Consider the following 71657-nt stretch of genomic DNA (forward strand, 5'->3'; position numbering starts at 1 on the left):
TACACAGGCCGGTTATCTATTGACAATAAGGAAGAATCGTTGTAAAGACGGTCATATTCTGAATGGAACTAAAAAAAAATAGAAATGTGCACAGGACGAATCACAGTCATGCATTTTTTTCTATTTAAAATCAGATTAACTCTGTGTTTATTGATATATCGAATTCCACCCAATTATTGTTAATTATATAAAGGCGCGGAAAAAAAAATCATTTAAATGTACATTGGTCATGATCGAGTGAACAATTTTACTACGTTTTCACAGTAAACAAAACCGACTGCACCTTACATTATTATAGTCATGATAAAAGACGTTAAATTTTGAGGGGAAAAACTGTTGAGACTAAACACATATCAAAGCAGAAAATGTATATATCAGATTATTTTTCCAACTCATCATTTTATTAAGCATGAATTTACTTATACTATGGTGGCATATATCTGCCCCTACATACAAGATAAATAAATTTTAACATGCAACATATATAACTCAACAAAACACTTTATTATGTTGACTCTTCTAACAACTCTTCTAAGAAAATTTGGTTCAAATATTGGTTCACTCCCGTACTGTTACCATGCAAGATATGTATGTTGATATGCAACTTATTATCTTGCATATTTACATAAATGTCTCACATAAATTCACAGAAATAATCGGCATATTCACATAAATAACTATAACTGTTAATAGAATTCTCATGCATATGAACATAGATATCTAGAATGCAGATATAATATTCTTGCATGTTAACATAGTTATTTTGCATGTTAACATAATTATTTTGCATGTTAACATAATTATTATGCATGTTAACATAATTTATCTTGAATGTAGGAGGCAGGAATATGCTTTCTAATAAATTGTGCAAGTTTGTAAATCGTATGCAATTTTGAACATCGAAATTTGTTACTAAGATATTAATCTACTATCCATTCCATGCAATTTCTATGCAAACAAGTCCGTTTAACTATTATACTCTACTTTCTATGTGTTTATCAACTTATCTTCTAAAAATGGGATAATACAATCATTCTACGCTGAAAGTTTATATGAATATGACAAACAGACGCTTGTTATCAGGTGATGATGATGAGAACAAGGATGAAAATAATTCAATTGCTTCTTAAAGATTTAAAATGAACTGAAAATGATAGCAAAAATTCTCTAAAAAGAGGATGAACTAGGCAGATTTAAAGTAAAATTCTGACACTCTCTGACCATTCATAACATGTAGATTATACACTAGCAGGAACGTACGAAGGTCATTCAAAAGCTTCGTAGACTTTTGTCCTAACTTTTCTATTTAACGTCATATTATATCCAAATTTGGTATAAATATTTTAACAACAGATTCAAATAATTAAAAAAAAAACAATTGTAATGTATCTTCATATTTATCAATATTACAGAGGATTTAGTACAGCAAAAACGGTATCACGGAGCACAGTCAAAATTGAGTTATTTACTAGTTTTTACTTTAAAATATTGTCTAAAGAGTTTGGAACGTCATTGAACGTAGTGTATGCTTCACTGTTGCAGAATTAATAGAGTTACAAGGTAAATTAACTAGGCAGATTTAAAGTATATTTCTGACATTCTCTGACCATTCATGACATGTAGATAATACACGTAGCAGGATTGTCTGCAAAGAAACAGGTTAAAGTTAGAAATATTGTCTAAAGAGTTTGGAACGTCATTGAACGTGGTGTATGCTTCACTGTTGCAGAATAAGTAGAGTTACAAGGTAAATTAAAGAATTTGAAATTAACAATGACATTCTTATGCAATCTATATTTGTGTAATTGTTCGCAAACTAGGTGCTAAGTGTTATGGACATGTAATTTGAATGGAGAAGACGCTACAAACCGTGTTTAAAATAAAAAAAATGGTATAATTTTGACAAACTTCCTCAACGTTGTCTATGATGTTACAATGTTGGTTAACCGTGCTTCTGTGGTAACAAAACATGTTGGTTTAAATTTTGGCTAACATGAGTTCTATTTAATCTCACCTGAGTATCTTTGACCCTGCTGTTCCCCTTGTTATACTAACTGTGGCCCTGCCCTGTCCCATTGGCTACAATACTCACCTGAGTATCTTTGACGCTGCTGTTCCCCTTGTTATACTAACTGTGGCCCTGCCCTGTCCCATTGGCTACAACACTCACCTGAGTATCTTTGACCCTGCTGATCTTGTTATACTAACTGTGGCCCTGCCCTGTCCCATTGGCTACAACACTCACCTGAGTATCTTTGACCCTGCTGTTCCCCTTGTTATACTAACTGTGGCCCTGCCCTGTCCCATTGGCTACAACACTCACCTGAGTATCTTTGACCCTGCTGATCTTGTTATACTAACTGTGGCCCTGCCCTGTCCCATTGACTACAACACTCACCCGAGTATCTTTGACCCTGCTGATCTTGTTATACTAATTGTGGCCCCGCCCTGTCCCATTGGCTACAACACTCACCTGAGTATCTTTGACGCTGCTGTTCCCCTTGTTATACTAACTGTGGCCCTGCCCTGTCCCATTGGCTACAACACTCACCTGAGTATCTTTGACTCTGATGTTCCTGTTGTTATACTAATTGTGGCCCCGCCCTGTACCAGGCAGTTAACTCCTGTCTGTAAGTCTGAGACTAGTGAGAATTATGTCTGACTGACAACACCTTCCCCCCCTCCGATATTCAACCCCGGGGCTTATTTGTTATTTTTTTCACAATTTATATTTAGTCCACTTATTCAACATGTTTGCAATAGGAATAAATCGTCAAAACCCCAAAAAAATCGCTCTACAAAAAAATACCCCACTATACATCATGTACATTATAAGAGAGAAAGGTAAGCAACTTTGGTTTGTTTACGTTGTATCCCTACTGGTCTTTCTGGGTTTAAAAACATGTATTTATTTCATTTTCACCTAAAGTGTCGGTCCACAATGTCTCTACATATATTTCTGTCTCAGTCCGTGCTATAGAATTGACTCTGGTAAGAATCCCACAAACAGCATTCCAGTTAGAATGTTGACATTTCCTTAGGTAAAGTCTAAGGCCCCAGTCTGACATGGTGTGTCACTGTACTAAGAACCGTAACTCTGTATTGTTTTCATGAAGAAACAATTGTTTTGTTTTATTAAAATTTGTTTTTAATTTTGACAGCTACCACAGAATGTGATGTCAACATTATAGAGAATTATGAAGATAATCACAATCATATACAGGTTTACATCAGGTTTACATTTTTCTTTTAAATTATATTTGAAGAAAATAAAGAAATACGCTAGAGTCTTAAAAATCAGTTAACAGAATATTATTTTAATGGCTAACAACAATTACATTACATATATATCTATATGTAACCATAAAGTACTGTTCTTGTTTTGTTTTGAAAATATTATATTATATAATTCATACAAAGGGATTGGTAACAAGTTCTTACAACTTAGATAAACCTTTCCCTACTGTTCTAAGGTTGTTCTACAAAGATAGATACTTAATGTACTGATCTTATTTTGACAGATTTCCCAGGATGTGCTGTATAACTGTCTAAATGATGAAGAAAATGAAGATTGATTGCTAATCTACAGGTTTCTGAATAACTTCGAATATACAAGGATAATATTTATTTTAAAGAATTTTCAAAATTAGAACTGCATATCTTTAGATATAAGAAATACATGTATTTAGGAAATTGAGAAAAATAAAATAGTTTGTTGTTAAAGTTGAAACTTAATAATGATTAATATTTGTTCAATCATGGCCTATGAGGACAGAAATAGGATGGAATCACAAAAAAGGGCACCGATGTTAAACACTCAAATTTATTTTATTAGCTCATTCACAGCTTCTCTATTTTGAAGAAGTAGAAAAGTTTGAAAGAAACACGTACACTAAAAATTGAAACCTTCAAATGTTCTGTATGCCATGTTGAAAAGTATAATGAATAATTTATATCATTTACTCATTTTTGACAGGATCCAGATCCAGATGATGTATTTTAAAGTGTAGCTTTGGAAAAGAATTGGTTATCCCCACTATACAGGTTTATATAAGTTTTAGCTTACCTAAGCCGAAGGCTCAAGTGAGTTTTTCGATCAAAATTTGTCCAATATTGTCGTCGTTGTGAGCGACCTTGTCAATTTTTCTCAATTTCATCTTCTTTTCCGAAACCACTGGACAAACTACAATCTGAATCAAACATGGCACAAAGTATCCTTGGGTGAAGGGGAGTTAAGTTAAATTGTAGGGTCACACCATCTCTCCAGGGGAGATAACTACAAAATTACAAATTAGTGAAAAATTAATGGCATCTCTTAATATTTTTCTTCTGAGGAACTACTAAGCCAGGAAAGATAAAACATGTGGAATCATCCTTAGGTAGTGTAGATTTGTTCAAATTATGAACCCTAAGGGAAGGATGGGGCCACAATGGACAAACAAAGGGAAAAAAAATCTTCTCAAGAATAGCAAATCCCTGATGAGTTATGTTTACGTAAATATCCTCTGGTAGGTTAGTTATAAATTTGTTCAAACCATAAAGAGGTTTAAAATTAAAAGTACATTCAAAATAATGCCTAAGATATTCACATGTAGATAAGCAATAGATAATGCGAACTTGTAGATCATACATACATGTAGAAAGTATATTCCATGAACACAGAATTTTTTTCCATTATTAGCTCAGCTGAGTCGAGGGCTCATGTGAGCTTTTCTGATCGCATTCTGTCTGTAGTCTGTAAACTTTTCACATTTTCAATTTCTTCTCAAGAACCAATAGGCCAATTTTAACCAAGCTTGGTACAAAGCATCCTTATGTGATGGGGATTTTAAATTGTTAAAATAAAGGGCCTAGTCCCAAAAATCTCCCAGAAAAGCTGAAAAGGGGCCTCCCATTCTGGTAAAGAACTGCATTACCAAAGTAATCAGGTGAGATATTCAAGAAAAGACAAAAATAGGTTGGGGTCATTAAAAAATCTTCTTCTCAAGAACCACTTGGCTAGAAAAGCTGAAACTTATGTGGAAGCATCCTTGGGTAGTGTAGATTCTAAATTATCAAAATCAAGATGGGGATGGTGGTGGTGGGAGGGGGGGAGGGGGGCACAATAGATATAAGAAGAGGGGAAATCTGGTAAAGAACTGCATCACCAAAGTAATCAATTGAGCGATGTGGCATTTGGGTCTCTTGTTTTTTTTTTTTCATTTGAACTCAAAGTTTTAATAATTTTATGGCTAATCATATCATAATTTTATAGAAATATTCAGGTACTAAAAAATAACTCCTGGTCTACTTTATCACCAATAAAATGGTTAAAAAAGAGCATATATGTATTAATAAATACAAGAAAACTAATGTTTTGAATTTCTTTTGACAGATTTTCATAAGGTGATATGCAGTTGTTAAGAAGAAAGTGAAGAAATCAACTCCTTACAGGTTAGAAAAAAAATCATCTATACCCTACATCCTATATCATAGAATATACTAAATGCACTTTTGATAATAGCTGAAATCAAACAATCATTCCAAAAAAAGCCATCATTTGATTTTTAGGTCTAGTGGATCATTAAGTTGACCTATTGCTATCATTTCTTGTCTTTGTTTGTTATGCCCCATGTGTAAATATTTTTGCAGGGGAGGGGGGAGGGGGTTCCACCCCCAGTCAAAAAAAAAAAATTCTTCACAAGGAAGAAAAAAAAAGAAAATAACAGCTCCTTTCCCAAATCTATGACTTTCCAAGGTCACTTTTAGTTGGTTTAGTACTCTGCAAATTCTAAGTGGATGGACCCCCACCCTGTGGATACACACATGCTCACTGTAGATCATACCTATCTTTAAAGTGTGTGTGGCACATCATCACAAAAATCTACATTTAATACTGCACAACATTGTCACATACAATGTATGGATTGATATTTGAAGGAAATCAAATTTTATTGTGATTAAGATATTTTATATATTTTTATATTTATAATACTGAAATGACATACATGTTTTCATATTACAATCTACATAATCTATGATAATTTTAAAAATCTTTAGTATTTTTATTATGAATGCATGGTATGTTTTAATCTATCAATATTTTCATTTTAGATAAACATCCATTGTGAATACTTGGACCCTGCAATTCACAGAGACAATGAAAGAATTCAGAAGCCAGTGTTAAGGTTTTTATATTTGTGTTAATTTGATTAATTGTGAACAGAGACAAGTTATTGTTCTAGATTTAATTATAAGAAGTATATTAAGGTAAAGATATTGATCTAAAACATCTAATGTTTACAGAGAGACCTGTAACTGATGTCTATAACTGTAGCACAATGTTGTAATTTACAGAGAGATCTCCCTGACTGAGGAAATCCACACGGGAGTCTGTTATACAACATCAGGATAAAGAAATAGATGTCTGCTGTCAATAATGTATAGAGGAGTGTACCAGAAATCTCTCACCCTGTCTGGTGTTAGGCATGGTTATCACATTTCACGTGTGTCTTCAGACCGGGTCTGGATCAGTGATAATAAAGGCAATCTTATACTGACAAACACTAAAGGGGAAGAACTAGATCGCGTGACAAATATAGGTAGTGTTGTATGGGGAGGACACACTGTGGATTCTAATGGTGATCTAATTTATATAGACAGGGAATTAAACATCAGTAAACTGTCTACAGAGGACAGAGTGAAGACTACGATAATAAAGTACAACACAACACCATGGAGACCACAGTGTGTCTACAGCTCCCCCTCCACTGGAGACCTGCTGGTCGGGATGTATAGAGGTGATACAAGGACAGGCCAGGTAGTGCGGTATAACTCCACAGGAGAAAACATCCAGACCGTACAGAACAACAACATCACAGGTCAGGAACTGTATAGAGATCCTATCTATATCACAGAGAACCGTAATGGAGATGTTATTGTGTCTGACATTAGCCGTGTAGTGGTGACAGATCGTGAAGGTAATTACCGATTCTCCTACAGAGGTCCTCCATCAGGATCACGACTAACACCACAAGGAATCTGTACTGACGCGCTGTCACACATCCTGGTGTGTGATCTATACACCCAGTCAGTACAGATGTTAGATAGTGAGGGTCACTATCTGACAGAGATAAAGACATCACAACACGGGATAGACAATCCAATCAGCCTGAGTTATGATGAGGACACACACCTACTGTGGGTAGGGACATGGAACAACAACACAGTCAACATATACAGAGTGGTAGATACAGACTCTCTGACTGGTAAGTAACACTGTAGTCTGTTTTATTGTATTGTATAATTATAATAACAATATTAAATAACTGCATTACAGTAGAGAGGTCATTTAAGACTAACTTTACATGTAGTGTTTATTTACAAATGGTATAGTTTGATCAGAAATGATTGTTCATTGTGTAAACAACAAATATAAGCTGAAGTTGATGACTATAAAGATGACAAACAGATTAAAAAGTAATAATAGATGTACATCTAGTTCGTAATTAATTGTAAGATGCTGTGTGTAACTCTTCAATCACTGATTCATACATGTACATTGAACTCTATATATACACTGAATCTTATGTCAAACTTTTCTGTAATTTTTTTTTCTCAGAAACATCTTGCTGTACATTCATACATCTAGTATATATTTGTTTGATAGACCGGTTTTGAATTATAGATACATGTACCATATACTGTCATTGGAGTAATTTTCAACTTTTGAAATTTTGTGCTGTTTTGTCCGATATTAAAGTAAATTTAGTGTAAACATGGTAACATGATCACTTTTGAGAAATAGCGGATTAAATTTTAACATCTTTTTTTTTTAACAATGTCCTTTATAATGTATTCAGTTTAAGTAAGTCTACATTTAGATCACATGTCAATTTGTACTGATGTTGATAGTTTGATATAGACACCATTGACATTAACACAGCTCTGTCTAGGAATGTTGTGTATTTCTATAGCAGGTGTTCAGTAAATCTACACTGTGTACTGGGTTGACATTTTGTATGAGAAACTTCTAGATGAAATATGGAAATAATTGAACAGTATTCAAACTTAAAGTCCTTAGTAAAGTTTAAGATTCATTTCAACTTTATGAACAAAATTTAAAAAAATGCAAAGAATAAGCCTGAATGTAACTGAGCTGTGTCTTGCTAGTGAAAGGGAGACAATTCAATTTTGTATTTGAAGTTGAAGAAGAAAATCAAGTTACCCCCCTTTTCATATAAATGTAAAAAGAATTCCTGATAAAAACATAACTTAGCCTCCTGCTTTGTTTCAAAAAAGTTGGCCCATAAAACTAAATTATTTTATTATTACTAAAAATATTTCATTATTACTAGAAATAATATTTTTTGATTACTGCCAGTATCAAATGTAAGTGCAAGATATTGTCAATGTGAAGGAGGAAATACTGTACACTGTTACAAGCACTGAAGGTCACTGAAGGTCACTGACAGAGATATGTAGGGTTGATTTTTGTGGTTTTTTGAACTAGGTGTTGATGGTTAGGGGAGGGGGGGGGTAATATATGGCTGTACTACATTTTATTTCAAGTTATATCAATAATTTTACATTATAGCAAAGTTAGATGTCTCGTATGACTTATTTTAATCTATGAGAAAATTGTTGGTTTGTTTTTATTTTTAATAACTTCCACCCACATATATGTATGTATGTCACTGTGTTGTGGTTTTTTTTGTTGGGGGCAGGGGTTGTAAGAGTATGTCTTACTCGGTGAATTTTCAGTGGAGTTATGTTACAAAATCATTCTTTAGGGCTGCATACCACACAGGGGCATATTTTAACTCTAAGCAGTTCTAGAGGTCCTGTGATTTTGGTTAAGATCATCAGTTCTTAGCTAAAGTACATTTTGATGAATAGTGTGTTGATTGTGAATGTTTATCTTTATTTTACCAAATTGCCTTTGCTTCATGAATATTAATAAAGATTCGGAGTATTTACAATATAATTTTTTTTTAATTTCGAACAGGAGTCCCTCTGGAGGACATCAAATGTAAGAAACATCCCAGAATTCCCCTGGACCAGTTCTGTACCCCGTGTGGTGTTCCCTTGTGTGTGGAGTGTACCAGCTCTGAGGATCACAGCAGACATGACCTTAGAAAGATAAAGACATTGTTTGACAACATTCACGAGATAGAAGGTATGAGTTTGAACCTTCTTTAGAAATTTCAATGGAAATTATCATTCTACTTTGATTATCACATAAATATTTATTAACTACAATTTCCTTTAATGATCTGAACTAAATACTAAAGAGATAATTTTCTGATCAAAATTTCTAGGCTGCCTTGTTGCCGGTAGGTTTGTCTTTAACCAAATATTGGGAGGTATATAAATTATAGAATCACCTTGTCTATTTATCCATCTAGCTGTCCATTTAGCAGATATGCCCAGACCAAAACTTCATGATAGGAAAACACTGAAAGTATGTAGGACACAATGATTATGTGTGTTGACCGTATACGTAAGGTCACGTAAGCGAGTTCAAGGCCAGGTGCAACTTTACCGCTAAATTTTTTTCGGGGGGGGCTTTTTCCTTTTACAACTTGATCCAAAAAAAACCAACTGTTAATTTTTTTGTAGCAAAAAAAAAAAAAAAAATAATAATAAATAAAACTTAGTTATGAAAACAGGTAATATATTATAATCACATTTTTTAAAATCATTGAATCTGATCTTAGTGTATCTAAAACATCAACTCTTTGTAACACAAATCACGTAATTATCACGTTTTCCATGTGAGGGGGGGGGGTTAGTCAAAAATCAACCTTTTCTGCTCACATAATAAAATCAAATTACAAGAGAGCAACTTATTTAATCAAATCTTGGGTTAAGGGGACACATTGTTAAAAGAAGTTTTAAAAAATCTTCTTCTCAAGAAATTGGGCCAGTAGTGATTTGGAAACTTGTGTAGTGCCTAAATTTTATCCCCCGGGTGAATTCGGGGCCAGGAAATCAAATATTAGAAATATATAGGAAAAATCTTTGAAAATCTTCTTCTCAAGAACCACTGGGCCAGAAAAGCTGAAACTTATGTGGAAGCATCCTGGTATAGTGTAGATTTAAATATTTAGAAATATATAGGAAAAATCTTTGAAAATCTTCTTCTCAAGAACCACTGGGCCAGAAAAGCTGAAACTTATAAAATTAACATTCTAAATTCAATTTTGAAGGGCGGGGCCACAATGGGAAATCAAAGTTTTATATAGAAATATATAGGAAAATTCAATTTTTCAGAAAAAGTGAAGCTTATGTGGAAGCAATATAACCACATTTATCAGTATTATCCATCTAGCTGTCCATTTACATAGAAATATGCCCAGAAAAACCAAAACTTCATGATAGGAAAACACTGAAAGTATGTACAGGACACAATGATTATGTGTGTTGACCGTTATGTAAGGTCACTTAAGCGAGTTCAAGGCCAGGTGTGGATCTTTAGTATATAAATTTTTTCCCCAGGGGGGTGGGGAGGGGGGTACAGTCAGGGGCACCCTTAAACAAGTTATTTTCAAAAAAAAAAACCCAACCTAGAAATTTCTTGACTTAATAAGCAAAGTTAAAAAAAAATAATAAAATAAAAAGTAAATAAACCCCATAAACTTGCCAAATGTTTAAAAATATCTTGCAGGAAAAGTGTTCAAGGAGGGAAAAGGGGGAATTTTTTTTATTTACATGATTAAAATTGGGCAAAACATCAACTCTTTTAACACAAATTCACATTTACTAGGGGGACTCCATCTAGTATTCTGTATCCCAAAATTTGCAAATGGCAGGAAACACGGGGGGGAAATCAATGTCCAAGGTAAAAAAACTTTTTGAAAAAAATTGTGTGTGTGAAATTGCTTTAGTATATAAATTTTTTTGATAACTTGTTTGCAGATTCCACTGCTGTATCTTACATTTCATGTTATGATTAAGGACCTTCATTAAAAAACTTACACAATTGTTCATGTAATTGAATTTTTGTACAGAGGCTAAAAGATTCGGGTTTTGTACAGAGGCTAAAAGGTTCGGGTTACCTAAACTAATACACATAAAGAAATTAATGTCATCTAGTGGTGAAAATTAATGTCTAAACGCTGTCATTTCTCAATCAACAAGTTGAAAAACAACCTCAATTGTGTTGCATGGGTGACCCTGACCACTCTTTTTTTCAAAAAACATTTGAATCAATGTAAGAAGATCTGTAATCTGTATAATGCAGATATAAATAGGAAACTTACTCAAATTTGTTTTAAATTTTTAGCAGCTGGTGATGTAAATACATTCAGTGTGTATTTCCGATTTTGTACATTATTTTTTATATATTTCTTGTTAATTTTGTAGATTGGAGATACACTATTGATGTGACCCGAATTCTTCGTAAAAATTTCCAGATTTACTTGTCCAATTCCTACAAAATAAACATGAAAGAAGGAAACTGGATGACCAAATATAATGCTGTTGCCAAAAATTTTCATTCCAAGGAAATCACAAAGCCACTTGCTCGTACAGATTTAGAAAACTACAGACCAATTCTGAAACTCAATGAATCAGAGATCAGTTTTTCCAATGAATGCTTCAAAGATATCAGTTTCTTAAAATTATTAAAATTTTCAGAGAAGAGTTTTAAAGTTTATACAATAAACACTGCTGATATTTTCTTGACTTGGGCAGAAAAAGAAAACATCGCCGAATACTGTAGATCCTGGAATTATCGGAGAGGAGAGGATGAAGTTTGCTGTTGGTTGTTGCCAGAAAAAAATGAGGAGCTTTTAGAAAAACTTGGAGAAGATATTTTCATGCACCAAATGATGGAGGACCAGTCATTTAATGAAGCTGTATTCAGAAAACGTAAGTCTATTTTCAGCTCACCTGAACTAGTTACTTTCATAAAATTTAACAAGAGAAGTTTTTGGCTAATGAATAATATGTATATTATTTGTCCGTGATTTCATCTATAACTTAACTTTCAGATCTTTTTATTTTCTTTTAATCCTTTACGTTGATGTCCCAAGTCAAACACGATAAACACTCAGCTCACCTGAGCCATTCATGTTTGAAAAATGGTTAGAGTCCTAGACCTTTTGTCATCTGTAGACTGTACACATTGGATCTCTTTTTTAGAATTTAATTAAACTTAGATGAAAATACTGTTGGGTAATTTGAGAAGTGATACATTTAAGAATTTGCAAAACTTATGCATTTTTTAAAGACAGTTTATATGCAACTATTGATTCATGGTTTAATTAGTCAGAATGCAATGCTTGTCACATTTAAAACTTTGTCAAATAAGTATGCAATTCAGTTTGTGTTACATCAAATTTTAACATGTTATTATGTTGCATGTATTGGCTTATGATCATTGCTAGACAAACAGACCTATGTTTTAAAAAGTATAATGCTGAGTATTGTTTTAACAGTAAAGGTATTCTAAGGCCATATAAAATTGAAATCTTGGTTCTCAAGCCCGTGCGCATCCGTTTTGAGGTAGCCGCATTGCCGATTTTATTGTATTTTGATAAAATAAAAAGTTGGCGTTGCGGAGACCAATCCGGGAAAAAAAATTCCAACCTCATTTGTTTTGTAGTTTAGTATTCAAATATCACTTCCGGTAGCCATTTACAATGAAATTTTGGCTACTTCGTTTGAAAATACATTTGAGGACATTACCTACAATGTTTACACGCTGATAAGCAATGGATAAAGCAGAAATTTTGACCAGAAATGGAAAGTATATCTGTGATTAAAAAAATTATCTTTATGTTAAAGAAAATTCGGAAATTAAAATTAAAAAAATACCTCCCTCATCTACTTTATTGCCTATAAAATGAAAAATAAAATGCCGCCCTCCCGCATCTGTTTTGGAGAAAATTGGCCTGAGAACCAGGGAATTAAATTTAGAAAGCCTAATTTAATCAAGATAAAAATGTTAATCTTTCTTTTCTACTTTTATTTTTAATTGCCATTCTGATAAGGGATAAAAAAATCTCCATGATAGAAGGTTATTTTTATGATTGTTTATAATCATTTGTTTGACTCCGTCACAGCTTTGTAATGCTAGAGTTTTGTCATTATAGTTGGAATACCAATGCAGATTATACTAAGGGGAGACAAATCAGTGACGAATTTCATTGAGAATTTAAAGAAAGGGAAGACAACCATGTATCATGCCTCTGGGATGATAATAGGGTGTGCTGGTAGTGGTAAAACCACATTGTTAGAGAGACTGAAGGGCATTGACCTGGAGAAAATAAAGAAAAAAATCAGGTCAACTAGAGGAGTCGATATCCACACAGATGTGTTTGATGTGAAAGAAAGCATCCAAGGTAGTTTTAGCTCACCTGAGCTGAAGGCTAAAGTGATCTTTTCTGATCACATTTTGTCAATCGTCCGTCTAGCTGTCCATCCATCTGTAAACTTTTAACATTTTCGACTCCTCCCAAGAGCAACTCGGCCAATTTTATCTAAACTTGGTACAAAGCATCCTTGGGTGAAGAGGAATTTCAATTATTAAAATGACAGGCCAAGTTCCCTCACAAAGGGATAATATAATCAAGAAAACACAAAAATAGGGTGGGGTCATTAAAAAATCTTCTCAAGAACCACAGGGCAAGAAAAGCTGAAACCTATGTCGAAGCACCACCTCCGCCCTCTGCCCTTACTTGTCTGCTTAGAAAGTAGGATGTGTAAGAGCGTTGAGGTGTCCTCCTATCCATCCTACCATCTGTCCGTTTATTATGTTTTGGGTTATTACTCATATTACTCTTATTACTCTTCATTACCATTAACCACTGAATAAAAATTGTTACTACTTAATAAAATGCATGAAATTTTCACAGAATCTTTGTTAATATATAGAGAAATTTTAAATTTTCTGTTTTTCTCTGTATGGACACGTTTCTGGTTTCCTAATGCAAAATATAGACACTACCGTTATATTGGTGGTACCCATCTCAAATTTGCAACTCAACCTGTACAACTTAATAAAGTTAAATGACACTTTCACATAATATTTACTACATACTGTCATTCCGTACTGCATTCTTGATGTTAAGATTGGACAGATATTTGGTTTTTCAATAGTAAAACAAAGACTTTAACATCATACTCATATGGAAGCTGCCTGGGTATATCATTTTGTGAGCTCGATACTCTCAGTACCTTGAGATTTTAATTCGTGACTTGCGGATTTATATAACGTAGAATAAAAGTATATTTTCATAAAGTACAGGGACAACAAAGGGAGACAGTGTTAAATTTGTATTCATTTTTATTTACAGCAAATTCTTCACGCCAACAGCAACACTTTAAACTTCGACTTGATAAAAAAGATATGAATCAGAGTGTTCCTGAATCTCATTCAGAAAATGCAGCCGATGATGAGGAAACGCAGGAAAAGATGAAACCAGTTGAAGAAGATGGCAGTACGACTGAAGCATCAAGCAGTGGACAGATATCACATGGTAATATCGACATTAACCCTACCTCATCCCATGAACCACAGGGGGCCACATCACCAGAAAAAGTAGCAGAAGTTATGAATGAAAGAAAAGATATTCGTCATAGTCCAGAAATTTCTGGAAATTTACAGATAGGTGCAGAAGATATTTCAGAAGATCCAGATAAAAAAATAACCATGACTGACTTTGCAGGGCAGTGTTCATATTATGCCTCACACCAGATTTTTCTGAGTCCTCGAGCGTTCTTCATTCTGGTGCTGAATATGGAGAAGAAGTTTGATGATAAGGTTGGAGAAGAAGTTTGTTGTCAGGAAGGCTCCGTTTATGGGGGATGGACACACAGAGGTGATATTCAATTATTACACATATGACCCCAAAAATAGTTTTTCGAGTACCATCACATTAGATCAAAATGTTATGCATTGATAAATGTTATTGACATATAAAAAAAGGAAATAATTTAAATTTCCATATTTTCAGAGCGTATCTGTCCCATTTAATTTTGAAATTTTTATCCTAAATGAGAATTATTTTTAGGGCCCCGCAAGGATTTGCGGGTGCCCTATAGTAATCACTCTGTCTGTCCGTCCGTCTGTCTGTCTGTCTGTCCGTCCGTGTTTACGAGAGTGCATTTATTGGGTATTTTTCATGCCAAGATTGTACTTATTGGGTACTTTTTGCTTATTGGGTATACCCAATAAGAAGTTTCGCTGAATATGCTTAAAACACCCTAACTGGGTATTTGCAGGTTAGTACCCAACAAAACTTGGACACGACGATTTGTCCAAAAAAGTGTCCAAAAAAGTTGCTTTCACGGACGCACCGTGTTTTGTTGTTTCAGTTTTACATTCGGAACTCTAAATTCTCGAGAGTTCCGAAAATCAACTTCCGTTGATCCTGATCATAACAACGTTTGTTTTCATGGAAAAAAAATATGGCGACTAAGAAACACTTAATGTCAACAAGATTTTCTGATTGACAAGAGAAAAGGTAAGTTTATTCGATTAATATTTATCCATTGCTGGGTTCTTGTTTAAGGAAAATAGATTTTAATGTAATTTTGAAAACAATTGTGCATAAAATTAAAATAGATATATCGGAACAATTAATCCTGAGTTGCACTTGTTTGTATTTTGAATTTTCTCTGTCTTTTTAACTCTCTTGAGGGCGAGAAGTATTTAGTAAATGATCGTATATTGTTAGATAATCTTAAATAAATCGAAAGTGTTTATTATTTAATTTTATATCATGACCAACTAAGTATGTTCTTACAATGTATATTGAAAAGGGAAATGAAAATTTTAACAATCGTGTGTTCATAAATCACTTAATCAGCTGTAAATTATCGGTTCATGTACACAGTATTAAAATCGCAAAGTGAGCTGAGATGATGATAAATGGGATAATTGACAACAACTAAATAATTGTATGTAAGTTTATCTCATCTGATATGTAACTTAAGAGATTCATTGTATTACTGAAAAACTTTCAGTCAAAAGAGTGCTTCTTTTTGTCTTTGATTTTGACTGAGTGTCTGCTTTAGTTTGATTTTTTTTTAGTTATCGTTTTTGTCATTTGTTTTAATTAATTTTAAACAATACTGAAATTGATATAGGGCTACTATATTTATTTCACATGATGAGTGTGTAATTAGCATCGCACTACACCCGGGGCTTCCATTTTTGAGGATGGGGCTAGTGGTTTTTTTGCACCGAGGAATCCCCTTGGGCTATTAGGAATTTTAAAATACACATGTAATACATGAAAAGCACCACCGGTATTTTCACACTTTTTTGCTATTAAATTCCCTAATATGGAAATATTCCAGACAGCATGCTAATATTATGCATAAATCTTTACAACTGCATCCATTTTGCAGTACTACAAGACTGATTTACTTTAAAACGATCTTTTATTTCCTAATTTGAATTCCCCCTTTCCTTTGTTTAATATAGCAATATTTGCTTGTACATATATGCCTCGCAGATATCTCATTATTAAATTGTATACATTCACTCAATCAGCTCAATGATAAGTGTCATGCAATTATGTAGCGTTTTTTTAAAGCCATATATGGTGTAACTGATCAAAAATATATTTTTGAAAAATACAAAATTAAGTAAAGAAATATGGTTAATACATTTAAATTAAAGCTTTACATACAATTCGGAGCACGGAGAACACATCGTTTTATCTAATAATACGATTTTATCTTCTCTGTAATGTGTTTTTTAAATCTTTTGTATTTTCTTCCAAGTCAGAGAAAATTCCGAGAATCCAAATTAAATTTTGATATGCAATTGACTTAGATTTTGTAATTTATGGAAAATTTCTATCTTAATCATGTTTATATAAAGTAATGATACACATAATAAGTTTTTATATTTTTAGTCTAGTAATTTTCATTGTACATACGCCATATATGGCTTTAAATGATTCAAGATAAAAACAAAATTATTTTTGCTTCGTTTTAATTAGACGAACTAGTGGATGACCAGAAAAGAAATATCTAAAATCTTTTTTTCATTTTTTTTAAATCATTAATTTATATATGATTATATTCTTTAGCGAAAATTAAATTAAACTTTAATTTTAAAAAGAATCATCTGTAGTTAATACCCTGACTTTTTTCACGATGAACTTTTTTTTCAATGTTACTTTTTAATTTTTGCCTCTATATTTGGGCTTGTCACTTTTTACTCGGGGATAGTAACTTTATTGCCACCAAGCTGTGGATTAGTACTTGATTTCCTTTATTGCACAGCGATGGCTATGATTTGATAGCACAAAAAGCTAATGGGTTTACGTATGTGAATTTATATGATTAATGCTTACTTGTGATTTTAGGATAACTGGAGATAATGATTCCTTTTTTCCATTGATATTACATAAATATTTTCCTAAGCATTATGTTACAATAAATTTGTCTAGATTTTTTTTTAAAGTAATCAATAATTACAATGGAAATTAAAACCATAATTATGTTCATTGAGGATTTTCAATATGTAACAGGTCAAACAGGAACTTCAATAGTGAACATTGCAGAGAACACACCCATCAGAAGATGACCCTCAGAAATAGGACAATTGTAAGTAATCAGTACAATGAACAGGAATACTTCATGCCAACCATAAGATTTTTAGAGACATTTTTGCTTCTTAATTTAGATGAGATAGAATGAAAAACTTGTACATACTACATAGCTACTAGGCAACCAACCTTTAACTGCAGGAAAGCTTTTGGTATGTGCAATACAGCTACATAAAACCTCTTTAGTATTCATGTTAAGTTTGAGAAAGTACCTTAGTATTTTTTCTAGTGTTTGCCAACATTTTCATGCACACTAGCTGTTTGCTTGTTTGTACTATCATTTTATGTTAAATTCTTTAGATGCCCTTTACCATTGCCAGTTTAGAATCATTTGTTTAAAGGGCAACTGAGGGTAGGTTCCAGAACCATATTAATTGTAAATTAAATACTGGGGTACTATACGGTCAAAGGTTATGTTAATACATGTATAACATTTTGTTCTGATAGAGGTGGCATACAGGAAAAAAAACAATACTAGGTATCACTTCAAAGGAATAAAACAGCTTCATCTTGTAGGTGTATTTTTTGTAAGGATCACTACTTCATGTCTGATGTGCTGAAAGTTATTCATAATCTGTTTGACTGTAATTTTTAATATTTTCAACTTCTATCCAGCTTAGTTAATTTTAATTAAATTTTGTGCAAAGCATACCCCAAGAAGTAGGGGAATGGAGTGTCAAGTGTGTCTCTGTCCCTGTCAATATAATTTCAAAGCAGTTAGTAAGGTTTTGGTCAATTTTAAATCCTCTTTAGCAGAACCATTGGGCTAAAAACAATACTAATGTGAAAGCTTTATCATTAAGTGTAGAGATGTTTTTGAAGATTATGTACCCCTAATGTACTGATAGTGTTACATTAGAAGTCTAAAATTTGCAAGGAATAGGTGTAAAATCTTTTTAAAATCTCCTTCTTAACAATCAGAAACTAAAATACTGTCTAATTAATATGCAACATCGTTTTGTGTGTTGAATGATGATTCCATTTTGATAAAATTATGGCGGATGGGGGTAGGATGAAGATGCATAGACATAGAAGAAAAAAAAGAGTTGATAGAATTTAGTTTTTCTTCCATTTTATTTATCAATACATATTTCTGGATAAGAAATATACTTCTACTTCTTCTTTGGGTTTGATCAACATAAAGGGTGATCTTGCTGTAGTCAAGAAAAACATGTTTTATACGGCAAAGAAATGCCTTTATCTAATTGCAGAATGAATAAAATGGACAGAGGCAGAACTGAAGGACATGCATGAAATGAGGAATATTACAAAGATTGCCTGAGACTAACCACTGCTACTGGATAAACATATGGCAATATAAAAGAGCAGGGTCAATGGAGGTATCATACAGTATAGGCCAAGAGAGACCCTGAAGAAGAAAGTATTTAACAGAAACAAAAATAAAACCATTTTGACATTTATTGAAATATAGGATCAAAGTCTTACATGTAAAATTTGGGCATGTAATGACTTTTCTCTAGCTCTAAGTCTAAGACTTGTAACAGTGATGATTTGATTTAATATCTTTATCCCGATTTGTCGAAAAGATTTGGACATAGTTCATAAATTATTTTAAAGTTTTGATACAAAGAATTCATTCATTGTACTTGTAACTGATTTTCTGCTGCGACACTGTTTTATCGGCTTCAAAACTAAGTTTGTGATTTCCATGAAATATCGGTGACTATTTAATCCATTCTTTTACATCTCAGAAGTATTTTTATTATTGCAGGGAAAATATGCATTGTACATGTATCTGTAATAAACAGGATTATGGAAATTTTCCATATAATTCAACACAATCTTAGCAACTGAATGCAAATATTTTATCAAGGGTGTGATCTATTTATCAATATGGTTTTCAGCATCTTGCTCTACCTGTAATGACTTGCTCCAAGTTCAAATATTTAAATTTAAATTTTGTAAACATGGTTATAAAATTCTTTAAAACCAAATAGTTTAGGCACAAAATGCTTATATATTTCCTATCATTTGTAAAGTGTACACTGAGTGAGATGTGGAATGTTAGAATTAAAGTATTAAATATGTTTTGGACTTATGTATGCTTATGCAGATAAATTTGAATTCAACTGGGGAAAGGTAAATGCCATACGTATTGGGTTTGCAATCTAATGCAAGAGTATAAATATCCAAGACAAATTTGACAATTTTAATGAAGGGCATAAGGTAACCCAAGAAGAATTGGACAGTTAAACATCACCTGTTGGGTTTTATTCTAATGTTGGGATGTAATATCCAAGAAGAGTTGAACCAATGTTCAATACCTATTGGGTTTTCTTTCTTATGAAAAAAAAATTTGAGTAACCCAAGAAGAATGTCCAATACCTTTTAGTTTATATACTATTGAAGGGATGAAGATATCCAAGAGGAATTGGACAGGTGTCCATTACATGTTGGGTAGTAATCTGATGAGGGGATTCTCAAGAAACCCAAGAATTAGACAAGTGTCCATTGCCTGTTGGGTGGGATGTAGATATCCAAGAGGAGTTGGACGGATGTCCATTACCTGTTGGATGGTATTCTGATGAAACAATTCAAGAAACCCAAGAAGAATTGGACAAGTGTCCATAACCTGTTGGGTGAGATGTAGATACCCAAGAGGAGTTGGACAGGTGTCCATTATATGTTGGGTGGTATTCTGATGAAACAATTCAAGAAACCCAAGAAGAATTGGACAATTGTCCATTACCTGTTGTGTGGGATGTAGATATCCAAGTGGAGTTGGACAGGTGTCTATTACCTGTTGGGTTGTATTTTGATGATGCAATTCAAGAAACCCAAGAATTAGACAAGTGTCCATTGCCTGTTGGGTGGGATGTAGATATCCAAGAGGAGTTGGACAGATGTCCATTACCTGTTGGGTGGTATTCTGATGAAACAATTCAAGAAACCCAAGAAGAATTGGACAAGTGTCCATTACCTTTTGGGTGGGATGTAGATATCCAAGAGGAGTTGGACAGGTGTCCATTACCTGTTGGGTTGTATTTTATGAGGAGATTCAAGAAACCCAAGAATTAGACAAGTGTCATTTGTCTGTTGGGTGGGGCGAGATATCCAAGAGGAGTTGGACGGATGTCCATCACCTGTTGGGTGGTATTCTGATGAAACAATTCAAGAAACCCAAGAAGAATTGGACAAGTGTCCAATACCTGTTGGGTGGGTTGTAGATATCCAAGAGGAGTTGGACAGGTGTCCATTACCTGTTGGGTTGTATTTTGATGATGCAATTTAAGAAACCCAAGAATTAGACAAGTGTCCATTGCCTGTTGGGTGGGATGTAGATATCCAAGAGGAGTTGGACAGATGTCCATTACCTGTTGCGTGGTATTCTGATGAAACATTTTAAAAAACCCAAGAAGAGAATTGGACAAGTGTCCTTTTCCTTTTGGGTGGGATGTAGATATCTAAGAAGAGTTGGACAGGTGTCCATTACCTGTTGGGTTGTATTTTGATGAGGAGATTCAAGAAACCCAAATAGAATTGGACAATGTACACATGTTCAATTGTTCTTGGGTAGTTTAATCCCTTCGTCAAAATACAACCCAACAGGTATTGGACACCTGTCCAATGCCTGTTGGATACCTTCATTCTGTCCAACATGTAATGGGCATTTGCTTATTGGTCATGACTCAAAAGGTTTCTCCTTAAATACTTAATTTTGTTATTCAAGAAAGGTTGAACAGAGTCTGAGATGTCTTGAGTTGTGTTTTCACAATTCAGTTTTTTTTTTTTTTTGCACTTAGGTATTCATATATTTTAATATTAGTTATTTTGAAATATACAGGTGTATATCCTTATTGCTAAGAACAAATTAGTTAGGTGTTATAATAAAAGAGCTATATCACAGAAATTGACAAAAATATGGGTTCAAAACCAAAGGTTTTCAGTCTTGTCTGAATTTACCAGCAAATATTAAATATATAATAAATTTGAAATGAATAAAAAACAATAAGAAAAACCCAATAAAATACGGACACAAGGATTAATATCCAATAAGATTTGAACAGTAACTACCCAAATAATGCTCTCTCGTGTGTACACTTTTTTTGTATCCAATAAGCAGTATCCAATAGGACTTGGACTTGATGTACCCAATATATAACCAAATGTGTGTTTGTCCGTCTGTCCGTCTGTCACTCTTCCGTCCACAAATTTTCTGTTTTTTCTAATAACTTTTTTTATGGTTGCCCAATCAAGTTTAAATTTGGTATGGTAGTTTAATAGGCAGAAATACATATTTTGATGCTAAGTTTGATTCTCTATGTCTTCTAGTTTGGAGCTGGGGTGGTGGGGTAGATTCCTTAACTTTATATAAGAATGCATTGGCAAAGAGAGATAACTGCTGAAGATGTTCCCATTCAGTAAACTGAATGCTACTAGGAGTCCCAAGGGATTAATTAGCTTTCCTCCTGAAGAAAATCCAGAGCATTATCTTTATCTGTCACATTGAGATTAATTACCACCTCTGTCTGCAAATGAAGTTTGTTTTGAAGTTAAATCAATTTGGAATGCTATGAACACTCCGAAATGTGGATTTAAATATAAATTTTTATTATTTATTTCTGTTTGATAGTTATGATTTCATTGAATCCTAAAAAAAGAAATAGATTAAAGAAGATTTTTTGATTTACAAGGGTACTTTTTTTCACTTTTTTCCCTTTTTTTTTAAATATATTAATTCAAGAATGTTTTTAATTTTTAATGTAGTTGTATAAAAAACCCATTCTATCATTAATATTGATATAGTTCTTATTGTAACTTTACAAGAAAATGATGAGAGAGGTACAATTAATCCCTTGGGATTAATTATCTAGCCTGCTGCAGAAAATTAAGTAGGCTTCTCTTTATCTGTCACTTTAAGATTAATGAAAACCTTTGTCTGCAACTGCTGTTTGTTTGAAGTTAAGGTCAAGCCTTCATGATATTTGCATTCATTGAAGGCTGGCATTTTATATAACACAAGATTCATAATTGTTTAAATATAAATTCAATGTTAAGTTGTTCTTGACTGCCTAATGTAAAGGATGAGGTGACATAACTGGTATCTGGGGCCCCTTTTTCCACGACGAATTATATTTAATCTACAACGATGTTGGTAGTTTTCAAACATGAGTGAATAAATACGACGCCTTTTGAATAGTTTCAATAGTTCAGACACATTTTAATTATAAGGAATACTGCATTATCTTTGATTTTTGAGACCCTATCACAGCTAAATTCGGCCAGGTTTGTGAGAATATGTTCTTTTATGGCAAGAAAATGGGCGGGTCTTAATTAGTACAAAAGAGGGATATGCGTGTCTTAGAAGACCTTATATGGCTATTGTTATTATTTCGCACTTAGTCATTGTCCAATCCGATGACAGAACAACAAAACATGCTGGTTTAGTACGTTTACATTTTATCGCAGGTCTACACGTGGTTTAGGTCAATTTACCTGTTATCCTTTTCTACATTTCAAACTTTTATAATGGTCAGCCAATTCTGTTTAAATACGCATAATATGCATGGATTTTCAGCATACATGGTTTTTAGGACGAGAAATGCACATAAAACATGTATTCACCGATACTCGGGAATACGTGTAGACCTACATGTAGCGCATTGCTCACCAAACATGCTACAAAACTTAACTAATGTATATCATGTATATTCTATCAATTGTTTGTAACTGTATATAAATTTTACTGTGGTCTCGGAAATGGTACATATGTAGATCCGTGTTTAATCTGTGACTCAAATGCATAAAAAATATCGGAAAGCAGTAAAATTCCAAGCATGTTTCCATAGTATTTTTGTGGTAATCACTCGTAACAAATTTCATTTAGCTGATTGGTCAGTTAGAAAGTATCGCCTGTGCCTCGATTAGCAAATGAATTCATTCTTACGTCAGAAAATCTAGTTCCGTCGATCTGTTTATAATGGGAAAGGGCAACTAGATTTTACAATTTTTTAAAAAATAGCATGTGAGCGCAGTTAGGTACAATTTTCTCCTTTCACATATAGGTAGATTTCAATGAAATACAGTGACCAGCCAAAGGAGAAAATTGTACCTATCTGCGCTCGTATATTTTAAGGGCTTCAAAGAGTGGGGCGGGGTTAAAATGCAATGGGAATTGAATGTAAACATGATACCCCTACCCCATTCTAAGATCTATATCTTTCAAATCACGTTTCTATTTTTGTTAAAAGTAGTATTCTATAAAGGTATTCATATCAGTGATAAGTTACATACAAAAATTTGAGTAAAATTAAGACATTTAATTTTTTGTCAATATACGAGGGGCCGCAAGTCACCTCATCCTTTACAAGAATATTATTTTCAGGTTTTTGAATATTCAGGAATTATGTTGAAATTTCAAGAATACAGTTGCTGTTGCTTTTTCTTTGTACATTTATTAATCATTCTGTAAGCTGCACCCTTTTAATTCTACCCCATGGCGGGGCCCTTGCTGACTGGTCAGTTTTCTAGTTTTATTTTGTTTGTCTTTCTGTGCAGCTTTACGAAGACAATAAGTTTGTTTCATCAATGACCCTCCTTGAATATGGCTCTGACATATAGAGTGTCTCATTTATGTCTGCCATCATGTCCTGCAATCTATCTTAAAGAAAACTCTTACAACTCAATGTTTCTTTGATTTTCAGATTATCTAGAATTCTGGATGAAGTCAATTCATCAATATGGCAGTGATAAGGCTCCTGTCATCCTGGTTGGTTCACACTGTGAGAACAAAACAGAAAAGGTGTCATTTTTGAATACTGTAAAGTTATTTATTATTTACACAAATATTTTACTTTCACTTGTTATGGTTTTTCTGATCTGTAAATATTTAATATAATATATACAAGTATGTGTTTCATAAACTCTGTGGGAACAAAACATTAACAACCATTATATGATTATGAACCTTATTTTACTATGACTAAGTTTTTTTAGCACAAAATAAAATAAGGAATTTGTTTTCGTTAGGAAAAAGAATTGTTTTTTCGAGAAGTATGGAAGACTCTTGACATGAAGAAGAAGTCTTTGCAAAAACATATTGATGTAAAACGACGATTTGCCGTCGGATTCCATGACAATGAAAGCATTGAAAAACTTAAGCTGTCCATTGCTGATGTTGTGTGTAAGCTTGATCACTGGGGTGAAGAGCTTCCACAGTCATGGGCTATGTTTGAAACATTCCTTCAGGAAAAGAAAATTGGCAAGATTTTGAGTTGGGTTGAACTTCAGTCATTCAATGAAACATTGCCAGAGGGAATAAAGCTCCGTACTGTTGAAGATATGGATGCCATGCTGCAGTTCTTCCATGACATCAGAGAACTTATACACTTCAATCAACAATTCCTCAATGAAGCTATTATTCTTGATATTCAGTGGTTTGCAGATGCATTTAAAAATGTCATTACAGATAAAAACCATGCAAAAGAAGATTTATTTGAATTTGCATCAGAATGGGACAAATTCAATGAAACTGGGGAGTTAGATGAAACACTGCTTTGTGCTATATGGCGAATGAACAACAATGGTTACATTGAACATAAAGAAGACATCTTGGTGTACATGGAGAAGTTAGGACTCATAGCTAAAATGAGTGACAAAATATGGTATGTCCCGTGTATGAACAAGATGCAATTTCCAGCAGACTGCTTTACATCATACCCTGCCTCCTCCATCATTTGCTACACGTTTAATGTTCTTCCTGTGGAAATTTTCCATCGCCTTGTAGCAACGTGCATGCAGATTCCTTGGGAGATTTTTACAGATGAAGAAAGAGGATGCATTTATCAAACTGCCGCTATTTTCATGTTTCATGACCAGCACCATAACATCATGCTTGGAATGACTCAAACAGAAATTCAGGTACAGGTGTTTGTTGTGGAGGGAGAAATTGATGTTTTAACCTGTCACCAGATTAGAGAAAACATTGAGCGTATATTACACAACCTTATGAACACATTCCAAAACGACTCGGATTTCCAGATTGCATTCAAATGCAAATCTACTGGGTTTTGTGACAGCAGGAAAAGTGCTGCCATAAGTGAATCTAAGTTTATCAAAGAAACTTTTCTGTGTCCATCCTGTCCGGCGAAAAAAAAGCACCGTATCATCACAGAAGATATCATAGAATATTGGACAAAGGTAACTCTTCTATCATTTTAATTGCTACATTTAACTTGAAATTTGTATTAAAAAAACTGTATCTAAAGGTTTGCAGCTGTGAATGAATACCAGATGATGTGTTATTAAATAGTAAAAGTACTGACAAAAAAAGAATCCATAGGTGTATGCAACCTAGTTTTAAATTTTTAATTAGATGTCTACCCTAAATTGAATCCAGTTGCTTCTAGTATAGACAATTATATCAGTCCCCGTGTGAAATGTTGTATTTTCAGCCACAGAAAAATTAGGGCCCCACTCGGCGGGCGCCCTATAGTGATCAGTCTGTCCGTCCGTCCGTCCAGCTGTCCGTCCGTCAGTCCGTCCGAGATATCTTGTCCGGAGCATATCTTCTCTCCCTTTGGCCCAATATGGCTCATACTTCACCCAAAGAGTGCCCTTAGGTAACCGGTGTGCAGTGACCTTTAACCATGTTTCTAGGTCAAAGGTCAAGGTCATAGCAGACTTGTATGAAAAATCATTGTCTGGAGCATATTTTCTCTCTCCTTGGCCCAATCTGGTTCATACTTCACCCACAGAGTGCCTTTGGGTAACAGGCGTGCAGTGACCTTGAACCATGTTTCTAGGTCAAAGGTCAAGGCCAAAGCAGACTTGCATGAAAAATCCTTGTCCAGAGCATATCTTCCTTCTCCTTGGCCCAATCTGGCTCATACTTCACCCACAGAGTGCTTTTGGGTAACAAGTGTGCAGTGACCTTGAACCATGTTTTTGGTTCAAAGGTCAAGGTCATAGCAGACTTGTGTGAAAAATCCTTGTCCGAAGCATATCTTCCCTCTCATGGCCCAATCTGCCTCATACTTCACCCACACAGTGCCTTTGGGTAACCGGTATGCAGCGACCTTGAACCATGTTTCTGGTTCAAAGGTTAAGGTCATAGCAGACTTGTGTGAAAAGTCCTGGTCCGGTGCATATTTTCTCTCTCCTTGGCCCAATTTGGTTCATACATCACCCACAGAGTGCCTTTGGGTAACACGCATGCAGTGACCTTGAACCATGTTTCTAGGTCAAAGGTCAAGGTCAAAGCAGACTTGCATGAAAAATCCTTGTCCAGAGCATATCTTCCCTCTCCTTAGCCCAATCTGGCTCATACTTCACCCACAGAGTGCTTTTGGGTAACAAGTGTGCAGTGACCTTGAACCATGTTTTTGGTTCAAAGGTCAAGGTCATAGCAGACTTGTGTGAAAAATCCTTGTCCGGAGCATTTCTTCCCTCTCCTGGCCCAATCTGCCACATACTTTACCCACACAGTGCCTTTGGGTAACCGGTATGCAGTGACCTTGAACCATGTTTCTGGTTCAAAGGTCAAGGTCATAGCAGACTTGTGTGAAAAGTCCTGGTCCGGAGCACATTAATCTTTTCTCTCCTTGGCCCAAGCTGGCTCATACTTCACCCACACAGTGCATTTGGGCAACCGGTGTGCAGTGACCTTGAACCATGTTTCTAGATCAAAGGTCAAGGTCAAAGAAGACTTGTATGAAAAATCTTTGTTTGGAGCATATTTTCTCTCTCCTTGGCCCAATCTGGCTCATTTTTCACTCACAGAGTACCACTGGTCAATGGATGTGCAGTGACTTTCATTGGTCAAATTTCTAGGTCATGGTCAGAATTAGCCTCTATGTTTAAAATCTTTATTTGGTGCATAATTTTTCCCCTTAATTCCAGTAAATTTATATAACTGAGGATACAAGATAACTTAGATATAAACATATATATATATCTGTAAAATCGCAGTATCTGTGAGGTCGTACTAAATTACTTTCACTGTAGTACACAAAAGTTCGTCTTCAAAATAAACCTTTCAAACTTAAAGCAATATGAGCTGTATCTTTGAGAATTTTATTTTTATGGTAAAATGTGCTATTATGATCAAGTTTTATGTAATTTAAACTTTTATGATCAATAAGCCCAAAAAAGTTTTAAAATGTTTCAGAAGAAATATTTCTCTTCAGTCGAATATACAGTTTTATATAAGAAATCATTATTATACAGGACAACAATAATTCAATTTTGCTTCAATCTCAGCTAATAAAAAAAAAAACAACAGAAGTTTATAAATAATTTATCTTTCTGTCATTAAATTTTCCGATGTCCAACATGCAGCTCATATTGTTTTAACCTTACATTTTCATGTTCATTGTTGAACGCAGGGCCCTTTGAGATGGTCACCATCTTAATGATATCTAGTTAAATTTTCTTTTATTTTGTTGCAGATTAATTTTATAGCAATTATGATTTCCACAAAACTACAAGGCCTAGGCCTATATTGACAAACTTGCAAGGATGAACCATTTTAGGAATAATACGGCCAGACCTAATTTTGATGCAAATTGTATTTTTTTTTTATTGATGAGTGGTCAATTTACAGTTTTTGAAGCAGGACCATTCTTAACTTAACTAGTTTATGCCCTATGTTGACAATTCGTGCATGGATGATGCATCTTAAGCTGCACACAACTGGACTTGCTTCAGATTGCTTCACATTCTTGATTTGAGTGTAAAATTAACAACAGATTGAAGTTTAAGAACCAAAGATTGACCAAACTTAAGGGATAATACATCTTAGTATGTACACTAGAGAATTTGCTTCAGATGCTGAATTTTACGGATTTATCCGATTCTAGTATCTGTTTTATTCTAAAGTACATGTAACATCATAAAGTGTGTAGTAACTCCAGGCATTTTCGGAACTAAATGTTTGCATTTGGCATGCAATTCAGTTTCCTTTGGATTCCAGATCTGACCTCTGTGTTCATTACAAGTGAACAGCTTTATGATTTTTCGAGCAGCTTCAATCTGCTGCAATTCCCAGTGTCTGTTAGCATCTAGGGATGTATGCTATCAAATTAAATTTGCTTCGGGTGCTTAATCCACATTTCAAAAATGATTTAAGTAAACAAAATTTGTCATTCCCTTCCTAGACAAAAAGAACATTAATGGTGCATCTAAAGATGCATATTAATAGATTCGTAGTTAGTTTGGGACTTATTGTGTTAAAAACGTATCACTTGTTAAGATAAGCTCTGTAATGTTTGACAATATATAAATATCCAGACATATTGAACTGAAAACACTCTGTGAAATGATGTACCTCCCTCGGTCTGTGCCGCGAGATTTCTTAATGGTTTTCCATGATTCAATTCAAAATATTTGAAATCTTCATTTAATCATTGATCATCTGAGGTACATAAAGCCAGGTCTTAAAATAGTCCCAATATGTTTCACATTAAAGGTTTCTAAGAAGGAATCCAAGCTATTCAATGTTGGAAGTGGATCTGAGGGTGTTTCAACGTCAGAGAATGGTGATAGTGCTGCATTGATCAGACCCTCTGTCAGCGGTACCTCAACTTTGACAAAATTTATTAAATATTAAATTTAATTTTGTTTAAATGCTCAATCATATTAGCGCTTTGGTTTAAGAACACAGTGAGATTTATACTTATAATATCTTTGGAAAGTATTCATGGATTTTTTTGGATGAAAAATTATACTAATAAATGAACTTTGTTTTAACTTGTTGTTTCTTACTAGATAACTCCAGTATAAATTTCGAGAGGATCATGAAGTTATTAAAAGTTGGAATTGATGCTGTGCGATTCTGTTTTGATAAATATTTTCCTCAAGATGAATTAGAGAAAATGCTGAAAGATAATGAAACGGAAATGAGAACAGGACAGTTTAGATTTCAGCCATCTCAACTACAGATTTTGTTTCCTATAAAAGGTACGTTATATAATTTTCTCTTGTTTGTTTTTCATGACATAAAGCTTTGAAACAAATAAAAAGAAAAGAAAAATCTTTGTTTTCAACAAATTGATATAGATATGCCTTTTCTATTGTGCACAGTTTATTTACAAAGCAGTAAGTAATGAGTGGACCTGCACCAAGTTAATGATTAAGTAAAGAGTTTTGTATTAGTTGTTAGCTGTTGGGCCATCTCTGATCAAACACGTCCTAATCTTTATCTCCTTAGAATCGGGTTAAAAGAAATAAAGATCTGCTTTCTTTGTCTTAGTTTCTCTGTCAAAGAAGATTTTTACTGGAACCAGCGTTCTATCTTTTAAAGGAAATAATATCAAGGTATTAAGATTAATATGATTTTGTATTAAGAAATATGTTTTTTCCCAACAATCAATTGTCAGGCCATGTTCTCCTTATAAGTATTGATAAGAATATATGTATTCGATTCAATATTTTAAAACCTAAAAAGTTGATCTAAATCGTTGCATGAATACAAATAATCTCACCGTACATTGTTCATAGTCTGCCATTTTGAACAAACAAATTTTGTTTTTCTACAATACAAGGTTAAAAACCGTCTTTATTTATAGGTAAAAGTGAATGAATGACAGTGCACATACAGGTACCTTATCTTTATAGTCCAAATATATCGCTTCAATTCAATACCTACCACAATGTTGTCGACGTCATAGTTTTGTTTTCATAAAAAGTTAAATTAAAGTAAGAAGACGTCGAAAAGTGCTTGTGCGGAAATCCTGTATACACATCGAGAGAAGCTAGCTCACTTATCATGGTTCGGCGTCGAAAGGCGCTAAAACGGCGGAATGAGTTAAATATCCCAGATCCTAAATGGTTAAGTAAAATCGAACTTTGTCAGTTAATGCATCTTTGCTTTCAAAGGATGTGCATTGCAAAGTAGGTTTCTGTGACATAATTTGAACACTTATTGCAATATTTAAATATTTCAGATACTTATTGGCAAGAAATCGCCAATCATCCTCAGTTAATGCATCTTGTGATCTCTGAATGTGTCAACTAAATTGTTTTTCAAGCGACCTAATTTTGGAATTGCTTGGCATTCTCGAAGTATCTCAAATAAAAAAAAAGTCTTACATGTATGAAAATTTACCAATCTTTCTGAATTGAGGTACATTGAGGTTTAGGAGTATGCTATCCAAAAAGGTTTTGGGTCTTATAATACATGTATCGTTGTTATATCTGAATATTTTAGAGACTAAGAATGCTTCGAACCATCACTTTTTTTCAGCTGATTCTATTTTGGTTCACAGAGTATTTTAATTAAATGTAGGTCATAAAAACCTACTTAGAAATTTCAAGGTGCTATCTTAATATAAAGGATACAGACAATACATAAAAGTGATACGTTGGAATTTTTTTCAGAAGAAATGTTCAAGGCCCTTTGGCCTCTTGTTTATGAATTTGAAGATAAAAAAGTATTTGAAAAAAGAAGAAAAAAATACTGGTAGTTTAATTAGTTTAGTGTTGTAGATATTGTTAAAGTTAAATAACTTTTAAGGTGGATCCAACACTGCTGTTTCATCTCTATCAATGGATATTACCATCATGTATAAACTGTTGAGGAATTACTCGGATATTGCTCCTCCTGGGAATGGATGGGGAAAGGAACCCAAAGTACAGCACATAACGGAGAGTGACGACATAGAGAGGATTCGGTTATACAGAAACACATATTCTCATGACGCAGGGGGTCCCTGTGACATGAAGGGTGATGTTTTCAACGTAATCTGGACTGACCTCTCCCAGGTGAAATATCTGCATATCTCTATTAAAAATAAGATTATTTTACAAACTGCAGGTAAGTAGTGAAATTTTAGAAATTTTGTTTGGAGTATTCCATTAAAAAACTTTGAGATTATTTTTTATATTTGTCATTTTCTTACAAAATACAAAAATGCAACAGTTTTGTTCTGACATTAATAAATATCTTATCTTAAATTTGAATAAGACTACTTAGAGATGAATTCCTCATTCCAACATATATTATAATCAAAAGGTGAAGGGTGTATGTCTAGTGCCCTTGACACTTTGTGTCATAGTAAACTTTTTCTTATGTATGAATGGTATTTTTGGCAAAGTTATCCTTATAATAGGACTACACTTTGTTAATAAACGAAAAAAAAATCCTTATTTTCCTTTTATCTATTGTGGATAAGATGGTAGAAATTAATACCCATTCTCTGTAACCACTTAAACTTTTTTGGCACGCATAGTCACAGATTTTTTTCAAATTTGGCTGGAAAGTACCACCTCATAAACTACTTCAAAAAATATAGTTAGATCATATGAATGTTGAGTAGTAACCATGGAAACGGTGCCAAAATTGATTTTTTGTGAAAAAATGCAATATTTGGGAAAGTTTTTTAAAGAAATGCGGCTACTTCAATTCATGTTACTCACAGAAATAAGAAATATAACATCTAACTTTAAAAGGCATGTTAAAACCTTGTTGGTATTCTCTCTATAAATATGAAAATTCTTTAATTAAAATAGCAGACATTAACTTTGAAATTGAATTATCTCCCTTTGATAATTGCGAGCTCTTCAGTGAAAAAGATAAAAAAAAATCATTATACAAAAATGACTGGAAGTTTACATATTGTCAGCATACAGCTCTGTATATCCAGGAATTCAAGTAAAATCAACTGTTTTTTCCTGTTTATTTAATTTTCATACAAATTTTAGCTTCTGTTTATATCCTACATGCAAAAAAAAATAATTTTGATATGTGAAAAATAGTGAAATGTACAAGCTAGACAACATAGTTCAGGAAATCAGCTCTGTACATAAGCATTAGGCTAGTCTCAATGTCTAAGGAGTTTCAAAACGGGATTCAAGATAGACTTGAAATATCAGAATTACTTGTATTATGAATTTGTTTTTTTTTTTAAGAATTACTGTGTCATACGATCAGTCAGAGTGATATACTGGAGGGATGCAATGAATACGGCGTTAGAAAGCAAATGAATTTTTAAACTGAATGTTATTATAGAGACTAATATATAATAGACCGAATATGTCCTTGGCTGAAAGGAAAAAAAAATTATACTGAATAATAGCTACAATTCCCATCCACAGGTCGTTATTTCAAATTCAGCAATATTTTTTGATACATATTATATATGGGTTAGAAAATTGTTACCTATACAAGCCCCCCCCCCCCCCTTCCTAAATGAAAAAGAGTTTGGGCATTTTATATAATGTTATTGGTTTTTTTTCTTTGCTCTTAAGACTTTTTTCTGTGAAGAAGAAAATTAATAATTTTCCCTAAAAAACATCTTGGAAATAAATATGTCCTGCCATGAAAATAAACCTAACTTTATTCCCCCCCCCCCCTTCTGGATCAAAGGTCGTCCCCTAACCCATAGTAAACGCAGTCATATTATGTAGTTTTTAAACAGGATAAACAAGTATAAAATGTTTTGTTAACCAGTCAAAAATATACTTTTGATGATTGGGGTAGTTGCATAGAAATACAAATTGTCTGTGAATCAAATTTAAAGTTAACGGTTTATCATTTCTCTGGACTAAGATACATTATGATTTAAACTTAAAGCAGTACAATATTAAATCTGTCTAGCAGTATTTTATTAATAATGAAAATAATTTTCTGACTACCCCCCCCCCAAAAAAAAAATAATTAAAGCACAATAGCAGATTATTCGAACAGGTCCAGCAGATTTTTACAACAGATTATTATTGATTAAACTTTGGGAATATCAGATCTTTTGCGTAGATCCAGGCATATTAGTGTTGAAATATTTACCATCAACATCGCTAAAATCTCATTTTTTTAAGAATGATATTTCAAAGTAAATTAGATTTTTCCGTCAACTTCTCTGAAAAAAAGTCACTGGAAAACACATTTAGACTGTCACGTGAAAGGATTGTTAAATATGGTTTAAAAAATGTACATTTAGGAGCAAGGAATTAGTTTACTAAAACAGCAGAAGAGTGTCTGTACATGCTTGTAGCGCAATTCTCTACATACAAGAAGTCTTGCACTCAATATGGAAAGTGTATAGTCGTCCAATACTCTTAAATGCCTACCTTTATATCAATAAAACCTGAAAACTGGACTTATATAAGCATTTTCACATTATGCATCAAGCTAAAGGGAGAATGTAAAAAAAGTTTTCAATAAAATACATTCAAAATACGAGATCGAGGTCAGGATACAACATTTACAATACCAGTATTCTGAATAACCGAGTATAAATGCATTATTAACAAGATAAGTCAAAGATTATGTGTCCCCTGCTTAAGGAGATAAGAATTTCTGTTGATTAAGAGGGTGGGGGGGGGTCGGAGGATTGTTGGGTAGGGGATTGGACACTTAAAGTGGGGCGGGCGGGACCATAGAGCGTTATGAACAAAAAATAAGCTAACCTAAACGCTTTTTGAGATATCACTCGGAAATGAGAGGTTTACATACAAACAAGGTCTTTTTCTACCTTTACCTTTTGACCTAGAAATAAATAGGGGTCATTTTAAGCCAAAGCAAGTTGTGGTATAAACTCAAATTGAAAAAGATCATAGGCTTCTTAAGATATCCCATGATAATAAAATGTTAAAACAGACAGAGGGGGGGTATTTTTATAGACAAAAAAACGAAAATAAATGCCTATTTCCTCCCAATTTCAGAGTGATTAACAGCTAAAACTGTGTATTTTATTAATATATATACTGGTACGTATTTGTGTAAAACATGAGAAAAAATCTGCGTAACATTTAATTACATCCAAGATTTTTTTTCAAAATATGGTGATGCTTGAAAGTCTGATTTCAATGGAAAGTATCATCGACTCCCCCCCCCCCCCACCCCCACCCCCACCCCCTTATTTCAAGAGTTGGAATAAGGGATAATGTACTATTTAGCACTGGTATTAAAATAATGAATCAAATACCATTTAACTGTTTTTTTTATATTTAATAAAGATTTTATGGCTAAATTGCCATTAATAGTGAATAAATTGGTAGCAAAATGTAGGCGGGAATTGAGAGTTAGTGTGCATAGTTCTTTATATACCACTGTGACCTTGAACTTTGACCTTCTGTCCATATGGGCACACATTCATATTATGCTAGTTATTGTTGACCAGAACTGTAACTTTGTTTCTTCATTTGTTGTTTAAAACACAAATATTTGTTATGACACAGAAAAAATGTTGTTTAGTTTTCTTAAATATCTATCAAAATCGGCCATTTTGACCTTGACATTTGACCCTTAGTCATTAAAATTGATTTTTTTCTCTTTGTTTTTGCTATTGTTTACCATATATCTAAATTTGATTTAATCCATTTTATAAAATACTCAGGCAATTACATGGATCCTGATTGTATCTACGTATTGTACTTTTCTAGGATTTTGAAAAAAAGCATAAGTTTGTAACCATGGTAACAAGAAAACTAAATATGAATACCAAGTAGTTCTTTGTAGTGTATATTAGAACTATGTGTGGACTTTCAAATCAATTTATTCATTTTTTCCAAACTATCCGCAAAAATTTATACAAGGCTTTTCAAAAGAGCCTAAAATCTACAATTTTCAACAAGAAAAATCTTACCTATAAATGAGGGATATTTTTTCTATGAGGAAAAAGTTACTGAAATACTAAAAATTTTCTAAAGCACTGTAAAATGATGTATCTTGGCAAAAAAGTAAAGTCATGTTGATAGCTTGTTCCATTAAAGACTTTTAATAAGTCAAAAAGGGTCATTTTTCATAAAAATTTTGCGATTTTTAGGCCATGAAAAATGTATGTTGGTTGCCATGGTAACCATGGACCATAGCAACCATTTTATTATGGATTTTAGGTACATACATCAATATAGGAATGTATGCCAAGTTTCATAAAAATCCAAGACCATGCGTGCCACACTCCCTATATAAGAGTTTAAATGCTTACAGAGAATGGCTATGAAGATGCATGTCTCAGGTTGAGAAAAAAATACAAGAAGTGAAAAACTACAGTCGAGCATTTAACAAAAAATATCATCTTGGCTAAAAGATTTATGACACTCAAGGTCCAGTAAACACAGGAACCTCTTATTCACCATCTTCCCATTTTAATTATAGGTTTTCGTTTACTTAGCGAATTCGTAGTCTTATTACAGAAAAATACATGAAAAATGCAGGGAATTTCCAGGCTTTGTTTAATATTAGAATCAAACTGAACACTTCTTTTTTAGACATACTATATTCTGTTACATTTCAGTGGAACTTCTTTGCCAACTCTCAGAAATGTTTTATTTTACATGTTTATCCTTTATTTCAGGCCATACTGAGACTGAGTGGTGGAGTTTTAAAAAGAAGGATCAGTGAAATACTAAAATGACTATGAAATTTGTCAACAATAATTCATCACATTTGAAAAAAAAAATTGCCATTAGTTTGGGCAAAGACGGGACAAGACCAGTTTGAATTTTCATATATATGCATTTTTTTAAAAAACACTGACGCCTAGTACTGAGAAAAAGAAGGTGTTCAAGTTGCTTCAATATTTAATTCTTATTAAAAGCACTTTTATAATCTTTCTTTTTATCTCTGTTGTGTCAAAGGTTGTTGCAATCTCTGAAGTGTGTTTAGATATGGATTATGTGTGTCAGCAAAAAAAGAAAATAAATTAAAAATAGAATAAACAAATAAAAAGAATGGATCACCGAAATTTTCTTCTTGAATTTTAAAAATAGGATAACAGGTTTAGAATTATCAAATCGTCAGTTGTTGAATCTTTGGTCTCTGGAGTGTCAACGTCAAGTAGATCACTGTGACCTAAAGCTACTTTTGGAAGGTCAAGGCTTTACTGAGTGTTTCAAATGAAAGCAGGTTTAGCATCATCAAATTGTGTCAGTTATTGCATACTGGATTCCTGGAGTATGTCAATCACACTTAAGGCCACATTGACCTACTTTTGGCATCACAAGGATATAACCGGAAATTTTCAACAACAAATTTAGAAAAATCCGACTTTTTCAGTTGTTGTATCTTGGGTTCCTGGAGTATGTCAATTAAGACATCGTGACCTAATTTTGAAACTTCAAGTCTTTATCTGGAAATTTCCAATAATATCAGGTTAAGAATCATCAAAGTTTGACAGTTAGTGCATTGTTACAACGCAAAATGTAATAACGCCAAATGTAACGAACAGTGATTATTGCATTTTGCGTTATTACATTTTGCGTCAAAATCAACGCAGAATGTAATAACGCAAAATGTAAAAGCACACTTTTTAGGATGTTCACATTTTGCTTTATTTCATTTCGTATCGAGATTAATGCAGAATTTAATACCGCAAAATGTAATAACACGATTTTGGATTATTACATTTTGCGTCGGGATCAATGCAAAATGTAACAATTCAAAATGTTACAAACTGCTATTGATTACATTTTGCGTTGTTACTACAGATTTTTGCATGAGGTTTAGTGATAAAAACAGTATTCAAGCTCTATAAATCATAAAACAAAACATATCAGGTATAAAACAAACACGCCCATCAAAAACATCAGGGATTGGATGAGGTGTCATTGAGGAGTAAGCATCCCCTGCCGATCAGAAACACCCGCTGTGTGCTCCTTGTCATGATCGAGAAAAACGGGAAAAAACGGTAAAATCTTTAGAAAATTCAGTTTGTAAACAATAGACTAGCCATAACGATTGAAAGCTCAGTCAACATTTGACTTTATGATAGATTTTATTTGACTATTGATATTCTTGTTGTATGATTGGCTCTTGGCGTATATAAGCCAAGAAACGTCAAGGTGACCTGATTTTTATGGCCATATCAAACATTATGGTTAATAATTAGTTTAAAAACTTCAGACCAACTTTTTTTTATTTGATACATTTCAGGTCCTAAGAATGTGCTATCAAAAAACATACATGTCACTATGACCTAATTTTAGAAACAGTCAGGAAACTTTTTCTGAAACTTATTTGACCTAGAAAAATCAAACTTTTCTCTGATAGTTTGTCTTGAGCCTTCTTAGTGTATTAGCTAAATAGTAGATCACTATGACTTTCTCATTCTCGGAATTTTAAGGCATTTTTTAAAATGTTTCAAGAAAATATATTTATCATTCAATGGGTCTTGCAATTAAGGGGTTAAAATCATCAAACTTCGTCGACTGATGCATTTTGGGTTCTTGGAATGTATTATTAAGAAAGAATGTCGTTCAATCATACTTTCTAAATTTCATTGCTACATTGAAATATTTTCAATAGTAAGAGAATAAGATAAATCAAATTGTGTCGGTAGATATATAACGGGTCTTTTGAAGTTGACTTTAAAGAAGGACACCATGACTTACTTGAGGAATTTGGAGAAAATATCTAAATATTTCAAATAATAAGAGGCTTAGGTTCTTCGTCATTTGATGAATCTTGGTTTTCTGGTGTACATGTATGTTAATTAAAAAAGTATGTAATGATGATTTTGTTTTTCAACACCACGGCCATGTATAAACATTTGGTAAATAGAAGCTTAGAAACATGAATGTTTGTTTGATGATGCATATGGGTTTTTCGGAGCATGTCAATTAAAGGTATATTAATGTGACCTAGCTATTTTTTTTTAAATTCCATGGCAATATCTAAATGGTTAGGAATATAAGAGTCTTAGTTTAATTAACCGTTATCAGATGTTGCATCTTAAGTATTTAGTGTGTAATTACCTTACAGGAGGCCGACCTGACCTACTGCTGGAATTCCAACACTTTAGAGCACAAGGTAGTAGAAGGGAAAGATCGCGGTAATACAATAGTTGTTACTATAAATCCGATGCTTCTTAAAAGAAATACCTGTGTATTTTTTTTTACAAAATTGAAGAATAAGAACACTGAATACTGTAACTTTTATTTGCGTGCGAGAAATATTCGCGAGTTTCTCGACCTACTTTAAGTTGCAGTAGAAATCGCCGCGACCCCTTGCTTTGCTTTGTTTTTGTAGAAAATGTTTCCTTATTCGTGAAAATTGATCACCGCAGATAAATTTCAAACCCATGAATAGCGAAAAAAAGACGACGCGAATAATATTTGGTTTTCAGAAAATTAATTAACATTAAGTTCCAGATCCAGTGAATGTGAGTTGCCTGATGTTTTTCAAATTCAATTTAGAGAACAATTCTATTAATAAAAAAATAAAATCTCGCAAGGCATTAGTGATAGTGGCCTGGTGATAATTCATTGATTATTTTGTTTGTAAAATCTATATATCATATCTAATTACTTAGTAAACATTTAAACAAAATATCTTTTTTTCTTTAGTGTATTTATACGCCAGTCATATACCATACATATACATGTAGGTATCAATATACATAAATTTACATGCCTTAAGATTCACGGAGAAATTAAAAAGAACACTTTTGTAGTGTTTATCATAAGGAAAGCAATTGGAAATGGAAATATATTGATTATAAACGCTAATCACTTCCGCACAGTAAATTATATTTACATGTACATATGAGAATGTCATGACTTTGTAGATTCTTTCGAAGAATCGGTGAATAGCAAAAAGTTTGTGTCGATCTTAAGCTCATTTTCAACATAATTCTTTACTTCATTATGCTAGACTTAAGATGTCAGGGATATCTATTTATAATTCCTTTTCTTCTTATGTTGAGATGTGGGTTATACACTTTAAGAACTTGAATAAATGAAGGAAACAAAACAAAATGAAATTTTAACAAAATTTAATAAACAAAACAAAAGTAAATTGTACAACAAAAGAAACAAATTAAAAAATATAGAAATGAATTGTCTATCAGCCGCACGTCAGTCCTGGAAGAATGTTCTTTAAAACGTAGTCAATTAATCACCACACCCTTGCTGGAGGTTTGAGTTCCGGTTTTTGAATTTCCTCTGATAAACGGGTTTTCTTTCACAAATTAAATTGAATATTATAACTTTCACAAGTATCACATATATCACATAATAAACTTTCACAATGCCGTCTAGATTAACTTTGGTTTGAATTTATATTATTTTAAACAGGAGATTTCATTATAACACATAACTTAAAATTGCAGGTCCGGATGTGTCCGTCAGGGCTGCCGTACTCTTTCGTACTCTCTCACACAGTTGCCGCTGTTACTGCAAAACCATTACCCATTGCAAGCCTCTCCCTGTCTCCCTGGACTGCCGACTGGCTATTGTCAATGTAATTAGCTGTAGTACCCCGCCCAAGACCTGATAATTACGAAACGGGACAAAAGCCCGAGGAAATAGGACCCTGGGGAAAAAAATAATAAAACAACCATACTAAACGTGCAGACTCACACAAGAAACCATATTTTACAAATTGTATTTTCAAATACCTGATGTAGTTTGAGTACCCGCCCAGGCTACTTCATCATAACAACAAGCCAAACAGGTCTTATCTCGGCTGTGACTTCCCGGGTACTACCCGAACACGAGCTCTCAGGTAGATAAAATTACACATCGAGGGGCTCCCCACAGGATAAATAACAATATTTACACTAACGCACTAGGGGTATCCTACGGGATTAAATTTAGTTTGTTACAAACCTCCCCCTTTTGAAGACTAAAGCACCATTTAGTCCAACCTATTTACAAACTAAATACATAGAAATCAACCACATATATACAAACTGGAAATATTCCCCATTGATCTTGGTTTACTCTAACTCTTCACTAGACCTTGACAACGCATCTGCAATAACGTTCTGATTACCTGGAATATACCGAACTGTAAAACAAAACTCCTGCAATAGAAGACTCCATCTCAAAAGCCTCTGATTTGACAGTTTTGATCTCTGTAACCACGTCAATGGAGCATGATCAGTTTCAATAACAAACTGCTTACCTTCTAAATACACTCGGAGTGTTTTGACAGCCCAAATAATTGCATAGCATTCTTTTTCAATCACCGCATAGTTTTTCTCTGCTGCTGTAAACTTTTTACTCAAAAAGAATATTGGGTGCTTACCAGTGTCGAACTCTTGTTCGAGGACTGCGCCTGCTCCAGTAGCACTTGCATCTGTACGCAAGACAAACATTCGACTAAAATCTGGACTGTGCAATATTGGTTCACATGCCAACTTACCTTTAAGTTCCTTGAAAGCAGTATCAAGATTATCTGTCCATTTTATTTTGTGTGGTGAATTCTTTTTGGTCAAGTCTGTGAGTGGTAGGGCAAGACTAGAAAAATTAGGAATAAACTTCCTGTAAAATCCAATGAGACCCAAAAATGACCTTACCTTCTTTTTGGTGTTTGGGACCGGAACGTTTTGAATTGCTTGCACCTTTGACAACAATGGCTTTATCTTACCGTCACCTACCATATATCCGAGGAAACTGACCTCACCAAACCCCAATTTGCACTTTGACGGTCGGGCTGCTAAATTTGCATTCTGCAACGCTGTAAAAATCTCTCTCAAATGCACCAAGTGATCTTCCCAGGAATCGCTGAAAACACCAATGTCATCTATAAAAGCTTCTGCATAGTTTTCATGACCTTCAAGGACTTTACTCACCAATCTCACAAAAGTTGCGGGAGCATTTACCATCCCGAATGGCATTACCGTGAAACTGAAATGACCAAAAGGTGTAACAAAAGCACTTTTCTGTTTTGCCTCGTCATCTAGTGGCACTTGCCAATAACCCTTAGTAAGATCCAACTTACTGATATACTTAGCTCTACTAATTTTGTTTAGAATATCATCCATTCTTGGCATCGGACGAGGATCAAACACAGTTACCTTATTTAGATCCCTATAATCAACGCAGAATCTAAGGGTGTCGTCATTCTTTTTGATGAGTACAATAGGCGCTGAGTAAGGGCTTTCCGTCTCCTCTATGATTCCCATCTCTTTCATCTGCTTGATTTCCGCCTTTACCTTTTCCTGTAGCGCATACGGAATGGAATAAGGTTTCTTCTGGATTGGTTCCTCGGTTGTCGTTTTAATGGTGTGCTGGATGTAGGACGTTTTCTTTGGAACATCTGTAAATACATTCTCAAATTCTTCTACTAACCTTTTGAGTTGTCGTTTCTGCTCTTCTGACAGTTCTGACGATATCTCAACATTATCTGATGATTCTGTCTGTTGAAGGATTGGTGCTCTATTGTTAGTGCAATCGTCCTCATCTGAAAAATTTGGTTTTGCATCCATACATGCCAAAACTTCATTGCTTTTCGGACACTTCTCTTCCGAATCTCTGCTAAGCCACTCTTTCAACATGTTGACGTGGTAAATCGGTTCTTTATTCTTGGATATTCTTACCTTGTAATCCACTGGACTTACCTTTTTCACTACTTCATACGGACCTTTCCATTGCGCCATCAGCTTAGATGTGCTAGTTGGAAGAAGTACAAGAACTTTCTGACCTACCTCAAATGTACGAGTTCTCGCCTTTTTGTCGTAGTACATCTTTTGTTTCTTTTTCGCGAGTCTCTCTGAATCTTTAACCAAATCTCTAATGTTCTGCATTCTCTCCCTCGTCTCCAGAATATAGGACAACACTGAAGCCTGTTCGACTGTAGGTTCCTCCCACTGCTCTTTCAAGATTGCTAAGGGCCCCCTAACATGTCTACCATAGAGCAATTCAAAGGGAGAATACCCAGTTGTCTCATTTGGCACCTCTCTGTATGCAAAAAGAACGTAAGGCAAATGAACATCCCATCTGTGAGGTTCAGAAGAAGCATATGCCTTCAGCATTTTCTTCAAAGTCCCATTAAATTTTTTCCACTAACCCATTTGCTTGTGGATGGTAAGGGGTAGTTGTTAATTTTCTTACCTGAAGTAACTTACACAATTCAGTCATCAGTGTGGACATAAAATTGGTACCCTGGTCCGACAGAATTTCATTAGGCACACCTACCCTAGAAAACAGCTCTATCAAAGTGTTGGCCACTGTCTCTGCTTCTTGGTTTTTCAAAGGAAATGCTTCCGGATACCGTGTTGAGTAGTCCATACAAACCAAGATGTAACGATTTTTCTTCTCCGTCAGTGGAAGAGGTCCAACAAAATCGATGGCTATTCTTGAGAATGGTTCCTCAATGGGTGGAATAGGAATGAGTGGAGCTTTTGGAGTTCGACCTTTTGGTGTTCCCTTTTGACAAATAGAACAAGATTTGCAGAATCGAGATATGTCAATATACATTCCAGGCCAAAAGAAATGTTGCATAATACGCTGCCTGGTTTTCTTGTTACCTAAATGTCCTGCTAGTGGAGTGTCATGAGCCAGGGACATTACCTTCGACCTCATTGTCTTTGGTATGACGATCTGGGAAAATTTCTCACCAGAATCTTTCTGAAATATTCTATACAGTAAACCATCCTGTTTCTGAAAGTAAGACTTACCTTCTTGAGTATCGTCTTGTGCCATACTCAGTGCAGATTTCAAACTGTCATCTGATTCCTGAAGTTCTACCAACTTATCTCTGCTGCACCACAATTGTTTCAAAGATTCATCCTCTGAATCCTCTTCTGTTGCTTTTCTCTGAGAATTACTATTACCTTGCTCCAATTTGGACTGCAAACGTGTCTGAACTGCAGCACAAGTGTTCTCGTCATCTCCATCCCTCTTGACTTCTTTTTCGTCCTCCATTGGTTTGAGTATGCTAACATTATTACCAATAATTACATCAGCAAAAGGAGAATCAAGGACAAGGGCATGTACCTTACCTGATACATAAGGAGTCTTCAAATCTACCATTGCCTCATCACAGTTTCTTTGAGATCCATCAGCCAGAGTTATCACTCTTGAACGTCCTGTTTTATCAGAGTCTGAAATAAACTTACTACGTACAAATACAGTAGAGCATCCGGTATCTCGTAAGACTGCAACTGGTTGATCACTCACCTGGCCCTTTACTAAATCCCAACCCAATGCTGCCGATGTTTCAATTACTGGCGACTCGTTATCAACTCCGGACAACTTAAGAATCACCCTACCCTTGGTTGTATCTTGTATATTGTCTGCAACTTTAGACTCAGACTTATCTAAACACAAACCAACATTTTCTGACCTTTTCTCAGGCTTTGTACCTCTCTGACCTTTACTGTCTTGACCCTTTGACTGAGTTCTCTTAAGAAAACAGTTGGCTGCAATATGTCCTACTCTATCACAATGAAACACTTTCTGCTATCCCCTGCATTAAAAATGAGACTTGAGATTTGACTTACCATCTTGAGAATTTGTCGAACCAAACTTGTTTGGCTTTCCCGTCGACCTATTCCCTGTACTGAGAAATTGGACACTATTGCCACTAAGATACTTACTCTTATGTGCCGCCTGAAATGCATTAGACAACGCAACAACCTCCTCAATAGACTTTGGGTCATGTTCCAGAATCCACAACTGTAAGTCTTTTGGACAACTTCTAACAACCTGTTCTCTCAAGACCATATCATACAACTTGCCAAAATCTGAATCTATTTTCTCACCTTCACACCAGTGATTGAGGCACCTTTCTACCCTAACAACAAAATCTTTAAATGACTCATCATTTGACTGCTTACCCTGACGAAATTTTTCCCTGTAATCTTCAGAAGTAAGCTCATATCTCTTGAGAATAGCTGTTTTGATAATCTCATAGTTATCACTATCTGCATCCGACAACCTTGAATACGCTTCCAAAGCCTTACCTGCTAACATAGGAACTAAGCGTATAGCCCACTGGGATTTATGCCATTTCTGCAACCCAGCTATCTTTTCAAACGACCGTAAAAAGACATCAGGGTCCTGTCCCTCCTCAAACTTAGGTAACTTAACAGGTGGGCATTTAATCTTATGGGGTTGAGACCCCCCAATTTTAGCATGTTCTAACTCTTTTTCTCTTATAGCTAACTCTCGTAATTTCACATCTCTTTCTACCTCTAACTTTACACTTTCTCTCTGCGCCTGACGCTCTTCTCTCTCTTGCGCCCATCTCTCCCTTTCTAACTCTCTCTTTGATTCCTGCTCCTGACGCCACATCTCGAGACATTCTTTTACGTTTGTACCCTTTTCAATTAAGTCAGACATCCATTCTGGCATACCAGACATTGTGAAAGTTTGTGAACCTGAAACACAAAAGCAAAATTAATAATAGAAACAAACTTGCAAAAAAAAAAAAATATTTCCTCTATTTACCCAAGCTCAGATGTATCCCACCGCTGCCACCAAATTGTTGAGATGTGGGTTATACACTTTAAGAACTTGAATAAATGAAGGAAACAAAACAAAATGAAATTTTAACAAAATTTAATAAACAAAACAAAAGTAAATTGTACAACAAAAGAAACAAATTAAAAAATATAGAAATGAATTGTCTATCAGCCGCACGTCAGTCCTGGAAGAATGTTCTTTAAAACGTAGTCAATTAATCACCACACCCTTGCTGGAGGTTTGAGTTCCGGTTTTTGAATTTCCTCTGATAAACGGGTTTTCTTTCACAAATTAAATTGAATATTATAACTTTCACAAGTATCACATATATCACATAATAAACTTTCACAATGCCGTCTAGATTAACTTTGGTTTGAATTTATATTATTTTAAACAGGAGATTTCATTATAACACATAACTTAAAATTGCAGGTCCGGATGTGTCCGTCAGGGCTGCCGTACTCTTTCGTACTCTCTCACACAGTTGCCGCTGTTACTGCAAAACCATTACCCATTGCAAGCCTCTCCCTGTCTCCCTGGACTGCCGACTGGCTATTGTCAATGTAATTAGCTGTAGTACCCCGCCCAAGACCTGATAATTACGAAACGGGACAAAAGCCCGAGGAAATAGGACCCTGGGGAAAAAAATAATAAAACAACCATACTAAACGTGCAGACTCACACAAGAAACCATATTTTACAAATTGTATTTTCAAATACCTGATGTAGTTTGAGTACCCGCCCAGGCTACTTCATCATAACAACAAGCCAAACAGGTCTTATCTCGGCTGTGACTTCCCGGGTACTACCCGAACACGAGCTCTCAGGTAGATAAAATTACACATCGAGGGGCTCCCCACAGGATAAATAACAATATTTACACTAACGCACTAGGGGTATCCTACGGGATTAAATTTAGTTTGTTACATCTTACTAAGAAAATTTATACATATTCTGTCGAAGAACACATCTGCGTTTAACCTTTTAACGCTTATGCCCGGGTATACATTATCTTTTTAAAAGATATTATAAGGTTTATTTGCCAAAATACTTTCCAATAATATGTTTCACCTCTGTTATATATATAGCTAATAGATAGTTTATAATAAAAAAGAGACTAAAATACAGGAGATTTTAGCATTCAATATCTTAGTGTTTTATTGAATGCTTATTTTGTATTATATATATCAGCATATATTTGTATCATATGAGCATATATGAATGTGCCCGAAGCATTCCGAATACGATCAAACTCCCTGAAGTGAACAAAAAATGTGTGGTCAACATTTTGGAGGCAAATTTATATTAGACAGTGACTTTTAAGAAAGAATTGTTTATTTTCACGCAAAATTAAAATTATTTAATTTATATATTCTTTGGCCACACGAGACACCTCGTGCCAATATTCACCAATATAAGTTCAATATCCCTATAATATTTGCTAATTAACAAGATCATTATATCAACTTGGTCGGAAAAGCTGAAACCTATGTGGAAGCTTTCTGATCAGTTGATTTTCTCAATTTTTCACATCATGGATCTGGGGAATAGGGTGCAACACATTAAGAAATCAAAGTTTTACAATAAATCGTATGGAAAAATCATTAAAAAAAAAACCCCTCTCAAGCACTGCCAAGCCAAAAAGTTTGAAACTTACGAGGAAGCATGCTGTGGTAGTTAAAATTGTTGAAAATACAATTATTCAAATAATGACCCTGGAATAGGGTGGGGTCGTTGTAAGGAATCAAAGATTTACAATGAATTATGCAAGAAAAAAATATTCTTATTCTCAAGTACTATTGGGATAGAAAGGACGAAATGTATGTTGGAGCAAACTATAGCAAATTGTTATGCTTCCTGACAGTTTGTTCCTATATAACCCATACCCTACTATTCTCGCATAGTGGTCTACGGATTTATAAAGCGTAAGCATACTATGCCGAAATAGTACATGGCCTTATTTACTGAATAAAATTCTTCAGTGCACAGGCCGGGAATAGAACTCACGACCATGAGATTTCCAGTCCGATGCCTTGTCGATTACGCAACTGCTGAGACTATCACTAATTGGGTGAATTCTATTAAATATATAAACTTAATTTATACAATTGACACAAGAAGGAGAAAATAGACAAATATTATTTGAAAAAAGTTATATTATTCGAAGGAATCTTAGATAAATATGTACAACAAAGTTTCAAACTAATTACACACAGATCGTTAAATGAACTGATACCATGGGGTCATTAAAACGCTTTTTTATATAACGCTTGATTGAAGGACGTAAAAGAAAATTATCAATGAAAATCGACGTCTGCAAACAAATCAGTCTTACTAACAAATGAGTAACTTTGGGACAGAAAATCCTGACTTATTTAGAGAAAATACTAGTAACCAAAATAACTAAGCAAGCAGCCTTTTTTAGCATGAAGATTTTGAATGAGTTCTTACAAGTACGCTGTATTAGCACCGATATTTTTAGGGAAACGTCAAATGGATTGCCGCATAAATAATTACAACAGTCAGCATAATAATAACAATAGTGTTGCATTATGCATGTACTATGCCTAAATAGTAGGCAGGGTTTGAAACATAGTGTACTCGCCTCCTGCTCGTGCACCATGTGTCAAACCCTGCTTACTTTTTAAGCATAGTACATGCATAATGCAACACTATTATATAAATATATTTTTGTCAAATCCCTTAGCTCTCATTTATTTTGGCTCTGTTTGATTTTCATAAATCACTCAAACACAAATTAGAATTGAAAATGGTCATTTATTAAATAAATGACGTAATATTGGAACAAAACACTAACTACAAAAATTTGAAAATAAAATAACCCGGATGTATATTAAAAAACATATACTATTACATCCGGGTCAACACCCTTGTAAAAATCATTCTGCCTTGTAAAAATCATTATGCCAACATGAACAAAGAGTATTACATAATATATTCATCGTCATGTTCTTGAAAATCAAAGGTGGGGGACCAAAAATTGCCCCAAAACACATTATGACAAACCAAAAATAATAACACAGAAAAATATAAAATGATTGACTAGAACAAATTTTCATAATAAACAAATATTACAACTGATGCCTAAACGACATTATGAATACGAGCTGTAATTAAAACAAAAATAAATGAAAAATACTAGTTTACACATTGCATTAGGGAGGGTGGTGGGCTGTAAAAAACTTTCCAGCTACCAACAGCGTGACACTTGATCTTTTGTTTTTGTTTGCAATGCCCCCTAGCGGTGAGCAAGATTAGATAACTCTTTCCAATTAATCTTAAGTAGGAGATAACTCTCTTTTAACAATGATTGCCAAAAACACATTTATGTTCATAAATGTTATTTTTTGTCAAATCCCTTAGCTCTCATTTATTTTGGCTCTGTTTGATTTTCATAAATCACTCAAACACAAATTAGAATTGAAAATGGTCATTTATTAATTAAATGACGTAATATTGGAACAAAACACTAACTACAAAAATTTGAAAATAAAATAACCCGGATGTATATTAAAAAACATATATTATTACATCCGGGTCAACAACATCTCTGCCTTGTAAAAATCATTATGCCAACATGAACAAAGAGTATTACATAATATATTCATCGTTATGTCCTTGAAAATCAAAGGTGGGGACCAAAAATTGCCACAGTATTACTTGAAAGGCGTATTGAAAAGTAATACCCCCCACCCCAAAATGAATGAGAAACACAACTGTATAGCATAATTAACTTACATATGTCAATGGCAAGAGATTGAAATGAACTTAACTACATGACTAGATTTCTACCATGCAATATAACTATATAACAAAACAACACGTAAGAAAAACTTTTTTCTTCAAAAATACATAATTTCATAAAGATACATTAACATTCCATTCCAACAGAGGTCCGAAGCCCCATGCCAGAAAAATACTGCAGTAATTATTTTCAAACTAACATTACCGTATATGATACAAAAAACTTAGTGTCCATACTCTACAAGTAACTTTAGAGGACAGAGGCCCCTGACCCCATGTCCTGTTTACAAATTCAATAAAGGAATTCGAATGTATTTCCTATACGCATTAGATTTCCCACGTCCTAAAAGTTGAATTTGGTCATCGGAAACTCCTTTTGATTTCGCCCATGTTGTTGCACCAATTCTGAAAGAATGTCCTTTGTAACTTTTTGTGTCATAGTTCAAAAAGGTTAAAGAGATTTTCAATTGTTGATTGAAATATTGCCTAGATATTGGGGATTTGTCTTGGAACATAAACAGTGGACCTGCATTCTGTCCTCTCAATTTTATATAGTCCCATATAGCTAAAACTGGGCATAACTGCTTGTTTTCCTTGTTTGCTGATAATTGTAAAGTAACAGGTGGTTTTCCAATATGATGCTTGAAGTTGACCATGGTTACACACAAACTTTCGGGGGACCCATCATGTTGTTTCCCAAATGATACTGCTGATAGTGGTAGTGGATCTCCCAGAGAAGAGGATGTTATTTCACCTATCCTTAGGAAAGCATGAAAAGCTAAAAGGAACATAGCCTTGAATAAGTGCATTTGATAATAAGATTGGGTGCAATTCGGCAAAGAGTTCACAATTTGTTGAAGCATCAATGGAGTAATTGGAAGTCTGCTATCTGGCTTTGCTTTAAGCTTTTGAAAGCCTTGGATGGCTCGTTTCACCTTAAAATGTTGTGTTGGGTCTTCATTACCTTCCATTTTGCTGAAATGTGTGAGTGCTGACAGGTAGCCTAAAACTGTTTGTGGAGCCAAACTCTTTTGAAAACAATGAGATATGAACAAGAATAATTGGTTTGCGGAAATTGGGAATAACTGGGAATCAGGAAAGTACTTTTGTTGAAAAGTTGTGTACACTTCTCTGGCTCTTCTATAGGATGCTCTTGTTCCCACTGTTAATGCGTTTTCAATCAAATATGTTGACACCGAATTTAGAGCTTGAACATCTCTTCTGGCACAGATACTGGGTTCTGATTCATTGTTGGAGCAAGTTTCCGGAATTCTTGTATCTGTAAACGAGACAATTTATCACTAAGTATATTGTTCACACCTTTTACATGTTGAGATTGAAAATAAATGTTAAATTTCAGACACTGAACTATAAGACGACGTAATAGTTTCATAAGTCATACATCTTTAGCTGTTTGTTTATTGATCACTTGCACTACTGCCATATTGTCCGAAAAGAAACAGACTTTCTTGTTTGCAAACTCTTGAGCCCATACTTGAACTGCGACCACAATTGGAAAGAGTTCTTTGATAGAAATGTGATACTTGGACCATGATGAAGGCCATTCACCATAAAACCATTTCACTCCAAAATATCCACCAAATCCAAGTCCACTTGCATCTGTGAATAGTTGCAATTTGTCTGATGTGTACCATACATCTTCTAAGAACAGTGATTTCCCATTGAAGTGGTTAAGGAATATTGACCACGCTTCAAGGTCGGCTTTTGCTTCTTTGCCTAATCTGCGCCTATGATGTGGTTTCTGCAAGCCTTTTGTAAGATCTATTAATCGGCGTAAAAATGTTCTGCCTGGTGGCACAACTGAACATGCAAAATTCAAGAGCCCGATTACAGACTGTAGTTCCTGGAGTGTAATTTTCTTTCGGCTCTTATAAACATCAATTTGGGAATGCATTCGGAGCAATTTTTCTTGAGGCAAACGGATTTCCATGGCTACTGTGTCTAATTCAAGACCTAAGAAAGTTAAAACTGTTGTTGGAAATACAGTTTTTGATTCTTTTATTGGTACCCCTATAACATTCATAAATTTCAAAAATAATTTTAGTTGGCCATTACAGGATTCCATACATGGTGGACCAACCAACAGGAAATCATCCAACAAATGGACACATCCTTCAATTTTTAATTTTTCGTTCACCACCCAATGAATTGCTGTAGAAAATTTTTCAAATAGATTACAGGCAAAGCTTAAACCCATAGGTAATGTTTTATCATAGTAGAAGTAATCACCAATGGCAAATCCAAAAAGTTCATGATCAGAAGGGTGAATTGGAATGTTTTTGTAACCGTTTTCAATGTCAGTTTTTGCTAACAGAGCTCCTTTCCCAAAATGCTGAATAAGTTTAATGGCGTCATCTACTGTTTGATAGGAAACTGCCGAATCTTCTTTACCAATGCCATCATTTATTGAAGAGCCGTCCGGATAAGAAAGGTGATGTATTATTCTATATTCACCTGGTGTTTGTTTAGGAACTAATCCTAGGGGAGAAACTTGTAAATTTTTGAATGGCAATTTATCTAATGTAAATGGGCCTGCTGCTCGTCCCTTTTTAACTTCTATGTCAATTTTTTGCTGCAGAATGTCTATATTTTCCTTCGCAGATTTGAGATTTTCACTAAATCTAAATTTTCTGTCTCCATGATAAGGAATTCTGAAACCATTTGTGAAACCATCTATGAGGTATTGTCTTTTTTCCTGATTAAAATTTTGGAGCCAAACTGCCAATGTCTTTACACGAATAGGAGTCACAACATTACTTCTTGAATGGAGTTTGGGTATTTGCTGGCTTTGTGTTTGAGTGATTAGGTTTCTTGTTGTTGTCTGGAAGTCGGCAGTCTTTTTTGTTGTGGTCTCCAAAACATTTACTGCATATGTGTGCATACTCGCAGTTCGATCTTGCACACTGTCCAGCATTGTTGTTGAAGCTAAAACATGGCTTTTTGTTGTTTTTGACACGAAATGGCTGCTGCTGGTTTTGTTTTGGTCGACTGGTTTTTCCCTCTGTTTGAAACAATTTTGATTTTAGACCAATCTGCAGAGCTTCAGAATGAAGCTCAGAGTTTATCTTCTCCCACGGCATCTGGTCTAGATTCTCTGCCCTCCATTTTCTGAATTGCTCGTCATAGTGGAATGCAGCTCTCTCCCCGACATCAGAACTTAGCTTCTGGACTGTGGCCATGTACTTCATGAGGTTTGGTGCCTGTTCGGGGAACTTCTCACAGTAAATTGCCACAAAAACGTGGAAGGCTCCTGTCCACTGTTGTAAGGATTTGAAGAAGTATTTGTGTTCCTTTTGAAGAAATGTGACGCTATTGTCACTTGCCTGCACCGCCTCCAACTTGGCATATGGTTGTTTGAACACCAGACATCCTAACTGGATGAACTCCTCAGCCCATATCTTTGCCTTAATTTTTGTATCGATCCCTTGACCCAAAGGACGACCAATGTGAAGTGGCCCTGTACCCTTATTTTTATTACCTTCAGTAGTCGATGATTGCAGTGTTTCTTGTGATGGTGCAGGTGATGTCGCAGATGACGCTACAGATGATGTCGCAGCTGATGTCACAGGCAATGTTGCATATGATGTGGATGACATGGAAATTCCCTCCAAATTGCTGCCCGTATTAGACTGGTTAGACTGAGATGAGGTATCTTTATTTGCAGTTACCCTCAGAGTTTCTTTCACAGTTGCCACAACAGTCTCTGTGATGGCTGGAAGGGCCTCTGCCAGAACTTCCTTCATTGGGTTTTTAATTTTGTCTTTCTCTTCCTCCTCATTTAATCGTCGTCTTTTCTTTGGTTGGGACATGTTTGGATCTTCCAGTACAAAAAACCAGCTTTCACCTGGGTATGATTACAAATAACTATCCTTCTCTCCTTCAGCTGAAATTAATAATATTATTAATCATGAATCATTATCTACAATTGCTAAGTGTGACTGTAAAATTCTTAATTTTGACTAACGCCAACTTTCATAGTTAACACTATGAATTTGTATGTATGATTAACTACTGTAGCTAACGCTACCAGGTATGGCTAACGCCTCAATCTCATAGCTAATGCTAGATAGTTCAGCCATTGAAACATTATTTGTACAGCTAATGCTGTGACCCAAATTGATGAACATCAATCACTTACACAATTCTGTGATCTCATAGCTAGCACTATGACCTTGTGTATAATCAACTTTGTAGCTAACGCTACCACAACTAATATGGCTATCGCCTTAATATCATAGCTAACGCTACCACAGTTTAAGCACTCTAAGCATTATGTGTATTTGTACCGTACAGCTAGCGCTGTGGTGCAAATTGTTGAAAATCAATCACTTACATAGTTCTGTGAATATAACCCTGGCTACCGCCTTGGTTATCCGTCTATATATCTCAAACTGAAAAGATAATAAATATATGTAAATAAACATTCTCTTCTATCACAATATGCATTTCAACTTTTTGAATGATTAAATCATCTTATCATACAATAACATATACATTTTTAATTATTCATTTATTGCATTACAATATAAATTCCTATATAAGTCTTTACATGTCATCATAATTCATTTGGCAGTAAAATCATGACCAACTGTCAATACAATTATTACTTCTTGGTCATAAGCAATTTTTCTGTTGACTGTTTAATAGACATTTATACAATATTTATTGATAAATTGACATGCACATAAAATTGTTTCTGTAGTATTTTGGCAGACGATATTGTTTGTTTACTTGCACCCCATCATGAAAGAGATTTCGCACACTGTTTATAAGTCCACACAATTTCCCCTCGAGATGTCTTGAAGTGAATTGTTCTTGTAACATTTTTGTTTGCATGAGGGACTAGGTCATTGAATGTGAAATTGAGAGGTGTCTTGTGTTGTCACCAAAAGAAATTTGCATACCATTAGTTTTACTGCATATCTACATACAGATAGTTTAACACTTTCCAGCTACAAACAGCGTGACTCTTGATCTTTTGTTTTGTTTGCAATGCCCCCTAGCGGTAAGCAAGATTGGATAATTCTTTCCAATTAATTTGGAAAAAGGAGATAACTCTCTTTTAACAATGATTGCCAAAAACACATTTATGTTCATAAATGTTATTATTCTAAATCGTTAAAATCATGATCATTGAGGTAGGGTGGGGCCATAATAGAGAATCACAGATTTACATTGAAATATACATGGATAATCTTTTAAGATCCTCTTTTCACAGTATAGAATTATGGGATATTTTTTAATTGACACATATAGGAAAGTTATCACCCAAACAACCATCCCCATGCCTCGCAGTCGAACCCGCGAAGTAAGGATCAACTCCTTATATTTTTTGTGCATACATTAACCATTGCACCACCTGCGTAACTCGCAGATAATTGAAAGACGATGAATCGCAAATTAAATTGTTCAAATAAATATTTAGACGAGTCATAAAAATGAGTGAAGTAACACTTGATGATGTCATGATTATTTATGTTTACTAGCGATTATCAGTCGCGGATCCAGGAATTAAACTTAGAGAGGCGCCAAACGTAGGGAAGGGGTCTGGGAAGCTCCTGAGTTTTATAGATTCTCTTGGATAAAAATGAAGTCTACCAAGTAGACATAAATCACATTTTCTAGACGAAATTATGATTTAAGCTAACTTTGACAATTTTAAGTGTGTGTGTGTGTGGGGGAGGGGGGGGGGGGGGCGGTAGCGCCTCCGTAGATCCACCACTGATTATCATAATAGATTATTAATTTTGATGAGATTATACATGTTCTTATTAAGAGCCATTCTCTGTAATGATTTGAAATTTTATATAGGAGCTGTGGCACGCATAGTCTCAGAATTTCTCCAAACTCTCTATGATAAAAGGCATTGATACCCTGAACTGAAATCAGGCAAAAATTGGTTGCTATGTTTTATAGTTACCATGGCAACATGTCTTAAAGTTCGAAAAATGGCATTTTTTAACATGTTTAGAGCCCCATAGTTAACATTTGCGGCAAAGCAAACAATTGTTAATGACTCTTTCCAAAAGTTGAAGGTAAGATGTCTCAAATGCATGATAAACATGTTTGGTAAATCAACTATTACATACGTTACTTATGGTAACAAAGTATTCAAAAGTAAAAAAAAATATTCATTGAATTTTATGAAATCATACTCGTAAAAATGAAAAGCAATTATAGGATGAAATGTTACCAAATAATAGAAAAAAGAGCCTTGAAACACATACCAAGAAAAAATATTATATTTCATTTTGGTTGGCAATGGTTGCCAAGGTTTTTATGCCCCAGAGAGCCTTCAAAGTAATACTATGTATGTTTAAATATGATCCTATCTTTTAAAAAAGGCATATTTCCTCATAACTAATGATCAATTTTATAAGATGTTGGTGTGCTCCAAATTTTCCCATTTCAAAAAATTCAGATTAGATTCTTTAAATAGAGCGTTGCTATGGAAATAAGCAGAAAATATATGCTTAAAAACCTGAAAAATATTTTGTTTCCTTGGATACGTACCCTTAAATGTAGATTCCCAAAACTTTTATGATTGATATTTATTAACAGCTAACTTGACTTTTAATTTTGACTATCATCCAATCTCTAAGTGGATGCAAGAAGTTGGCACACAGGGTTTATATTGATATAAAGTTCAAAAAATCGAACATTTTCCCTTCTTGGTAACCATAGCAACAGTGTTGTTTTATTAATCATTTTTTATCAATATATGATATTTAACTTCAGTTCTAACAAATAAGACTATTCCAGCTGAGCTCTTTAATTTGTTTTTTGATTAAATGGCAATTTAATTCTTAATGCAGCGGAAAAAAATTTACTTTTAAGCACTGGTAATTTGTTTCCATGGTAACACTACAAAGTAGCAATTATACCCAATTTTTCTTATGGTTTTGGTGTTGCAAGGTCCTAAGGATGCATATTTACCAGTCTTGAATTTTCATGTTTTTCCTCAAGACAGTTGCATTAACCCAATCTTAGTTACTGGTTTTGCATGGTTACACTGTGTTACCATGGCAACCATAAAAGTTATTTATAGAATAATATTGCTTATACTTATAAACTTAAGGTCAAACATTTTCATTGTTTTTCTTAAGTCAATGATTGAGTTTTAGCATGTTACACCTACCATAAGTGAATATGGAGTGTTTTTCAGCATATTTCAGCATTTTAAATGTATTCCAAATGTACCCTTGGTTACCACTTACTTAGAGATAAATTCTAAACAGTTTCCTCACAGTATAAGTGACATCAAAGTGTCATGTTTTTGTTAGAATGGTTTGTTTGCTTTTTCTAGTTTTTATAAAGCCACAGTCAGGATTTAAAGTGGCTGAAAATCTCGATTTTTCAAACTTTTCCGGCTGTTGCCATAGCAACCGAGACACTTAGCAACGAAATTTTGTTTGATATTTGTTTCTGGTGTCAAGTACTAAGCATGGGTGAAGTTTCATCAAAATCGGTGACCATGCGTGGCAACGAAGTTTAAGTGGTTACAGAGAATGGCAATTAATTTCTGAGAAACCTGTTTGACATATGTAATAACGCAAACCATAACCTATAGGTTTACGATAAAAAACTTATCCAGAGAATTTGTCCTCGTTGAAGAAAAAAGAAGAGAGTGCGCAGACCCAGGAGGAGGAGGGGGGGGGGCAAAATATACTAATCATTTTCTTGATGAAACATTATATTTATTTAATGGTCGCCCACGTGGGGCATTGCTTAGAGCGTTTGCTCTAGAGTCGCCAAGTAATAAGTCAATCCTTATGTCGTGGGTTCGAATCCAACTGCGGGACGTGGAGACCGGTCCTTTGGATAAAACCGTATTAACTGGTCTCCCGTGTCGCAGTATGTGCTGGTACGAAAAAGATCCCTCACTGCTCAAAGGCCCTGAGTGCCCAGCATAGGAAAACATTTGTAGCCCTCCACCAGCAAGTGGTGGCGTCTCCATATGAGTGAAAAATTCTCGAGAGGGACGTTAAACAATAAACAATCCATCAATCAATTTATTTATTTCATGTATTTAAGAAATTTTTGAGCATTATGTCAGAATTGTTTTTTTTTTTTTTTTTTTTTGTATCTGACTGATATTTTTTTTTGTAGAATTGCTATATATCTTTGTTTCGTATAGATCTTTAATAAGGTATATTTTTCAAAGATTTGCTTCTAGATTGTGATAGCAAATTCCTATTTTGCAGACTTCGCTAGAGAAAGCTACACTACTCTAAGAACCACCGTCCAAAAAGCAATCTATATGACCTGAACACTGGAATTCTGATCATTTGACTGTTATGAATGCACAATTCGTGAGATCCCGATGAGGCGTAATGCATTCCATTTTTGCATAAGCAACTCTCAATTACCTTCTTTTTGAGATTTTCCAGCTAGAGCAATGGGAATCATTTAGTCATTTCAGGAAGCTATAGGCATTGCTTACGGAAAATGATCGGGAATTTTTTTTTTTTTATCGGAATATTGTTGCATTACCTATGATAAACAGCAACAAATCCTTGAAACTCGATAATAATGCCAATTCTTTTACTAAACATGCATTTTTTTAATTCAGTTAAGCATCCTCGAACTTCAATTATGGTGATGGTATGAAAATCGTTCAATCGTTAAATTACCAAGATTTTCAAAATTAAAATTTTCATACTTTTTTGATATAAAATTCTTTACCATACGAAGGGTGTTCAAAAAGTTCGCGAACACTCTTCATAGTTACAAAACAACGATATCTAGATCAGAGAGATATTTGGAACACCTAAACTCATGTTCTTGTTCTATAAATCGCATATGAAAAGTAATGAATTTCCCCTTCTTTGTGATGTCACAATGTGAAAACGACGTCAACATGTAGGAGCCTTATGACGAAATTAACATGTTGTTTTTTTCAGTCTTACTCAATCAATGAACGGCTGTAAACTTTAGTGTATAACATTTCTTTGAAGTATATTATAATAATTTGTATAAAGTTTATATAGATATTATTCTTTCTAGACATTTAACAAAAATAACTAGAAAGTCTGTTATTGCTGGCAATTTAGCGTTTGTCGCCCCGAGCTGGACAATACTTTCATTTTTTTCATCACTAAATGAAAACTCATTAGCTAAGCTTAGTCAACCACCAACTCCTATCAGTCATTTTAGTACTTTGATTTAAAAATCAAAGCTTAAAGAATTTTCACTTTCCCCCTATTTCCACAGCAACTATTGAAAATTGTTTTCTATGCTTTCATTCTAAAAAAAATTGAAATCACTTGACTGCAAACTTTTTAAAAATTTTGCATAAAATTGTCTGAAGGTAATATTGTCATATTGTTTGTAATGTTATTTGTCTGTTATATATATTTCACTGTTTGTTTGTATGAAGAATTGAAAATAAATAAATAAATAAAAAACTATTGACAATTTGCAATTTTTAATTGCAGATCTCACAAGAATGGATGCTAATCATTAAGGTCAAGATCTAGTAAATAGCTTGAGACTACTTTTTTTAGTGCTAGATCCATTATGACGTCATAATCAATTTCAACTTTCTTTTTTCCGCACTTTACGGCTTTAGCAGAATTATGAAGAAATAGGGTATTTTCATGACATTCAATTTGAAATCATATGAAAAGTAAACCGGATACCTATATTAAATATGATGTTAATTTAAAGAAGAGGCTTTGAACATATTAATTACCGTTTTTTGAGAGACTGTAGGCAATCTGGATACATTTCCTTTGTCGAATATGAGAAAAACTCCCATATTCATGACTGGTTTTCTTAATTTTCCATTGAAAATGACAGTTTAAAATACAGTTGTTCATCTTGTTTATCTGCAAATTATGCCCCGAAACACCTTATTTGACCATGCTATAGTTGTAAAGCATCAATAAAGGAATTCATTTCTCAAGTTTGATAAATCTGTAGGCACCTTTCATTTACTAGATCTTGACCTTTTAATAAAGTTAATAAAGTAAAGGTATAAACCCTTCCTGGACCAAACTTGCATGGATGATACATATCTTAGGATACACACCAATGGAACTGCTTCGGCTGCTGGATCTGGCATATATTTGATAGATAATGAACCATGTAAAAGTTACAGTTGCAGATATATTACCAAGAAAATATTACGCCTACTTGAAGCAACATTGTATGGGTGTTGCATCAAGAGATGAACACTCACAAATTGCAGGTTTGATATCAGATCAAAATTGCATAAATTTTGCATTTTGGATGTGAACTTCGAAATTGTAAGCTTAGTGTAGGACTCTACCTTACTTACAGACAACATTCGTTGAGGTGAGCTCTGATTGTCTATGTTTCATTATGGCGAAAGCTTTGGTATGTCTTGAACACTTGAACCTATGAAATTGTCTTCATTCTGCAAATAATATAAATAATAAAAAATATTTCACGTATAATTTATTTTTAAAAATAAATTAAAAAAACACAACAAAACAAGCTTGATAAACATCTAGTCACACAAGCATAGTCCAAGTACTGGTGACATGTTTATAATTATTACACATGCATAATACTGCACTAATCTCTATCTATAACATCCGAATGTGTGTGGCTTCCACTCTCATACTTTCGGGAAGTTCGTTCGTTCTTTCTTCGTTCTCTTTCCCGCTCAATAGCCTCGTGATAATAGCCGCAATATTTCCCTCGGTTAGCTCTTTCTAGTGGAGGCATGCTGAATAAATCCTGAGTGTATCCGAATAGGCTACATTCGGGTATTCCAGTTTGTGATACACCTATGTCTTTGTGGTAGTAACCTTAAATAAAATAGCAAATTGTGGCCATGGCGATACTTTTGGCTAATCATAGCAATTCATTTTCTATTACGAAAATAGTAAATTTCCGAACCTTGACCAAACCCCAGACCCATCTTTATAACACTGTAAGTATTTTTGTTTATTAAGCAAATTGATAAAACCAATTGCATAGTTAACGGTGAATACAAAGCTGGGAAAAAAATAATGAAAGAGCCAGAAAAGTACGAGAACATAACCGACCGAGTTAACGGTTTCATTTTCCCTTTCCTTTGAAATTTGTTCCCCTTACGTTTCCATTTAATTTAAAAAAAAAAAACCAAAAAAAAAAAAAACCACTGTGCTTATGCAATTTAGCTCCTTGCAGCTTTATTGCCAGTATAATAATCCCTACACCGCAAAATACAAAATTAACAGAGGGCTTGTCCCTTTGTCTCATGACGTCCACCTGTTAGTCCTCGCTCTGCATCTCCTTGGCGTCACGTTTTGTGTCTCTAGGTAACGATCAGTACTGGTGTTGCTTTTTCAAGGTCCTATCTGACGGCACGTAGTGGGAGGGGTCTCTCCAGATAAGTGACATTTTATCTCCTGTGAGGTAATTCTTGGTGGGGATAGGGTTGTGGGGCCCTCGGTCAAGCAGCCTGGTACCAGCTCGTATTCCGTACACTTAAACAGTACTTAACGTCGATTTGAACTAAAAAACTGAAAAAAGGCAGCTTTGAATGATAAGAATTTAAAATTATTTCTAGGCAGTGCACAATCTAGTAAAGTATTAAATATAATTAGAGATAGAGATAAACAATATAATAAAAAAAATCAGTAGTTTAAAGATATGGTCCCTGTTCCATACATTCATTATAAAGAACCTAGAAAATCACAAAAGTTCATACGCATACAAGTATGAGAACTCAATTTAAGACAAATCCTGTTTACGCACAAACAGTTTGTATGTGGATGGATGTTCGACCATTGGTATACATGTACTAGTGTTTACAATTATTAACTTCCGAAATACAAAAGTGACTCTTTAAGTGATTTATTTATGTCAATAGTATTTTGAGGCGGACAAACACAGGGCTTATCAATTTTAAGATACAAATCATTAATGTGTGGTCTAACTGTTAAAGGAAGTTTATTAAGTGTTTGTGTAGCATTGTGAATTATCATTGTATGTAATCAGCAGGATATGTTGTCGATTTTTATTTTTTAATTTTAGCGTGAAACATGAATTAATGATAAGCAGATGTATAAACATAAGACAGTGAAAACAGAATTGTACATCAATTTTCCAGGATAGACAAGTGTAAACTGAACTGTTGTTCCAATGGACAAGTATTAATTAAAAGGATAAAAGGATAACTAAAGGTTTTAATAAATTGAACTGTAGTATTTATGTTTTTACAGGTACACATTTCACAAAAGAGGATTGAATCAAAAGGTTAATTACTTAGAACATGGTTGCGTTGTTGCAGATAAGCTTGGGGTTCCTTAATAAAAAAATTGTAGTTAACTATAGGGAATATAAGTGTTAAAGTTTTCGCCATTTTTTTTTTCAAAGTGACAAAGTTTTCAAAACTATAATATGTTTTTCTTAGGGTTATCTAAACTGCTTACTCTACCTGTATAGCTGAGACTCGCCGGTTGGTTGATTGATTGTATACTGTTTTACGTCCCTCTCCAGAATAATTCCTTTATATGGAGACGTCACCATTGCCGATGAAGAGCTGCAAATTTAGGCCTATGCTCGGCACTTACAGCCTTTGAGCAGGGAGGGATCTTTATCGTGCCACACCTGCTGTGACACGGGGTTTAGGTTCATACCGTCTCTTCCGAAGCACCTCCTCATTTAGCCGCCTTTCACGACAAGCAAGGGGGTACTGAGGACCTGTTCTAACCCAGATCCTAACAGGACCTCGCCAGGTGGGGAAACACGTCGGTTTTTAAGCAAACGTTAACAACGTAGCAAAATTAACGCAATTTGACAGGTATTTGCCTAAACTTGAATGATTAAGAAGATTTTTGATTTTAAATGTTTTTATATTACATTTAGATCTACCATATGACTTCTCGGGTGACCATACCAGAATATTTTCTACTCAGTGACAGGAAAACCTTTTTTTAATGTTATATCACCCTCTGTCTTCTGCACCGGGTGACATAATACTCCAGGGATGTCCTGGGGCAAATATCTTGGTATGTGGCCATCTAAACAATTTTTAATAGTCCGAGCTTTCCTGTCAACTTGGCAAATATCTTGCTATGTCAACCTTGAAGCCATGTGACATCATATGCATAATGTCGTGATTTACAACATGTCTAAATGCCACACCTAGACAGGCGAATTAGTTATATTGAGCAGTCTCAGTTATCTACTAGGTCACGTGTCACTACAAAGAACCCATATCAATCTTGAACGAAAGTGACTGGTATAACTCTAAAATTGAAGTCTTCTTCCGGCCACCGCGACATCTTTATATGATTTAAGAAATTTTTAATGGAAAATCAAACAGCACACAATCAATCAACTATATAAAATTTGACTCTAAATAAGAAATAAAATTCATTGTTTCGAAGATCAAAACCAACAAGCAATAGGAACTCTTCAGGCCTTTCCTGACTAGCGGAAAAAACGATTTCGAATGTATTAAGTAGACAACATTACACCCCTTTTTTCTCAAACTTTGCAATAAATATAGGAGGACCTCTTATCTATGGATTATGGAGTTAAACTTTGTTAAATGTAAAGATATCAACTAAAATATACTGTCAACTTGTGGCAAAAAGAAAAAAATTAGATCCTAGTATCAAATGTTTAAAAACCAGGAAGATGTATACATTCCTAAGATGCTTGTACATTCGAAGTTGTTTTTCTGAGGTTTGACGGAAATGCCCGAGATGATACGATTGGACTCACTGTCAGACGTTGAATAGTTCAAGGAAAGAAGAAAAACACTATCATTGATTCACTATAGAAAACAATACTATAGTGAGAGCTTCTTGAATTGGGAGGTCTACAAAGAAAGTAAGTATTACTTCGACAATACTTTTGTTTTATTTGTTTACAGTAGACAAGAGTAGAATGAACAAGGGAGATAATTTTACTTGATTCTAGTACAATCGATTATACCGATATACATATGAATTTGTTGATTTAAATTTATTTTAACCATTTTTGTAAGTAAGCATTTCTAATCAGATCATTTTGATTTAATAAAAGAAGTTGTTATAATTTGCTCACACAATAACATTATTCTGAGTAACATGAACAAGGAAATTAACAAACAAGGAAGTCCCCAATTAGAGGTCACGTCATTTTATATTACATAAATCTGTGTATTAAAAGCATTCAATTCAACAGTAATTTTTTTTTATTTTAAAAATGGTCCTTTGAATTAACATTGACTGACAAATTTCAAAAATACCCACATGGTTTCTCAAATTACTAATTGTTTTCCCCATTTCCGGCTGATATGAAGTTCCGGTCTGTTTAGGGATCGTCTCGGAGCACACGTTTTAAGTACAGCAAAAAAAGTCATTGTAAACATGAACGTCCGCATGTCCTTTCAGTTTTATTCAAAAAACAAGTGAATCAAATTTTACATTCAAATATATGTGAACATTTTTGAAAAATCTTTTAAGAAACCACTGGATTAGGAAAGCTGAAAGTTATTTGGAAGCATGCTCGATAGTGCAGATTTTCAATTTCGAACCCTTGAACACCAGGAATAAGCCAGAGCCAAAATTGGAAATCAAAGTTTTGCATTGAAAAATATAGGGGAAAACCTTACACTTATATGGATCACTCCTTGAGTAGTGTACTAGATTCTAAATTGTTCAAATAATGAACCTTGGGGAGGGACAGGGCCACAGTAATTAAACCAAGTTTTACATTGAAATATTTAGCTCAAGTCTTTGAAAGTCTTCTCAAAAACCACTGGGCCAAGAAAGCTGAAACTTAACCTGGGAAATGTTAATTCTTAATACTGTAAATCATGTCCCCCGGGCGAAGGGTAGGTCTACAACAGGTATTGAAATGGGAAAACCTGAGAACAGCATTGCCACTTACAAAGGTGCGCGTTGCGGCCCATGGGCCTCTTGATAAGAGTTTCAGTGGGGGATGACAGGGGGTGGGTACGTAATAAAATCTTTCATAATGTTCTTATCTTCATGCCATATCTCAAAGAAACTCTAAAAATGATCTCATCTCTTTAAAGAAGTATCTTTACTCGGATTTATTATATTGATGAACAAAATAAAAATTAATGATCTTGTTTGCAATGCAAGTTTTATTCCATCCAAGATATCTTATTATACCCCAAACTTCATTTATTAAAAGCATGGGGTATTATTTTCCATTTTATTGATTGGTCCCAACATGTTTATTCCATAGCAGATTTAAATAAAGTCCTTTGCTCGAACTGTGCATTTTCTAAACATTGATATTACATGTAACTAATTATAATTATTAAATTATGGGTTCATACCAAGATCGATCTCTTAAAAATAATAAATAAATAATCCTAATGAAGTTGCTGCAAACTCGGAATTGCAATTGAGATATAACTCACGTACTTAATTAAATCCCACATCTATAGTCTATACTCATAACATTTCATCAAAAGCCTGTACAATAGCTGATGAATTTGTTACATCTTGGGGATTTTTAAAATGATATAAAACTAGAGGTACTGTGAGCAATGAATATAATGGCAGGGTCCATGTTTTGTTGTGAGACACCTAAAATAAAAAACGGAGTATGTGTCAGATCAGAGAGTTAAATATTAGGTGCACAACGGCAATATATGATAAATTTCTGTGAATATTATCAAATTTCATTCAGTGGTATGGGAGGAGTTGAGAATAAAGGATTAGTATCCCAAAGCGTAACAGACAGACTGACAAACGTACGGACTGTCTTACATACGGACGGACACACATACTATACATACCCTCCCGCTTTTCACGCGGGGAAATAGCAAAAACTTAGCTTTGTCTGAAACCTGAATAGTTGCGTTAGTACAGCACCTGACTAGTGAAACACCACAAGGCTTAATTTTATTTTTTACAAATATGGTACATTATTTTGGTGCAATTGGCCATTCCTTGAATTTCAGGTGAAAGCCTTGCTAGAGGAAATACAAAGCAAAAAGAACAGAAAAAGGAAATATATCAAATAAATAATTCTAAGCTCCCCCTTTTTTTAAAACTAATCTTTATCAAATTGCATGTTTGGTATGATGAGTCACTGAAATAAATTTTAAACTTAATTTAAACAATAATCAAATTTGTTTGAATTGGTTTTGTAAATTTTGACAGCCTACCACAAAATATGATGTCAAGGTTATAGTGCATTGTGAAGATACCTTATTACATTCACCATTATGCACAGGTTTACATTTTCTTTATATTTGAAGAAGATAAAGAAATACACTAGAATCTTAAAAGCTCAGACTAATTACAACAATTATATTCATATATCTAAAACAAAAATTGTTTTGTTCTTATATAAGCCGTTTATTTTACAAAAAATATATTAAATGCATATTTAGTTTATTTTAAGTTTATTTTGACAGATTTCCAAGGATGTGCTATATGACGTTGGTGTGATAAGACTTCCGTGGAAAAATTCAAAGTTTGTGAAATTTGTTCCTAAACATTTCAAGGAGACACATACAAATGCGTCATAAAATACTTAGACCCTTACTTTAGTCAAAAACCTAGAAAAGTTTGCTTTTTTCAAACTTAAGAATCGCCAGTCGAATAGGATGAATAATTTTACCAATAACCATAACTCTGTACTGTGTTCATTTATTTATTTTTTTTATTTGTTTTGTTAATTTTGACAGTTATCACAGAATGAGATGTCAACTTTTTAGAATGTGAAGATAATTACGATCGTAAACAGGTTAACATATTTCTTGATATTTGGAGAAGATAAAGCCATACATTTAGAATCTAAAATATCATTTTTACAGGATTATTACAACAATTACATTCATATGTCTATATCTATCGCAGAAAGTATAATTCTAAGTTTGTTTTACAGAAATATATACTAAATGTATAATGATCTTATTTTGACAGATTTCCAAAGATGTGCTGTATACGGTAACTGTAAATGAAGAAATTGCTTGTCCACAGGTTTCTGACTATCTTTCCGAATATACGGGGGATATATTATCAATATAATCAAATAATTTTTAAAATTAATCTATCAAAATATAAATATACATTTATATAGGAATTACAAAAAATCTAATAATTGAGTAATACTACAGGATGTTTCAGAAAACATGCAACAGTTTTGACTGATTGTTCTTTATATCGTTTTTAAAAGTATAATGAAGAATTTATGCCATTTACTCATTTTTGTCTGGTTCCAGGTGTTGTATTTTAAAGTGTGGTTTCGGAAAGAAGAGGACATCCCAATTTTACAGGTGAATTTAAGTTGAAGCTTTTCTGAGCCGAAGGCTAATTGAAATTTTTTGATCGAAATTTGTCCGATGTCTGTCGTCGTTGTCAGGTTTTCTCAATTTTATCTTCTTTTCCAAAACCACAAGACCAACTACGATCAAACATGGCACAAAGTATCCTTGAGTGAAGGAGAGTCAAGTTTAATTGAAGGGCCGTACTCTTTTCCATTAGGAGATAAGTAATAGATATATGCCGAATACTGTTCTATATGTAAAATTATCAGATTGTTTGAGGCCCGTTAGGGCCGAAAACTGTCTGATAATTTTACATATAAAATAGTTTGAGGCATATATCTTGCTTAAAACATTGCCATTTAAATGTCCTAAAGTTACCTGGAGGAGTCTGATAATAACACAATGGGAGTTCAGGCATCCATTGCTTTCTACCCGTCTGATAAGTAGATAAAAGAAATGAGTGAACGGTAAAAATAAGTGAGTGAACTCTTGTTTCATTAATTTCATTCATTCAATGGCAGTCGTTTCGTTTAGCAGGACAGGGGTACGGTGGTGAAATATTTTTTGGGGAACATTTTTTATCTTTTGTTATCATTTTGTTATCATTGCCGTCCGACAATACATTATCAGACTGGTAATTATTATTATGGCTACAGGTAAATTTTTAGACTGCAAGAACAAAGGCTTGACGTCACAGCAATGTTTTAATTTAGGATAAGTAAAAAAATAGTGAAAATAACTGAAAAAAAATCTTCTGAAGTAACCTTGGGCCAGTAATGTTAAAACTTGGGTTGAATTATCCTCAGGTTATAGAGATTCCAATTCGGTCAAAGTATAACCATTCAGAGGAAGGATGGGTCACAAAGCCATAAAGCTTGACATGGAAATGTAAAGGAGATTCTTGTTTTTTTTTTTAGAACAATAGAATTAATACATGTCTTTGAATAGAAGCATCCTCAGATAGTTCGAATTCAGAATTGTTCAATTTATACCCTCATGTTTTGGTTGTAGCCACAATGTATCAACATATTTCTACATAACAATCAGCGCAGTAGTAAAAATTCTAAGAATGTATGTTTAAATCAAATCTGAAAACTTCCGCTGTGCATAAGATGTGAAGACTATTTATGATATGTCCAGCATTTATTAATACCTTCTGTATAATTATTGCAGAGAGTTATTAAAAAATAACTGGAAAATAATCTTACAAATATTTTGAAAAACTCCGTATATAAGAAGCACAATTATTACTTTTGGGATCTTCTTGTATTTAGAGCTCTACGAGGGCTGTTCAAAAATTACGCGGACTGTGTTAATATTTACTCTTACAGACGTCGTATAGTTATGAAATTTCACAGAAATATGTATCTTTAATATTCCAATGAGTTTTGGGCAAAATGATTTTCGAAAATTGTAGGTATGTTGATACTGTTGATGAAGAGGTACGGAGCAAGAAAAAAATTTGAAGCCAAAACATGCGAGATCCAAAATTTAACTCATTATTTTTCGACAATTTCCTCAGATGCTTCTTTAAATTGTTCCATTATTATGTATTTAAATTTCTGACATGATATTTTAAGTACTAACTGTAGCACAAACAGAGTCAAGATAGCATTGAGAATTAGTTTATTACAACATGTGCAGCACATCATGAATAACAAGGAAGATAAGTCTATTATAACATTTACACATTTACATATGACATCAGCATAAGAGTTACAATTCTTAGATACAGATACTGTCACATATCCCCTTTTAAGTTAACTGCAAAATGTTTGTTTAAATTTTATTTGAAATAAATTTGCATTTTATCATTATAATAAAACAGCTCTCAATATTTCTACTTTTTTTGTTTAACTACAACTAACAAAACTGAACTACAAAATGAACAATAAATGTACACATCAGATTCAGAAATTCACTTTAACTGTTTGAATTAACACTCCGTCACCAGCCTACGAGGTGCTTTGATGACCCGACCACTCGATGTGGTAACACTAGTTGTTTCGTCTCCAGAATTGATAGACGGACCATCCACACGGTTAGAATTATCACAAAACAAATCACAGTGACTGTTAACAGACTCTTCGGTATCTACTGGTTGTTCCGTGCTCAGTTCTTTCGTTTTGATAAGGTCCTCCTCACGGTGGTATTCCCTTGTTGTACAAAATACGATCTCGGTGTTTCTGCAGGTCTAACGATTCTCCCTGGTGTTTTGATAGACTGTCCTGGAATCCTAACACGTACTACATCTCCGTTGTCAAGAGGTTTAAGAGGTTTTGAATTGCGGTCGTAAAGAGACTTTTGTGCATCTTAAATGTTCTGGAGTTCCTCGCGAACAAGTTCTGAGTTAAATCCCATCGGTCGCAATTTGGATTTGACGGTTGGTACAAGTGTCCTTGTGGTTCGTCCAAATAGAAGCTGTGCTGATGAAAGTTTTACTCCTGGTATTTCTGAATTCCTCAACTCGATAAGCGCAATATACGGATCCTTGTGGTCATCTTGTGCCTTCCTAAACAGGTTTTTGATGGTCTGTACAGCTCTTTCAGCCATACCGTTGCTCTGTGGATATCTCGGCGAAGATGTAATATGACGGAAGTCATATTCCTTCTAAAAGTTTTTGAATTCATGGTTTGCGAATTCCGGTCCATTGTCACAAATGAACTCTTCAGGGATTCCTAATCGAGCAAAGTGTTGCTTCAGAATGTTGATAACGGTGGCGGCTTTCCCATCTTGTAAGCGGTTGACTTCTATGAACTTTGAGAAGTAGTCAACGGTTATCAAGTATCTTGTGTTCCCAAAAAACATAATGTCCGCTGCAACTTTCTGCCAAGGACGATTTGGGATCTGATGTGGTATCATTGGCTCCTTTTGCTGCGCATTTCTGTAGCGGTTGCAAATGTTGCACTGTTCTATTATGTCCTTCAACTGCATGATTATTCCTGGCCAAAACAATGTTGATTTAGCTTGCTTTATACATTTCTCTTGTCCCAGGTGACTGCTGTGTAGAATTTTCATGACGAAGCATCAACGGAAAGTTTGACATCCTCATTAACGTCGAAATATTTCAATGTCGGCGTTGATGTTATTGCTCCCTTTAGATCATTAAAGGCTTTTTCCTGTTCTTCACTCCAGTGCCATGCGACGTCGGTTTCTAGCAACTGTCTGAGTGATTGATTCCTGGTAGACAAGTTTGGAATAAACTTTCCTAAGTAATTGATCATCCCCATGAATCGCTGTAGTTCCTTCTTGTTTTCCGGTGCTGGAATTGCTAGAATTGCTTTGATTTTTTCACCACTGGGCTTCACACCATCTGAACTGAAAACATGTCCTACATACTCAACTTCTGATTTGTTTACTTTGCACTTGTCTTTTTTGAAAAGTAATCCAACATCCTCAGCTCTCTTCAGTATTTGACTTAGCTTTTCTAAGTGTTCCTGTTCACTATCTGCCCAAATCAAAATGTCATCTGCAATCACTTCACAAGGCTGATTTTCAAATACATGAGACATGGCCCTCTGAAACACTTCCGGCGCTGACGATATTCCAAACGGAAGTCTCTCGAAGTTAAATCTTCCAAACGGTGTATTGAATGTGGCAAGCCACGAACTCTCCTCGGTCAGCTGTATTTGATAGAATCCTGAAGCGGCATCCAGAGTTGTAAAATGCTTCGCATGCTTAAGGTTAGCAGCCACTTCCTCCACGGTCTTAAGTGGATAGTGTTCCCTTAAAATAGCCTTATTCAGTTATCGCAGATCCAAACAAATCCTGACTTTCCCATTTGGTTTCTTGACGATTACAATAGGGCTGACCCACTGAGTTGGGGTTTCCACTTTCGAGATTATCTTCATAGATTCCATCCTCTGTAGTTCTTCTTAAACTTTGTCCTTCAAAGTATGTAGTATTCTCCGAGGTGGTGCAACTACTGGTGGTATGCTGAAATCAACCTTGATGTCATATTTCCTGGAAGACATCCAATTCCATGAAATAAATGATCATATTCTTTCAACAGTCCTTCTGCACTTTTAGTACTTTGATTCTTCTTCACTGTATGCACACGATTCTTTAATTTCAAGTCAATGCTGGACTTGAGTCCGAGAACAGGTTGGACGTCATCATCAACAATCTGTATTTCTAGAAGAAAATACTGGTCCTTGTGTCTCACGGACGTAAGTACTTTTCCACAGGCTTTAACGGCATGTCCAGAGTAGGAAACTAATTTACTGTTGCTACGCATTAACTGTTTAGTGTCAATGTTGGCATACTTGCACGCTTTAAGACTCATGACATTGCACTGGGCTCCAGTGTCAATTTTAAAGTTAATAGGTTTTGCATCATTGACTAGTAGCTTCACTGTCCAATCATCATCCTTGTGTGTGTCAATAGAATACATGAAAAAGTCATCATCTGAGTCTTCACAGCTCTCTTCAATATGATGAAATTTTGCTTTTCTTGGGTTTCTGTGTTTCACAGGATGTGTCCTCATCTTAGACTTGCACACGACTGCGAAATGGTTCTTCTGATTACACTTATTACATGATTTTCCATAAGCTGGACAATGATCTGGCCCCTTACGATGATCTAATCCACAGTATTTACACTGACCTTTATGTTGGGGTTGTGCATCCTTTTGTGTGTATCTCTGCTTCTTGTCTCTGACTGCGTGAACGTTTTTCTCGTCTCCCATTTCTCGGAGCTGCGATTCCGACACTTCCGCTGCCCTACAAATGTCTATGACACTCTGCAGTGTGAGTTCTTGTTCTCGTAACAATCTGGCACACACAGTATCACTTCGAATTCCATAAACGATTCGATGTCTTATTAAAGAATCTCTCAGTTCACCAAATTCACATACACTTGCCTTTTGTTTGAGCTCAGTCACAAATGCGTCGACCGGTTCTCCCTCCTTCTGAGATCTTGTGTTAAAACTGTGCCTCTCGTAGGTTACATTTTTCCTAGGATTGCAATATTCCTAAAATTTCTTTTTGATATCTGCTACCTTAGTCTTATCGTCGTTTTCCGTCCACGTGAATGTGTTGTAGACATCAATGGCGTCCGGTCCTAACACGTGGAGTAGGGTCATCCCCTGGACTTTGTCTCCTTTGCTTGCGACACCGCTCGCTACAGCGTAAGCATCGTACTGCTGTTCGAATCTTCTCCAGTTCTCCGCTAAGTTTCTAGTAAGGTTAAGTCCGGATGGCAGCGGTAACCGATCCATTTTTCAATTTTTTTTTCTTCTGACACCATGAAGCACAAACAGAATCAAGATGGGATTGAGAACTAGTTTATTACAACACGTGCAGCATCATCATGAATAACAAGGAAGATAACTTTATTATAACATTTACACATTTACATATGACATCAGTATAAGAGTTACTGTTCTTAGATACAGATACTGTCACACTAACAGAATTATGGTGATTTTTCTCCGATGCGATTCCCGTGAAAACGACTGTAAAAATGAATTCTGAATTGATGGCGCTCCACACTTATGTTAAATTGCGTGTAATGCTCGAGAATTCGCCAACATAGATAAAAAATATGCATAATTAAACATTTAGTAAGCTAGAGTATTCGTGACATTCGTACACAAATAGCAAAATGAAATTTTAGACCGTTTGACCTCTGTAAAGATGCCATACTGGAGGACGGAAAGACAATTATCAACGAAAACTTTATCCAGACTGTAAAGAACGTGATTGAGAGTCGCCGATATCATACTATATCTCATAAATACCAGCATTTTTAAAACAAAAAAGAATATTCTCTCCTTGTTTAATAGATTTTAAGCTTGACAAGAAATGGTGTTTGGATATTGAGTAAGTGAGGTAATTTAAACTGTACAGGTGCTTCTGGTAAAATGTTGAGAAAATGAAAGCTCAATCACACATTCTTTTTATAATACCTGTGACGTCGAAGATTTTGCTGCTCCGTGACTTAATGATATGTCCTGATAAATCACTCAAGATCGATACCAATTTATATCATTTTGATATGAAATTTTAAAGACCATATCAGTAAAG

At 34.3% G+C, this 71657-nt stretch overlaps 6 protein-coding genes and 2 long non-coding RNA genes across 13 annotated transcripts; 4 read left to right on the forward strand and 4 right to left on the reverse strand.

Moving 5' to 3' along the window:
- The first annotated feature begins 2869 nt into the window (after positions 1 to 2869).
- LOC134250723 (uncharacterized) lies at positions 2870 to 9443 on the forward strand. 3 transcript variants are annotated; one of them, XM_062733087.1, is made up of 7 exons: positions 2870 to 3234; positions 3522 to 3589; positions 3977 to 4044; positions 5375 to 5433; positions 6094 to 6167; positions 6337 to 7247; positions 8987 to 9443. In XM_062733087.1, the coding sequence occupies exons 6-7, from the start codon at positions 6419 to 6421 to the stop codon at positions 9178 to 9180; spliced, it is 1023 nt and encodes a 340-aa protein (XP_062589071.1). In that variant the 5' UTR covers positions 2870 to 3234; positions 3522 to 3589; positions 3977 to 4044; positions 5375 to 5433; positions 6094 to 6167; positions 6337 to 6418; the 3' UTR covers positions 9181 to 9443. The 3 variants fall into 3 exon arrangements, with proteins under 3 accessions (XP_062589071.1, XP_062589072.1, XP_062589073.1); XM_062733088.1 differs by having other exon boundaries at positions 2870 to 3223; XM_062733089.1 differs by lacking the exon at positions 5375 to 5433.
- A 1983-nt stretch (positions 9444 to 11426) lies between these two features.
- On the forward strand, positions 11427 to 36585 carry LOC134250726 (uncharacterized). Its single transcript, XM_062733092.1, has 9 exons — positions 11427 to 11853; positions 13080 to 13328; positions 14283 to 14807; positions 24218 to 24315; positions 24543 to 25712; positions 28981 to 29086; positions 29280 to 29471; positions 31027 to 31274; positions 35807 to 36585. The coding sequence occupies exons 1-9, from the start codon at positions 11427 to 11429 to the stop codon at positions 35864 to 35866; spliced, it is 3075 nt and encodes a 1024-aa protein (XP_062589076.1). The 3' UTR covers positions 35867 to 36585.
- LOC134250725 (uncharacterized) lies at positions 15216 to 19582 on the forward strand. The gene is made up of 3 exons (XR_009988577.1): positions 15216 to 15452; positions 17475 to 17550; positions 18764 to 19582. It is a non-coding gene; the product is annotated as an uncharacterized LOC134250725 (long non-coding RNA).
- Positions 36586 to 39190: 2605 nt separating the features above from the next.
- Positions 39191 to 45565, reverse strand: LOC134250727 (uncharacterized). Its single transcript, XM_062733093.1, has 6 exons — positions 45363 to 45565; positions 43679 to 45277; positions 42288 to 43597; positions 40853 to 42199; positions 39848 to 40795; positions 39191 to 39762 (listed from the first exon to the last, which is right to left on the reverse strand). The coding sequence occupies exons 2-5, from the start codon at positions 44538 to 44540 to the stop codon at positions 40169 to 40171; spliced, it is 4146 nt and encodes a 1381-aa protein (XP_062589077.1). The 5' UTR covers positions 44541 to 45277; positions 45363 to 45565; the 3' UTR covers positions 39191 to 39762; positions 39848 to 40168.
- A 2014-nt stretch (positions 45566 to 47579) lies between these two features.
- On the reverse strand, positions 47580 to 52844 carry LOC134250724 (uncharacterized). Of its 2 annotated transcripts, XM_062733090.1 has the most exons (3): positions 52762 to 52844; positions 51907 to 52311; positions 47580 to 49686 (listed from the first exon to the last, which is right to left on the reverse strand). In XM_062733090.1, exons 2-3 carry the CDS (start codon positions 52235 to 52237, stop codon positions 48692 to 48694), a joined length of 1326 nt encoding a protein of 441 aa, XP_062589074.1. In that variant the 5' UTR covers positions 52238 to 52311; positions 52762 to 52844; the 3' UTR covers positions 47580 to 48691. The 2 variants fall into 2 exon arrangements, with proteins under 2 accessions (XP_062589074.1, XP_062589075.1); XM_062733091.1 differs by having other exon boundaries at positions 47580 to 52311.
- An 8585-nt stretch (positions 52845 to 61429) lies between these two features.
- On the forward strand, positions 61430 to 65826 carry LOC134250722 (uncharacterized). Of its 3 annotated transcripts, XR_009988576.1 has the most exons (5): positions 61431 to 62225; positions 64520 to 64592; positions 64777 to 65108; positions 65288 to 65344; positions 65587 to 65826. It is a non-coding gene; the product is annotated as an uncharacterized LOC134250722 (long non-coding RNA). The 3 variants fall into 3 exon arrangements; XR_009988575.1 differs by having other exon boundaries at positions 61430 to 62225; positions 64520 to 65108; XR_009988574.1 differs by having other exon boundaries at positions 61430 to 65108.
- Positions 65827 to 68241: 2415 nt separating this feature from the next.
- Positions 68242 to 68649, reverse strand: LOC134250728 (uncharacterized protein K02A2.6-like). The gene has a single exon (XM_062733094.1). It carries the CDS (start codon positions 68647 to 68649, stop codon positions 68242 to 68244), a length of 408 nt encoding a protein of 135 aa, XP_062589078.1.
- Positions 68646 to 70849, reverse strand: LOC134250729 (uncharacterized). The gene is made up of 3 exons (XM_062733095.1): positions 70698 to 70849; positions 69579 to 70586; positions 68646 to 69357 (listed from the first exon to the last, which is right to left on the reverse strand). The coding sequence occupies exons 1-3, from the start codon at positions 70847 to 70849 to the stop codon at positions 68646 to 68648; spliced, it is 1872 nt and encodes a 623-aa protein (XP_062589079.1).
- Positions 70850 to 71657: the final 808 nt, after the last annotated feature.

The sequence above is a fragment of the Saccostrea cucullata genome, unplaced genomic scaffold (assembly GCF_032062105.1).
Source record: "Saccostrea cucullata isolate Sc308-1 unplaced genomic scaffold, CSIRO_AGI_Scuc_v1 ctg4643, whole genome shotgun sequence".
NCBI lineage: Eukaryota > Metazoa > Mollusca > Bivalvia > Ostreida > Ostreidae > Saccostrea > Saccostrea cuccullata.

What these genes read in the sequence shown, in the direction of transcription:
- LOC134250723 (XM_062733087.1), top strand. Translation starts at nt 6,419, where the DNA reads ATGTATAGAGGAGTGTACCAGAAATCTCTCACCCTGTCTGGTGTTAGG. An exon ending in AGATACAGACTCTCTGACTG is followed by an intron (nt 7,248 to 8,986) that starts GTAAGTAACACT and finishes AATTTCGAACAG; the next exon opens with GAGTCCCTCTGGAGGACATC.
- LOC134250726 (XM_062733092.1), top strand. Translation starts at nt 11,427, where the DNA reads ATGAAAGAAGGAAACTGGATGACCAAATATAATGCTGTTGCCAAAAAT. An exon ending in TGTGAAAGAAAGCATCCAAG is followed by an intron (nt 13,329 to 14,282) that starts GTAGTTTTAGCT and finishes TTTTATTTACAG; the next exon opens with CAAATTCTTCACGCCAACAG. An exon ending in GATCAGACCCTCTGTCAGCG is followed by an intron (nt 29,087 to 29,279) that starts GTACCTCAACTT and finishes GTTTCTTACTAG; the next exon opens with ATAACTCCAGTATAAATTTC.
- LOC134250727 (XM_062733093.1), bottom strand. Translation starts at nt 44,540, where the DNA reads ATGTCTGGTATGCCAGAATGGATGTCTGACTTAATTGAAAAGGGTACA. An exon ending in AATTGTGTAAGTTACTTCAG is followed by an intron (nt 42,200 to 42,287) that starts GTAAGAAAATTA and finishes AAAATGCTGAAG; the next exon opens with GCATATGCTTCTTCTGAACC. An exon ending in GCAAATTGGGGTTTGGTGAG is followed by an intron (nt 40,796 to 40,852) that starts GTCAGTTTCCTC and finishes TTGTTGTCAAAG; the next exon opens with GTGCAAGCAATTCAAAACGT.
- LOC134250724 (XM_062733090.1), bottom strand. Translation starts at nt 52,237, where the DNA reads ATGTCCCAACCAAAGAAAAGACGACGATTAAATGAGGAGGAAGAGAAA. An exon ending in GCAATCATCGACTACTGAAG is followed by an intron (nt 49,687 to 51,906) that starts GTAATAAAAATA and finishes TCTCGTTTACAG; the next exon opens with ATACAAGAATTCCGGAAACT.
- LOC134250728 (XM_062733094.1), bottom strand. Translation starts at nt 68,649, where the DNA reads ATGAAAATTCTACACAGCAGTCACCTGGGACAAGAGAAATGTATAAAG.
- LOC134250729 (XM_062733095.1), bottom strand. Translation starts at nt 70,849, where the DNA reads ATGGATCGGTTACCGCTGCCATCCGGACTTAACCTTACTAGAAACTTA. An exon ending in GGGATGACCCTACTCCACGT is followed by an intron (nt 70,587 to 70,697) that starts GTTAGGACCGGA and finishes TTGCAATCCTAG; the next exon opens with GAAAAATGTAACCTACGAGA. An exon ending in CCAGGAAATATGACATCAAG is followed by an intron (nt 69,358 to 69,578) that starts GTTGATTTCAGC and finishes GGCTATTTTAAG; the next exon opens with GGAACACTATCCACTTAAGA.